This window comes from Schistocerca serialis, chromosome 9 (assembly GCF_023864345.2).
Source record: "Schistocerca serialis cubense isolate TAMUIC-IGC-003099 chromosome 9, iqSchSeri2.2, whole genome shotgun sequence".
NCBI classification, from domain to species: Eukaryota; Metazoa; Arthropoda; class Insecta; order Orthoptera; family Acrididae; genus Schistocerca; species Schistocerca serialis.
The window spans coordinates 94,050,930-94,123,018 of NC_064646.1; the positions used below are offsets into that span (position 1 = coordinate 94,050,930).

Here is a 72,089-nt window from a genome sequence, read left to right on the forward strand (position 1 = left end):
GAGAAAGGGGGCACAAACCTCCTGGAGAAAGACCACATCAAATGCACCAAGGCGCAGAAAGTCCTTCAGAGAGCGTAGTTTTACTGGGTTTGAGAAATAATTAATCACATAGAATACACATTTTTATATAACCTTTTCATAAGTAATATTCTCGTCATGAGAGTCCACTAAACGCTAAACAAGAAAATAGTACACATCAGATCGAAAAAAACATAAATATTGACAGCAGAATTCTTTCACATCAGCTGTCCGGGAAGAAAAACAATTCCGCCTTCCGTACTCGCAAGTACAAAGAATGCCGACAGCGGCACAAGAGCCGACAGCGGCACAAGAGCAGACAGCGGCTCCGCCTCGCCAGTATTGTTGCGCCCGCCTGTGCGGCACGCTTGATCTCACTCGCCCTTGTAACGGCATTTTCAGAACGTCCGTTTTACTGAATTCTTTCGGAAAAACTCACTCCCGAGTAATCTCAAGGAGTTCATTAACACTATCACAGTGGATAACTCGACACTGTCCATCATCACAAGCATGTACTAGCCTGAAACTTAAAACAGCATCTAAGTACATCGGCAGTGACTACTAAATCACATGTTTATGAAATCTTACAGCTAGTTACAAAATCATATTTACATTCCTTAATCTACTGTGACTCAGCTGAAACCTTAAACTAGCAGCTTGGATTTTTCAGTTGATTAATAATCAGTTACTCTTAAATAATTTAATCAAAATTAATTACTTATTAATTACAACTTCTTTAATGACCTCTTGGTCCAGCAAAAGCTTGGCAACATGGCAAATCCTTAAATCTTACACGCTATATTTACATACTGTACAAATTACCCATTCTGTGGTATTAATCAATCCTTGGTTGGTACAATTTCAAGTCTACAATGTTTCGTATACCTAATACTTTTCCAGAGCTTGGATACTCTAAGCAATAAGCATTTGTGTGAGGTATACCAATGACTTTATATGGTCCATTATAAACAAACTTAAATTTAGAGATTTCATTGTCTATCTCGCTCGATTTCTCATGAGCTTTTACAAGTAATAAGTCTACGATTGCAAACTTTGCAAAACGCGCTTTAGCATCATGACGACGTATGCAACCATCGATTTTTAGCTTCATTATTTCTGGCAAACGATCTTTTTTCACACCAATACTCGGTTTGTCTGGAAACACACTTTTATTCCTCATTATTACTTCATACAGGGCTCATCTTTGCTCGTGTGTTACGTTTGACACACCGTCTACAATACTTTCCAATTCACTTTCTACACTATTGTCAATGCCGAGATTCCTCACATTACAGTAGTTCAAATTCATACCTACGCCAATAGCATCCGGCCAGTTACCAATGTGTATAGGCTGGTATTGCCTATGCACACGGTCTCCTGCCTCGTCAAAACTAACTACTATTGTGTTATCTTGCGACGTACATGTCAAAGTTTTGCTTTCGCAATTAATCACTGCACGGTACTTTAATAGCCAATCTAGCCCGATAATTACTTCCGTAGTTAAGTCTGGCACGACGACAAACTCTTGTTCAAATCGTGCCCCACACATCTCGAAGTGGACAAAAATCTGTTTTGTGACCGGTTTACTGGCCTTCCCAGTAGCCCGATAATTTTCTCTCCTGTTACTGGCATAACTACGATGCCAGGTCTGTCTTTCAGTAACTGAAATATTTTTCCAGATACAGCACTCAATTCTGCACCGGTGTCAATCAACACGATTAGTTGTAGGCCGTGCGTATTAACAGACACTACTATCTGTCTACACTTATCCTCGACTGTTTCTTTATTTTCCCACAGTAAATCCTCGCCTATATCCAGGTCATTCCAGAAAAAACCATCCGGCTTTGATCGTAAATCCGGCTTATCTGGCGGCTTTTTCAGCCTCTGTTCACATACAGTGTTAATTTCAACACGTTTGTCCTGAGGCTTAGTCTGTAGCTTCGCCTCCAATACCGAAACCTTTTCCTGTAACTCGTCAACTAGTGAGTGTTGCTTTGCTATCAATTCACTAATTGTCACCTTCGTTGATTCCTCTTTGGCCAGACTGATGTCATCTGCCAATCTACCTGGAGGAATGTGCCCAGTACCATCTGAAATTACTTCCTCTGGATCTGCGCAACCCATACTGCTACCGTCTGACAGTATAACGTCAGCTCTAACCTCATACACGCTGTAATCTGCGTGCTTTTCTACCATTCGTGTCCGGCTACCACTAAAATTTTCGTATTCTTTCTCCTTAATACTCTCGCAATGTTTGAACTGGAGGTTTGCGTCGGATGGGTCGGCTACTTCTACCACTATAACTTTCGGTAAGGTCTGCCGGTTAGCGCTAGAACTTCCCGTTACTACTTCAAAATCCAACTCCTGCGGTATGAAACACGACGAATCTTGCTCGTGCTCCCCATTAACATCAACTATTTCTGGTAAAGTCTGTTGGTTAGGGCCAGAACTTTCTATCATTTCACAAACGCTATCTTCCTGCGGGACGAGACGCGGAAAATCCTGCACGCGCTCCCCATAAACACTTCTCCCATACAGGCCCCTATAATCTCTTAGTTCGTCGTATAAGCGACCGAACTGCCTTACCCAGACCTCATCCCTCTCTGCATCCCCTCGCTCGATGACGGACGTTTTATCCGACATCTGACCTTCTCTCTACACTTGCGAATCATTCTTAAACTCAATCTCCAGTTCTGCTGTGGGTGTTACAGCTGCCACTTTATAATCGATTTCCGGAACACTGCTTAAATTGTTCTCACTGACAGTGAATGTACTCGTATTTTCTGCTGCCGTGTCTACAGCTGATCTACTACTTGTGGGCGCACTCCTTTCTCCTAACACTGGCACACTCTCCCGCTGTTGGTTATTCCATACGGAATTTTCATAACGACGACATCTCGGTTTCCTACTGTTATTGGGCCGCCAAAATTTCTCCACGTCCGGTCGGCCCCTCACCGTCGCAGCTAATGGTTTCCCTGTCTCATCCCAGCAGATACGCTCCCCGGATGCTGCTGAGGCGGCTGATCACACCCTCTGGCGTTATTACTATTCTGCGAAGCCCGTATCACGCTAGTATGATACTGGTTTCCGTCATTCCTCTTATTATTTGCATTGTACCTATTGTCATTACGGCCCGAACCACTATTGTTATTGCTACCATGGTTGCGGTATGCATTATTCCCATGGTTATCATTGTTGTGGTACCCGTTGTTGTTACCACGGCCTCTACCACTATCTCGATTATTGCGCCAATTGTCCTCGTCCTCAACTCTTTCCAGGAAATCATTGATTGTCCTGTAATTGCTTCCTACGTAGCGTTTTGTATCATCTGGAAGCTTCTTGTAGAGTTCCCAGACTATTTCGGATTCAGTGCGGCGATCACGCAAATATTCAAACTTGCGGATCCAGCCCTCACGAAACTCCTTCATCGAGCCGCGCGAATTCGCATCGAAAGGCCTCGATACGACAAATTCGCGCCAGACACTTTGCTGTTTTTGCTCTGACCAGTATTCAGCCAGAAACAAATTTTTGAACTCGTCGAAAGTCAGGTTCGTAATGTTGAGGTTTAAGCCCCAACGCTTGGAATCACCAGCCAACACATCAATAACCGCATTAATTTTCCTCTCATTAGTCTATGATCTGGGTAAAACTCTTTCACAATTCTTAACGAAATCCGTCGCGTGTATACCGCCTTTTTTCAAGGGATCGAACCGCTCCTCTTTCGTCAACAATTCCGAACTATGTGCATAGATTGGCACATAGCTCGGTTTTTCGTCAAGTTTCTTTTCTAATTCCGACACCCTCGTAATTACTTGGCAAGTGGTTGTCGCAAGCGTTTCTACTTCCCTTTTTTTCTCTTCGCAGGTATTAGCCTGCTTCGTCACTTTAGTATCTACTTCGGATACTAAAGCCTTTAAAGTTTCCACCTTCTTTTGATCCTCTTTTTTCACTAATTGAATTTGTTCCGTCACCTTATTCTCGATGATCGGAGCAACTGCGTCTGGTACACTTTTCTCGATTCTGCTAATTTCGGAATAAAAACGAGTATTTATGCTCGCAATTTCCACCTGAACGCCTATCATTTCCTGTTTAAGATTACCGATTTCGGTATTAATCACAACAATATCTTCTTTGATTTTATCAACTTTTGTGTTAACAACTCCAACATTGTTGTTAACAACATTAAATGCTTGGTTCTGATTGTGTAGCTTCCGTTCAATTTTTTCAGACTGAGCTTCTTGCTTGGCAGACTGAGCTTCTTGCTTGGCAGCCTGAGCTTTAATTTCTGCTGATTGACTCTTGATTTCATTAATCAAAACATTCAATAAATCAGTTAAATTCCCGGAAACTACCGGTTTTACTCCCATAGCTGGTTCCTCTATATATGTTCTCCCGTATTCGTCATCAAGGGGTACATTTTCTACAGTTTGGAATTCCATTTCTGCTCTTTGTTGCGTTTCGGCGGTCGCGACTTTCATGCTAGCCGCCTGCCCCAGAACAATGGATCCGCGGTGCGTGTTTCCCACTGTTCGACCGATTGTTCCGTATCCAAGTCTACCAAATTTTGGTGATTGTTGCCTTCACTCATTTTAATAATTTTCAATATGAATGCCAAATCTCAAATATAATTAGGATTACTCCCACTACTTATTCTCGCTGACGTAAAGGCCTGTTCGTAACCAGTACTTTGTTACGAGATTTGCACAATGCAAAATTCGTGTCCAGAACAACCTCAAATTTGAAGATTGCCCTGTCACCAGGTCGCCACGTGTAAACTCCCCCTCACTTATCGACCTTAATGATAGTGGAAAATTAAACCACGTGTACCTAATGGAAACTTGGGAAAAGCAATCGTCACTGAAGTTAATCTGTCGGTAAAGAGGGAGGAAAGGGTTGCATCTAAATGAAAGGAAAAATGCAAATGAAACTGGTGGAAATTAATTTTGAAAAAGGGTAAAGTTAATAAAGAAAGTAAATGTGCGGTCGTTACGTTAACAATTAACTAGCGGTAATTAGGTAGTTGAGATTTTGGGAAAATTACAGTCGCCAGTCCTATGGACAATTACTATAGTAACTGAAAAAGAAAGGTTATTGCACATACAGTTAGCACTAAAAGCGTGGCAAATGAAGGTTGACACGGGTTGTGTGAAAACTGAATGTTTGTCAGAAGTTATAATTTTCGCTACATTCTGACTTAATTTAGCAAAATAATTAATAAAACCGGAAACTTGAAAGTAAATTTAGTGACAAATTAATAGTGAGCTTTGTTTTCTGAAGCACATCGAAATTGAGTAAAATACAGTTAGTCTTGGGCTACCTCAACAATCATTTCAAAAGCTACTTGAATCTACGCAATTTAGAAATAAGAGATTTAACTTTTAACTTGAATTAAATGATTTTGAACAATTAACAATAGTAAAATTTAGTACGTACCAAGCTGAGCTGCAGTCACAGGTAAGCTAAAATACGGTAACAAAACTCGCACTCTTAATTTGTGCTTGTGTAATCTAAATATTGTAGCCAGCTATGAATACCTTAACTGAACTTTGAAATTAAAGCAGTGAAATCGAATGATATTACTTTAATGCTGGCATTTGAATTTCAACGGCACTCGGGTTCATTCCGGAAAAGGAAGGGACCCTGATTGGTAATGCAATTGGGACAATGAGCAACAAAGGTTCATGCTACGTTGCTGTAATTTAGTGAGAAAAATTTAACAGTTTGAAAAGCTGAGGTCTGCCATACAGTTCTTAAACTTTACGTGCTACCAGTCTTCCTTGATGGTTGATTGAAGGTTTGAAGTCGTCGATCGAGGAGGTGGCGACAGTCACTCATTGTCGGCCGTCGCTGTTGCAGAAGCTGGATGTTGGCGCGCCTCCTTCTCGACACAGTCACCAGGCGAAACGGGCTCTTGATGTGCGCCAGCTAATGCTTCCCGTCTGCCCGCGCTCCACGCGACAGAGTTAACACTACCAAAGATCCTAAACACTTTGTTCCCCACACGACCTATCGATGTATTCGTTCGATAGCATAGTTTTCCCTAGGCCAGACCCAGCGTATAAATACAAATAATATTCACAAAACAAACCAATTATACATGGACATAAATGCATATATATACAAATAGTAAAACAATTATAATATACAAAGACACAGAAATGTTATATCTTCAGGTAACAAAATAAGGAAAAAAATAGGTGGATATGCATTTCCGGCGTTACATCCTCTGCTGCATTCAGTATTTCATCCCTTAAAGCTACCCATTCTTCTTCTACTGTATTTCTTTCCCCCATTCCTGTCAATTCTTCCCTTATGCTCTCCCTGAAACACTGTACAACCTCTGGTTCCTTCAGCTTATCCAGGTCCCATCTCCCTAAATTCCCACCTTTTTGCAGTTTCCTCAGTTTTAATCTACAGTTCATAACCAACAGATTGTGGTCAGAGTCCACATCTGCCCCTGGAAATGTCTTACAGTTTTAAACCTGGTTCCTAAATCTCTGTCTTACCATTATATAATCTATCTGATATCTTTTAGTATCTAATGGGTTCTTCCACGTATACAACCTTCTTTTATGATTCTTGAACCAAGTATTAGCTATGATTAAGTTATGCTCTGCGCAAAATTCTACCAGGTGGCTACCTCTTTCATTTCTTAGCCCCAATCCATATTCACCTACTATGTTTCCTTCTCTCCCTTTTCCTACACTTTGATTTCCAGTCACCCATGACTATTAAATTTTCGTCTCCGTTCACTACCTGTGTAATTTCTTTTATCTCATCATACATTTCATCAATTTCTTCGTCATCTGCAGAGCTAGTTGGCATATAAACTTGTACTACTGTAGTAGGCGTGGGCTTCGTGTCTATCTTGGCCACAATAATGCGTTCACTATGCTGTTTGTAGTAGCTTACCCGTACTCTTATTTTTTTATTGATTATTAAACGTACTCCTGCATTACCCCTATTTGATTTTGTATTTATAACCCTGTATTCACCTGACCAGAAGTCTTGTTCCTCCTGCCACCGAACTTCACTAATTCCCACTATCCAGAATGAGATTTTCACTCTGCAGCGGAGTGTGCGCTGATATGAAACTTCCTGGCAGATTAAAACTGTGTGCCCGACCGAGACTGGAACTCGGGACCTTTGCCTTTCGCGGGCAAGTGCTCTACCATCTGAGCTACCGAAGCACGATTCACGCCCGGTCTCACAGCTTTACTTCTGCCAGTATCTCGTCTCCTACCTTCCAAACTTCACAGAAGTTCTCCTGCGAACCTTGCAGAACTAGCACTCCTGAAAGAAAGGATAATGCGGAGACATGGCTTAGCCACAGTCTGGGGGATGTTTCCTCTTCAGGAACCACACGTTTGTCTGGCCTCTCAACAGATACCCCTCCGTTGTGGTTGCACCTACGGCACGGCTATCTATATCGTTGAGGCACGCAAGCCTCCCCACCAACGGCAAGGTCCATGGTTCAGGAGGGGAATGTAGATGTAGAAATTTTATTACGCCAGTATGACATGGCCTTCCGTCCGAAACAACCTACTAGGAAAAGAGGGCTTGCAATCGACCTCTGATTTGCATAAGGAGCGAAAAAGTTGAGAAAATTATACCAAAAGCACAAACCAAACTATGACAGATGCTTCCTGTGTGCATTTATATAGTTCATAGCTATAATGAGTACAATAAAGTTCAGAAGTCGAATTCAAAGAAGAATGTATCAAGTCAGAGAAATCCTAGCCTTTACATTCGTATATTTGTAAATGAGGGCGACACTTGGCAAAATCTCTTTTAGCAGAACCCAGAGATAACAGTATAGTTGGACGAAGCGCACTGGACTCGGAGCGAGAGAAAATAAGCCTCATAAAGTGTGTCAGCGAGAACAAAAATAGTTAATGCTCGGCTAATTTCGAATGGAATTGTACCTTGTCGTACTTGTCATGTACGTTAGCTAACGTTAGCTCTGACTTGTATTGAGTAGCAAAGAATGCATATATTTACAGATGCATGTGAAAGTCACCGAGATATAAGACAGCTGTAAGGCTTTCAGTGCCCTATCACGTTAAAAGTTACTGTAGCAAGATTTGTATAATATGTGGTACTGGGAGAAGAGGTAATCAAAAGAAAACTACATTATTACGGTTACACCCTTATCAAAAAGGAAAAATAAAAGTTAATTTTGCTATGGGTGACATATGGTCGATATAAATTACATTTATTGAAGTGACTCCAACAAACGGAACGTTGGAGAAGGAGAAATAGGATTATCCGTAGTTTCTGAATAAGCGACCTGCAGTCTACAACGTCACGCTGCAACCGTATAACGATGAGCCTTGTGAGGGATGACTTTGGTCTACGAATCTCGGTGGATACTTTTCTGCTCATTTCCATCCATCATGGGTTAAAGATATTAAATATAATGTTATGTTACCTGTGTATTACGGCGCTTCAGAGACGTTATCACTGGCGTTAAAGCTGAAGGCCGCCATATGTAATATCGCCTGCAAAGATTCAGAACATTGCCCCTTTGTCATAACATTCGTGCGATTTAAGCTCGAGCCAACACATCTAGCACGGTAGTATGTTAGGTTGTGGAACTGTATGCTGCAACGCTCTAATGTGCTTCGAATCGCTTATGTTGATAACTGGTATCTGAGTTTAACTTGTAAAATATTTTGGAAAGTGACAGTGGAGAATAAGTTAGAAACAACGACTGAACAGGGGAGAAAGTTTTATAAATTTATAGAGTTGATATAGGCGTAAAAGTGGCGACGCTGTGTCGGATTTGCTCCGTTGTCTTTTGTCCCTTTTGAGTATGAAGCGTAGGTTGGAGGCGATTTCCAACGTTAGTGGCATTTTAAGGTTTTTCCTATGACTCAACTCCACACCAGTCGGTGTATTTACTTTGAAGAATAAATAAGCAGTGGTCCAGTATACTCGTGTTAAGTTTTGCTTGTGCTTTTGAGAGGATGTAACTTAGATTAAGGTCTAGCTTCATCAGTAATTCATACCAGTCAAGTGCGAATGAATTTAAAAATACAAATTAAAATTGTTATTATTTGTGCAAATTATTGCGATGCGTAATAGCTAAAGAAAAGATAACGCTCTACAGGCTAGAGGCACAAACAAAAATAGCCGCTCTACAGAACCGAATGAGGTGTCATTGAAGTTAAATCTGTAATTTATTCACCTTTACTAAGAGAAACCAGCGCTGGTGAAAGTTTTGATGACTGTGGTTAATATGAGAACGCACAGCGCTCTGCTTATGTCGTCAATGGAGTAATAAAACAAAAAAAATTCCAAGTGAGTTTTCCTAGAGGAATTATGTGATTATGACTCGACGGCTGGAAGTTTAATATTTGAGGAATTTAATGTTCCTGGAAAAATATATCATTTGGTCTCCATAGGTGTATCAGATACCACTTTCGAAAATATATGGGACAAAATGTGACAGAAACTAATGCACGTATATATATATATATATATATATATACAAGGAAGTTACTCCCGTAAATAATAGGATAATGACGATGCGCTTACAATGTGCCAACAAAACATACACAATGGTTAATGTTCATGCTCCCACAAACGGAGACAACAAGAAAAACCCCATAGAAACAGAAAAGTTCTGGGAAAATTTGGAGAATATAATGGCCAAGATTCCAAAAGATGATACAAAAGTTCTACTCGGCGATTTTAATGCCCAAATTGGTAGAGAGAAAATCCACCAAAAAACCGTAGGCAAATATCCTGCACATAAATTTACCAATAAAAATGGTACAAGGCTCGTCGAACTATGTAAGCAGAATAACCTGAAGATAATGTCAACATCTCTAAGAAAATGTCCAAGAAAACAAAAGACATGGAGATCTCCTATACAACAAATTGGCGAGTTTCAAATAGATCATGTGGCGATTTCATACCCAGTACAAAAAGAAATTTACGACGTCCAAGTACGCAGAGGAGCAAACATTGATTCAGACCATTACCTAACTAGAATTAAAATCAAGTTTACAGCACGAAGAAGTCATCAGAAGAAAACAGAAATACAGAAATATGACACCAAGAAGATTAAAGAATCTAAAGTAAAAGAAGAATGGGAGAAGGAAAAGGCAAACACATTGGAAGAATTTCATTCTAAAATCACGCGAATAGCTAAGGAAACTATTCCCTTGAAAAAGATATTCAAACACCCTTGGTGGGATTCAGACTGTGAAAATGCATTGGAAAGGAGAAAAAAGGCATTTCAAGAATATAACAGTAAAAAATCACAAGGAAGTCTACATTTATTTAACGAGGTTAGAAAACAGGTTTCAAAATCTATTAGGCAAGCAAAAAGGAAGTACACAAAGGCACAACTGGATGCCATAGAAGAAAATTTCCAAAACTATAATACAAGAGACTTCTACAGAACGTTCGCAGATAAAATACGAGGATATATCCCCCAAAATTTATGTTTCAGAAAACCAGATGGTAAATTAGCCCTAACAAACCAGGAAAACTGTCAAGTATTGGCTCAATATTTTTCTAACCTACTAAATTGCCCAGAACCTAGTTTAAGGTTTCCCAAAGAAATCTGTGCCAACGCTCAACCGGATTCATTACCACCAACACAGGAAGAAATCAAATGTCACATTAAAAACTTAAAAAATAATAGAACATCTGGTGAAGATGGCATTGTTGCAGAGCTATTAAAAAACCTAGGACCAAAGACGTTGCAAGAGCTCACAAAAATAATAACAAAAATATGGGAAACAGAAAAATTACCAGAGGAATGGAAATGTGCCCTTATTCACCCGTTACATAAAAAAGGAGACAGAACAAATGTCAATAACTACAGGGGAATCTCACTTTTACAAGTCACCTACAAAATTCTCTCAACATGCCTGCTGAAAAGAACACAAGAGCAGCTGGAACGCCAAATTGGTGATTATCAAGCAGGCTTCCGCCCCGGTCGCTCATGCATAGAACAGATATTTAATTTAAGGACAATATTAAAACACAAAGCAATTAGAAATGCCCCCATAATTTGTACATTTGTAGATTTTAAGAAAGCCTATGACTCAATTGACCGGCAATCTTTGTTTAACATTTTAGAGGAACTTGGACTTGACTCCAAAACACTAAGGATTATCAAAGAATCACTGACAGACACTGTATCTAAAGTTAAATTCAGGGGAGAAATCTCTGAACCTTTTCTCATAAAAACTGGAGTACGTCAAGGTGACGGGCTATCTCCACTTCTGTTTAATATAGTCCTGGATAAAGTCATTAAGGAATGGGAAAAAGAATTAAAAAATCAATCCTACTGGAAACCAATCCATCTTGGTGAGATATCTTGTTTAGCATTCGCGGACGACTTGGCCATACTTGCAGATGATGAAGAAATCGCCACCAAACAAATAGAGATCCTTAAGGAATGCGCGGATAAAGTAGGTTTACAAATTTCGTTTCAAAAGACAGAATTTTTCTGTACGAAATTCCATATACACAGTTTGAACACAAAATATGGAAAAATAAATAGAGTAAAACATTTTAAATACCTAGGTGAAATTTTGGAGCCAACCGGAGGAGAGAAAGTTGCACAGAAGATCAGACAACAGAAAATGAAGAGAGCATATGGTATGACACATGAAATATACAATAAAAAATGCATCTCCTCGAACACAAAAATCAGACACTACTGCGCAGTAATTAAGCCAGCAGCACTATATGCTAGTGAAACGCTCACACTCCACACAAAATGTGATTTAGAAAAAATACTAAAAGAAGAACGCAAAATTATGAGAAAGATTTTAGGTCCAAAATTAACAGAGGAAACTATATCAAACCTGGCAGCAGACATGAGAAGGCGAAGATTAAAATTTTATGTACATGTCACTAGACTTGCCCCCACACGACTCACCAACAGAATTCTCACTTACATAGAAAAAGTCAAATCAACAACACCATGGATTAGCCAAGTAAAATTAGATTTACAAAAAGCAAATATTGAACTTAAAGATGTCAAAGATAGAAAAACTTTTAGAAATAAGGTGGAAAAGTGGATTGTATTGTCGGAGAAGGAAGCACTAAAGAGACCAGGAACAAAATGGACAGAAGAAAGAAAAAGAAAACATGGAGAACGAATGAAAGAAGTATGGAAGAAACGACGTCAGAAAGCTTTGCGTGATCCTTCTGGGTCCATTCGCGATAAGTAAGTAAGTAAGTATATATACATGTGTGTGTGTGTGTGTGTGTGTGTGTGTGTGTGTGTGTGTGTGTGTGTGTGTGTGTCCAGGTCCGACAGGATTCGCGCTCTTAAAGTCCCATACAAATAATTGTGTACGAGTATATAGGCAGTTAATCCAGGACTTTCGAGAATGTTTTAATTTTAAGAGTGAAGTCAGACAGCAAATGGTAAAAGAAATATTTTTGTGCGTGATATAATTACAAATTAACAAATTTCTGAATTTTTTCCTGTACTTGTACTGTGAAACCTTGCTTCTGGTCAAATTTCATCATTCAGGATCAACAGAAAGTACCCGATACGTTTTAATAACTGAGTTTGCGAGTATCAAAATATGTGACATTAATGGCCGTATCTTTTGAGTACAATGTAATAGAAACTTACATTGATTACGCCCCCAAGGAAATGCAGACTTTAGTATGCGACATATATCTCAACTTGATACGTGTATCCGCTCCCGAGAAGGACAGACAGTCGGATAACAAATGATAAGGATTTATTTTCGTGTGGTGTGATTACAAATTAACAATTTTCGGATTTTTTTCCTTTACTTGCACTGTGGAACCTTGCTTCCTGCCAAATTTCGTGACTCCAGGTTGACGGGAAGTAACGCATAGAAAAATGGTTCAAATAGCTCTGAGCACTATGGGACTTAACTACTAAGGTCATCAGTCCCTAGAACTTAGAACTACTTAAACCTAACTAACCTAAGGACATCACACACATCCATGCCCGAGGCAGGATTCGTATCTGCGACCGCAGCGGTCGCGCGGCTCCAGACTGTAGCGCCTAGAACCGCTCGGCCACCCTGGCCGGCAGTAACGCTTAGATTTCATTGAGTGACTTTGCGAGTATCAAAATAAGTGACGTAAATGGCTGTATCTTTTGATTGCATTGACTCAGAAGCTTCAATTTTATCCTCAGCCTAGGAACCTTAGACCTTAATATATTAAATTAATTTCAACTTTATACATGTACCCGTTCCAGAGAAAAAAGTGTTTCTGTCAGTGTGACAGACAGACAGACGGACAAAAAACTAATCCTACAAGGGTTCCGCTTTTACGGATTGAAATACGGAACCTAAAAAGCTGTTTCTCGTAGCCTCGTCACAGTGTCTCCCAAATGTTGTCGTCGTCCCACCAGATGAGGTCGTTGTTGACAGCAAATGGCAGAAAGGGAATAAATTAATAGTCCAACAGAGTTATGATTGACTATATTTATTTATTTATTTATTGTGACTTTGGAAACGCTGTGTTCTGAGCATAAACATCAGCATGCTACAAAGAAGCACATCGCCGCACAGATCTCCTATAACTGCGACGGCAACAGGGAATGATTGCCTGAACTTCTTACAACACGGCTGCCAACTTCTTTGGACCAACAGCTTGTTCTTGAAGATTACGGTTCCTAGGTCACTGTAGACACAATCCAGATAAAATATCATCTATCAGCAAGGGAAAAATTATTACAAGATATATATACATATAGACACACATATGCATTAAATACAAGGAAATAAAACACCATAAAACATGAAGTAATACAGCCGACACTAGAGTGATTTACAGGGCCACATAAATTAAAACTGATTTAAGTCTATGAAGAGTGTGACAAAAGCAAGGAGAATGATTTTCTAATCTACTAATGAGAATGATGTGGTGTCACCGCCAGACACCACACTTGCTAGGTGGTAGCCTTTAAATCGGCCGCGGTCCGCTAGTATACGTCGGACACGCGTGTCGCCACTGTCAGTGATTGCAGACCGAGCGCCGCCATGCGGCAGGTCTAGAGAGACGTCCTAGCACTCGCCCCAGTTGTACAGCCGACTTTGCTAGAGATGGTTCACTGACAAATTACGCTCTCATTTGCCGAGACGATAGTTAGCATAGCCTTCAGCTACGTCATTTGCTACGACCTAGCAAGGCGCCATTATCATTTGCTATTTATCTTGTGATGCATGTACCGTCAGACCGATGTTCACCAATTATGGATTAAAGTTAAGTATTCCAACAGCTACGACCTTTTTGCTAAAGTCTAACTTCCTTAAATGTTCCAGACCTCCGGCCAGCCTGCGTGAGCTTAACGCTTGCCTTTCGGCTACCAATCATAGTGGCTTGGCTGTCTTGCCAAGTCACAACAAATGATTGTATTATCTACCAAAATTTTTATTTTTTTAAAAACAATATTGTCCCCTTCAAAGAAGTTGCCCTCGGCAGCTAACATCCCAGTATTGGCATTGGCGCGGGAATACCTGAAGTGGCAGAGCCTTTAGCATGTCGGTCACATTCTTTTGAACCTTCTCCAGAGTCTCAAAATGCCCTTTTGAGCCATTTCGTAATTTTGGGACTTGTTGTTGTTGTTGTGGTCTTCTCCATGCAGCTCTCCATGGTACTCTATCCTGTGCAAGCTTATTCATCTCCCAGTACCTACTGCAGCCAACATCCTTCTGAATCTGCTTAGTGTACACATCTCTTGGTCTCCCTCTACGATTTTTACCCTCCACGCTGCCCTCCAGTACTAAATTGGTGATCCCTTGATGCCTCAGAACATGTCCTACCAATCGATCCCTTCTTCTAGTCAAGTTGTGCCACAAACTCCTCACCAATTCTATTCGGTACCTCCTCATTAGTTATGTGATCTACCCATCTAATCTTCAACATTCTACTGTAGTACCACATTTCAAAAGCTTCTATTCTCTTCTTGTGTAAACTATTTATCGTCCACGTTTCACTTCCATACATGGCTACACTCCATACAAATACTTTCAGAAACGACTTCCTAACACTTAAATCAAAACTCGATGTTAAAAAATTTCTCTTCTTCTGAAACACTTTCCTTGCCATTGCCAGTCTACATTTTATATCCTCTCTACTTCGACGATCATCAGTTATTTTGCTCCCCAAATAGCAAAACTCCTTTACTACTTTAAGTGTATCATTTCCTAATCTAATTCCCTGAGCCTCACCCGACTTAATTCGGCTACATTCCATTATCCTTGTTTTGATTTTGTTAATGTTCATCTTATACCCTCCTTTCAAGACACTGTCCATTCCGTTCAACTGCTCTTCCAAGTCCTTTGCTGTTTCTGACAGAATTACAATGTCATCGGCGAACCTCAAAGTTTTTATTTCTTCTCCATGGATTTTAATACCTACTCCGAACTTTTCTTTTGTTTCCTTTACTGCTTGCTCAATATACAGATTGAATAGAATCTGGGACCGGCTACAACCCTGTCTCACTCCCTTCCCAACCGCTGCTTCCCTTTCATGCCCCTCGACTCTTATAACTGCCATCTGGTTTCTGTACAAATTGTAAATAGCCTTTCGTTCCCTGTATTTTACCCCTGCCACCTTTAGAATTTGAAAGAGAATATTCCAGTCAACATTGTCAAAAGCTTGCTCAAAGTCTACAAATGCTAGAAACGTAGATTTGCCTTTCCTTAATCTTTCTTCAAAGATAAGTCGTAGGGTCAGTATTGCGTCATGTGTTCCAATATTTCTACGGAATCCAAACTGATCTTCCCCGAGGTCGGCTTCTAATAGTTTTTCCATTCGTCTGTAAAGAATTCGCGTTAGTATTTTGCATCTGTGACTTATTAAACTGACAGTTCGGTAATTTTCACATCTGTCAACACCTGCTTTCTTTGGGATTGGAATTATTATATTTTTCTTGAAGTCTGAGGGTATTTCGCCTGTCTCATACATCTTGCTCACCAGATGGTAGAGTTTTGTCAGGACTGGCTCTCCCAAGGCTGTCAGCAGTTCTAGTGGAATGTTGTCTGCTCCCGGGGCCTTGTTCCGACTTACGGGTCTTTCAGTGCTCTGTCAAACTCATCACGCAGTATCATATCTCCCATTTCATCTTCATCTACACCCTCTTCCATTTCCATGATATTGTCCTCAAGAACGTCGCCCCTGTATAGACCCTCTATATACTCCTTCCACCTTTCTGCTTTCCCTTTTGGAACTTAGATCAGGTAAATAGAACAGAAACGCCTTTTGAGAATGATGGACGTGGTTGTGTAACGTGAGGTGTAATCACGATGCAACACCCACTTGTCTGCAACGTCCTGTATCACTCGATTCGCCCTTTCCCCAAGCCTTTCGAAGACATCTTTGTAAAACACTCGGTTGACAGTTTGTCCTGGACGAACAGTCTCACAAGAGCACGCAAACGTTTGATCTTTCCGTCGTTTCTTGAAGCTGAGGATCTCCATGGGCGAGGTTCATCTTCATCGTCTTGTCGGCCGTCCAAAAATTATTTGTCTCAGCGAATGTTCCCCGTAGGCCTGTTTCAACTTTTCAAAACACGCACTTGCGGATTCCCCAAGTTTAACACAATGCTTGATGTCATAACGCCAGCCGCTGTGGCCGAGCGCTTCTAGGCGCTCCAGTCCGGAACCGCGCTGGTGCTACGATATCATGTTCGAATCCTGCTTCGGGCATGGATGTGTATGATGTCCTTAGGTTAGACAGGTTTAGGTAGTTCTAAGTCTAGGGGACTGATGACCTCTGATGTTAAGTCCCATAGTGCTTAGAGCCATTTGAACCATTTGATGGCAAACGTTGTTCTAAATTCCCCTGTTCCATTTTCATAATACCCAACGAAACACAACCTCACTGATGGCGCTCCCAAAAATCACGTGATGGCTGTACGGAACTGAAACTCAGACTGAGCGTCTGGAAGGGATGAACACACCGATCTACACGTGTAGAACAAGAAAGTGTTGCCCGATCGCTTGCATCGTTGTCAGTCTGGTTACTTTTCGCACACACCTCATACATTCGTAGTAGCTTATGGATAAAAAAGTTATTGGTGTTTTATACTATATCAATTCACTCAATAAACAGCCCATTTCTCTAAAACATATGTCTCATAAAACGATTTGTGCACCATATAACCACAATAAGTCCAGCCTGTAACTTAGGACAGGGGCTACAACGTTGGGATCATAGATTTACTTCAAACTTTGTACGCTTCTAGTAGACCAGTAAAACAACATGATGTCCAAGTAATAAGGTGCACTACCCTGGAAATTCCGAGGAAGCCGTAAGAGAAGTTTCACGTGTCTATTATGTCACTTACAAGTATGTGCGTAGGTGCCAGCCGTTATAGTTCATGGTGGTCAACCGGTTGGTGTGTGAGCTTCGTAAGATGACCGTGCATCAAGTTAGGGTTCGACTCCCGCTCAAACATAATTTTTAATCTATATTTTTTCATCACTGATCATATTATTTTATTTGTATCACATTTGAGAGGTAATATAATTAAAAAAACGTCATGTATATCCACCAAGTTTTAGTGAATTTCGTGTTATTTGACTACTTACAACTTTTAATTAATTATTATAACAAATATATTTTTAACAGTCGACAGGTAAACGAAGAAACGCATACGTCCTGTGGCAGCACGAAAAGCATTGTTCAACATTGTGGCGTTGCTGTCAGGGTTCCTCCTAGCCATAATCCGTAGTTAGCGGTCATCCATTGCAGTAGTAGCCGTTGGGCGGCCTGATCGAGGCATGTCATCGACAATTCCTGTCTCTCTGTATCTCCTCCATGTCCGAACAACATGGATCTAGTTCACTCCGAGACGCCTGGACACTTCCCTTGTTGAGAGCCCTTCCTGGCACGAAGTAAAAATACAGACGCGATCGAACCGCGGTATTGACCGTCTAGGCATGGTGGAACTACAGATAACATGAGCCGTGTACCTCCTTCCTGGTGGAATGTCTGGAACTGATCGGCGGTCGGACCCCCTCCGTCTAATAGGCGCTGCTCACGCACGGTTGTTTACATCTCTGTGCGGGTTTAGTTACATCTCTGAACATTCAAAGGGGCTGTGTCTGTGATACAATATCGACAATTAACGTCTATCTTCAGGAGTTCTGGGAACCGGGGTGATAGAAAACTTTTTTTGATGTGTGTACTTTGCACTTCGACGCTTCTAGCTGCAGATACAGAAGCCGGCTAACGTAACCGAACGAATAGTGTAGGTGCAATTTTTTAATATCGCAGAATTTACACTTATATTACAAAAATGAAGGCAACCTCCTGTTCTTCGACTACTGCCGATTTTGAACATCCGCCGCCTTGTCCACGACCCTCTTGCAAAGCACGAACGCTTACCATTTTTTTTCCTGCATTTTGTTCGTTATTGTTAATTGTATCTGATCGTAGCGGACGTCACATGACATCCGTTGAATTTCGTTGTTGATTCTTTCACTCAGTTTTTTTATTATTATTATTATTACAGGGCCCAGCCAGCTCTCTGACCGAACACGCTGAGCTACCGTGCCGGCTCACTTGTCCACACTTATTTCGTACGGTCGGCGCCTTCGCACGGGTACATCTGTTACATAACAGACGCATAAAACTTCTCTTGTGATTTCCTCGGAATTGCCAGAGTAGTGCACTTTAGTACTTACACATTATGTTGTTTTAATGGACAACTAGAGGTTTACAAAGCTTGAAGTAAATCCGTGATCCCAACGTCGTGGTCTCCCCTTGTGAGTGGTCAGCGTAGATGGCTGCCATGCGGAGGACCCGGGTTCGATCACCGGAACTGATAGGGAATTTTCCATAGTGGGGGGACTGGTACCTGGTGCACTCAGGCTCGCGAAGCCAATTGAGGATCTGCGTGACGGAGTAGTATCGTCTAAACGGTGTGGAAAGCTGGAAAACATCTACGTCTACATAACAGATCTTCAATTCACCATTAAATGCCTAGCAGAGGTTTCATCGAACCACCTTCAAGCTATGTCTCTACCGTACCACTCTCGAACATCACTGTGAAAAAAATCTACTGTGCGAGCTCTGATTTCTCTTAATTTATTACGGTATGTAGATGAGTGCCAACAAAATATTTTTACACTCCTAGGAAAAAGCTGGTGATCGAAATTTCATGAGGAGATCCTGCCGCAACGAAAAACGCCTTTGTTGTAACGATTGCCATCCCAGTTCATGTATCATACCAGTAGCGCTCGCTCCCCTGTTTCGCTATAATCCAAAACGAGCTGCCCTTCTTTGAACTTTTTCGATGTCCTCCGTCGATCCTGATGTGAAGCCCACACCGCTCAGCAGCACTCCAGAAGAAGACGCGCAAGCGTAGTGTTGGCAGCCTCTTCAGCATACCTGTTGCATTTCCTCAGTGTTCTACGAATAAATTGTAATCTTTGATTTGCTTTACGCACAACATTACGCCTGTGATAATTTTAGTTTAAGCCATTCTTAACTGTAATCCCAAAGTATTTAACTGAACTTACTTCAACAATGGCTCTGAGCACTATAGGACGTAACATCTGAGGTCATCAGTTCCCTGGATCTTAGGACTACTTAAACCTAGCTAACCCAACGGCATCACACACATCCATGCCCGAGGCAGGATTCGAACCTGCGATCGTAGCGGTCGCGCGGCTGAATTTACTGCCTTTAGATTTGTGTGATTTATCGTGTAACGGAAATTTAGCGGATTCCTTTTCGTACTCCTGTGGCTGACTTAATACTTGTCATTATTTAGAGTCGATCGCCACTTTTCGTACCATACAGATTTCTTGTTTAAATCGATTTGCAACTTGTTTTGGCCATCTCATGACTGTATAAGGCTGTAAATGACAGTGTCATCTGCAATCAATCTAAGATTGCTACTCAGATTGTCTCCTAAATCGTTTATGTGGATCAGAAACAGTAAGAACCTGTGACACTTCTTTGGGGAACACCAGATATTACTTCTGTTTTTCTCGATGTCTTCCAGTCAGTTACTACGAACGCCCGGGAGAGCGATCTGCTGACCATAATACCACATCCACACGACGCCGCGAGGAACAAGATGACTCGGCGGCCGGTAGACTTCCGTTGGGCCTTTACGGCCTGGGCAAGGAGTTCCTTTTATGTCATTAACAATGTACAGGAAGAGTACTAACAACAACAGAGAGGAAATGTCTTGCTAGAGACGGTTTGCCCTTGTGAGTCTTTAGATCTGTATATCTTTGACATCTCACTTAGGAACCATCTGCAGATGAAGTGACGTCTCTGAAAAAAGCTGGAACTGTAAGTAAGTCACTGGAGATATACCATATTCCGTACAATGCTAAAGGGTGGTCGTTAGTCAACACTGTATCGCAACGACGTATAGAAAATAAAAGTTTACGAAGTACAAATTTACTTATGCCTACACGAAGGGAATATAATTTGCGGCCAATGACGCGTAAAATTTCCGAGGATAAAAAAAATTTCTGTAACAACATACTAAAAATTTTTATTAAAAATGAAACTCCTCCAGCTGTACTTAAGATTTTATATTTATTTGGCTACTAGTTTCGACGTTGCGTCAACGCCATCTTCAGGCCCGTACACTTTGATGAAATCAATTGTGTGTGGCTGAGTACTACAAGTCCACGGTGAGACCAATATGTGCTCCACATGGATGGCGGGCAGTAACAATGTACAGGAAGAGTACTAAAAGCAACAGAGAGGAAATGTCTTGCTAGAGACGGTTTGATCTTGTTGCTGAGTTACTGCCTTCCATCCATGTGGAGCACGTATTGGTCTCACCGCGGACTTCTAGTACTCAGCCACACACAACTGATTTCATCAAAGTGTACGGGCCTGAAGATGGCGTTGACGCAACGTCGAAACTAGTAGTGAAATAAATATAAAATCTTAAGTACAGCTGGAGGAATTTCATTTTTAATAAAAATTATACCAGCTGTGTCCCGCCTTATCCAGTTTAAATATGGATGTACGAAGACATACTAAAATGGAGTTGATCATTTATGTAGACAAACCTGGTTAACATGATTCTACAAAGCATCTTTTTTCCATACATTGTATAAACACAATCTGTAAAGGAAATTCACTAAAACGTAACTACCAACAGAAAAGAATTGCTGTGAAAAACTAATCGGCTAGCGTATAAAAAACTATAAACGAGTTCAAGGGGCACAATAACTCGATAACATAGCGTGAAAATAATTTTTTATCCTGAAACCTTTTTGATCATTCTGAGAAAGTCGCCATCTTTTTTATCTGTTAATAAGAGGACAGATCCGTGAATTCAGCAGACGTCAAATCAACAGTTTTTCGGAGATATGCTGGCAATACTGAAATAATATGACACTCTGGAGAAGATACGTTAATGAATATAGCGCCGTAGACTTCCGTGGCCAGTGTCAATTTGCATAAAATCATGCTGGGTAATAGGCCGCCTCATAACGAAACACTACAAAGAACTACAATACCGTTTCGACTGCCTTTGCAACTGTCCTCTTCCGGGCACCTAACTGCAGTCAAGAGAACCGCTACCAAAATGGTTGAAATATCGTGTTATGGTTGTTTCTGACGCTTCATAATGGCGCGGGCTAGTACACAGAATAATTTTATTGAAATACATTAACTGAGCTTTTCCAGTTTCTCGGTTCCACGGATGAAAGTATCTAATGTGGGTATTTGCCAGATTCTTGATCACGTATTTGTTTGTTTGTCGTATATTGTAGTCTATTACCTAACGTTCTATAACAGACTGTACTTTGTCTTCACAGCTCTATTTCTATATTTACGTCTGTTTATTCAATAACGATGCTACGATTATCAATAAAGCAGATCGTTAATATTATTAGTAGTAGTACTACAACTAGCACTATCAGTAACATTATTACTCCTACTATGGCTACTAGATTTACAAGTATCTATACCCCCCATAATGAGCGATGGTTACAGAAGTATCAGTCCTTATTATGACCACTGATCACTACGAACCATTTATGAAGGTTTTGCGCCAGCGGTTCCTCAGTGTCACTCAGTGGCTCATCACTTCATATTTGGGCACTGCAGACATTGGTGTGAAAGAATCTGTTTATGAGTTCCTCTTCTTCTGGGTGGGTAGCACTCTGCACATTCTCGTCTCGATGAGAGATCAAACAACGATGGCTCTCTGGGGCATTTACTCTATCGTAGTCCCACATACACAGAATTGTAACTACACACTCTGAATTTCATCATCGTTCGCAGACTATGAGTGGTTGCACAAAACAGTCACAGACGACTAATCATTTTGAATAAATAGTTCAGCCACCTAAAAGTTGTATTCTGCGAAGGTGCATATTCGATTTGACAGACTGAGATGGCACTGCCATCTAAAGCGAAAGAAAATCCGTTGAATAAAGAGAGTACTTCGCAAAAATCCTAGTTTTCGTTTTATATAATCGTAACTTTTCTACAACGCTATAATCCTCCATAAAGATCCTCCTGATTAGCTGATTGATGTGCTCGCCTCCCACGCAAGAGGGTTCGGCTTCCATTCCCGACCATGTGGGACATTTCTTTCGCTCAGGGACTGGGTGTTGTGTTGACCTCGTCACCATTTGGCTCTGAGCATTATGGGACTTAACTTCTGAGGTCATCAGTCCCCTGGAACTTAGAACTACTTAAACCTAACTAAGGACACCACACACATCCATGCCCGAGGCAGGATTCGAACCTGCTACCGTAGCGGTCGCGCGGTTCCAGACTGTAGCGCCTAGAACCGCTCGGCCACTACGGCCGGCTCAGTTTTCTAAAGTCGTGAAATATACAGTTACGATTTTAAACATTTCTGTTTCATTCTCCTGGCATTCAAATAATCCAGGTGACCATTTGCGCAAACTCCTTTGCATGTGTTCGGTGTCTCCCGTCAACACGACCTATCGTGGATCCTATACTTCTAAACAGTACTCACTGATACAAGTGCCCCTGCAGGTCGTAGGCACTCTGCAGCTTGTATATGCCTTGTGTCTTGCCTATAATCCAGGCATCTGTTTCGTATGCAAGGCGGTAGGTGCAGCAAAATTTAAGTTCTGGCTCGCTTCGAAAATTCTCACTGGTTAGACAAACTCATACTTTTCTTGTTGTAAACCTCTCTGTCATTTTACTGGGTAGACGGTAAGCAGCACACCTGGTTGGTACACCCAGATAGTTCGGTGAAACTTCACCAGGATCGGTGAACACAAAAGGGTGCCTAGTCTCAGAGAACATTTTGTCTCTAACAAAAGTTGTTCCCCATTACGTGATCTATCAGTGGTACATGTTTGATGCTAAGTCTTTGAATTATGCCGTATAACATGAGAAACTGTCCTATTAGAGTCCCCGATTGATACTAGTTGCTAGTCCAGCGCCTTTAAACGCCTTTCTATTCAGGGTAATAAGTCTACATGACACTGAATCGATATCCATCAAAAAGCCTAAAAAAAGAGGCAAAGCATTTTTTTCGCTCACAGTCTATGGCTCCGGCTCTTCTTTAATTGCTTTCTATCTATTTATTTATTTTGGTTTTTGGCAGCTTTGACTATACAGCCAACGATAGTAATAATTGTACAGATATAACATAAATATTTGATTTAAATTAAACCGACATAATGTAAACATTGTTGTAGAAGTACAAAATACTAAGGAGACTGCGTCACTCACAACTCTACTTTTAGAATGGTTTCATACTGAGTATCTTATTCAAGACAGTTTGATTCTATACAAACAAATACAAAAGCCTCTAATTTCAAAAATATACAAAGGTCCTTCGTTTTCTTTTTACAGCTACTAGGATGTCTCTGTAAGATTGGGGTACTGCTTTTAAATCTGTATATCAGCTTTTTTAAAGTATTCCTCTATCAAATAGAACCTACTTTCATCGAATCTGCAGAGTAGGGAGTTAAGGCTTGTAGGTAGCGAAACCCCTTGCAACCAGTTCTTCTTTGTTCTTTCTGTACGCCAGTATCATATGATTCAGACCGCCCATAGCATCGTGAACCTGATCTCAACTTCTAGAAACCATGTGCCAGAAACAAACATCTTGATTGCGGAACTGATTTTATTCCCTTATTTATTTATGACACGCGCCTAATACAAGGCATCTTCAAATTGACCAGTATAATGTTGGTAAGTGGGTTTTCGGTGCCACGATCAAGGTATCAGCAAAAATAGACTGCCCTCGTTATATATATAGTGAAAGAATAGTCTCAATACAGTGCTTCAGACCGAGGAACGAAGAACGTTGCATTCAGCGTGTTTACAATATGACGGACTATGTGCTATGTTAAAAAATGGTTCAAATGGCTCTGAGCACTATGGGACTTAACATCTGAGGTCATCAGTCCCCTAGAACTTAGAACTACTTAAACCTAACTAACCTAAGGACATCACACACATCCATGCCCGAGGCAGGATTCGAACCTGCGACCGTAGTGGTCGCGCGGTTCCAGACTGAAGGGCCTAGAACCGGCTATGTGCTGTGTATAGGCCTAATCTTGCCTTGCATCCACTGGTCAATGCTACACAGACCTACAAGTTTATCGGGCGTTACGCTTTCAGTATATGACGTGAGCACGTACTTGTTTCTGTCTATTTTACTACATAGGATGAGGGCAGAGTATTTTTGCCGATTCCTTAATCGTGGCACCCAAAACACACCAACACTGTACTGGTAAATCTGAAGATGCCTTGTATTTGCCGAAAGGCTGTTCATGAACAAATAAAGCAAAAAAATCAATTCTGCAACCAAGACTGTTGTTTTCACTACATTCTATATATTGGTTGCTGTACAAACACGCCATGAAATGGAAATAATTCCAGAAACTTGCATTTGTATTAGATGTGAATGCGCTCGGTGATAATCGCAGCCCAGCCTCATATGAATAACGGACGTCACGTGACTTTTTCTTAGTTTCAAACTGTCGAACCACGGTCGAGGAATGATATCCGGTTGTATGGCCTCGAGATATCTGTCCTTACGTTGCTGAGGTATACGTCATTCGTCGTTCCAATTATGGTGGGCAGCTTTCTTCACCGTAGGTTTGAAATCAATGTGAGGGATTGGTCTTAGATGCAGTTGGTCTTAGATGGAATTTGATAAGTGATCGACTATTTCACTATGGAACATTAAATGATCTTTTATCCAGAGCAAATGTGCTCGAGGTCATTTATCACTGAAATGTGATGGTCTACAATACATCCATCCAATATCTGAGATCTGCTTAGTTATAATTCCAGTCTTGGACCACAATGTTTATTTGTAATGGTTCAAACATCCATGCCCGAAGCAGGATACGAACCTGCGACCGTAGCGGTCGCGCGGTTCCAAACTGAAGCGCCTAGAACCGCTCGGCCACACCGGCCGGCAGCCCACTTCATCGTTACCTCGGAGATGCTGTGTCCCATCGCTCGTGTGCCGGCTGTACCACTACGTTCAAACTCACTTAAATCTCGATATCGTTCCATTGTAGCAGCGGTAACCGCTCTAACAATTGCGCCAGACACATGTCTTATGTAGGGGTTGCCGATCGCAACGGTGTATTCTGCCTGATTCCATGTCTCTGTATTTGAATAAGCGTTCCTATACCAGTTTCTTTAGCAATTCAGTGCATATCCATGGTCGCCTAGTGGAGTATTATGAGACAATCGTTTTGGCCACTGCAATAGCTCTTGGAAAAATGTTATTACAGAGTTGTGGACAAACTCTCTTTACTCCCCTTACAGTAATAGCGGTTATTAATTTCATTAATGAAGAAGTCGAATATTTCGCATGACTTAATGTCAATGGAAAGACAAAGATCGCCTAAAGCGTTCCCGCGCGGCAACCCACCAAACACCAGGGTGTCGCACTCCCGACTTTGAAGGCGTTCTCCGATACCTGTTGGCGGTGTTGCTACTGAGATTATATGCATACAGCGCCTAAATAGACAGTGCCACGTAGGAAACACCTCATATCCGAAGGACACTTCAAAGGTACTCATCCTCCCAACCCAGGAAATAGTCTCTGACTTCCACACATTAATGATTTATGTAGAAGGCAGAAGGCAACCACTGGCTAGAAACCGTCTGACAGATCGGACTGAAATCGGGAAAAGAGTCAGACGGGGTTTATCTTCATAAACTGTATTTACCATATATGTCTAAGAGTAGATAACGAAGACGGTAGAAGTAGAGAAGGAGGCAACAAGCGTAGGAGGGCGGAAGATCAGCTGCATCAGATTTGATGTTAGCTGGTGTCAGGAACCTGCCAATAGCTACACCATATGAAGACGATGATTACCCATTCTACCAGCTATATCGTCACCTTAAATTACGAGCCCAGTAAACCTGCTAGCCTACTAACCACAGTAATACCAGTTAGCTAAATGCATCGGGCGGAGTGCTTTTCTGTATAGCTGAGAGAGATGGACATTGAAGAAGACAGAAGTAGACCAAATTGAAGGATTCGAAATGCGGGGTTCGATGGGAATAGTTAAAATAAAATAAAATGGTACTGTTTGGGTATGAAACAATATCTGTTCAAAGAACACTACCAACGCTTGAAGAAGGAATGCAAGAGGACTATAATGAAAAGGAAGCTTTCCACGCTACAGTACGCTTATTATTCAGGAAAATGGGGTTAGAGTTACCGAAAAAATAGTTCAAATGGCTCTGAGCACTATGGGACTTAACTGCTGAGGTTATCAGTCCGCTAGAACTTAGAACTACTTAAACCTAATGAACCTAAGAACATCACACACATCCATACCCGAGGCAGGATTCGAACCTTCGACCGTAGCGGTAGCGCGGTTCCAGACTGTAGCGCCTAGAACCGCTCGGCCACTCCGGCCGGCTGAGTTACGGAAAAAGTTAGCTAAATGCATCGGGCGGAGTGCTTTTCTGTATAGCTGAGAGAGATGGACATTGAAGAAGACAGAAGTAGACCAAATTGAAGGATTCGAAATGCGGGGTTCGATGGGAATAGTTAAAATAAAATAGGTGGAAAAAGCGAAGAATATTGCAGTGGCGCAGAACGGAGAATTCCCCCATCCTTTAAAAAGGGAAAGCAACTAGGTAGAACAAACGCTGTAATGAAAAGGAATTCTAACCACAGCCGTATAAGGTACAGAAGGAAGTAGGAAATATAAGAACAAAAATTTGGAAGAAGTGAAGAGAGAAATTTACCAGACTACGAAGCAGTTGGCCAGGGACAGGAGCAGATGGAGACAGCACTGGTGTCAGGAACCTGCCAATAGCTACACCATATGAAGACGATGATTACCCATTCTACCAGCTATATCGTCACCTTAAATTACGAGCCCAGTAAACCTGCTAGCCTACTAACCACAGTAATACCACCCTCGTTTCTCGATGTCTCAGCCAATATATATGGAATAAACACTTCCTATCCCAACATCACGCCCAGTACTCCTATAATGATCCATCTATTGTCTCATTGGGCTTCATAGGTCATAACCGCAGGGGGTACTCTCCAGATAACTGGCTGTCTGAACCAGAAGTCACCGTACTGTGTGCCCAGTGGTTTGTAACTTACACGGCTTACATGTTTCCCCATTTATTTGTGCTAAGGAATCAATTCACGTCCAGGGTAGAGTATAATAATGACGCACCCTGAATTATTCAGTTAGATAATTTCATTTATATTTCTACCAGTGTTGCTTCTTTAGCAATTGAAAGTACTACATTCTTTGTTTGATAGGGTAGAAATATACATCTACATTCTTGAAAAGCTTGGCATTCGTGACGTTTAAGTCCGTAGGAAGGAAAACCTATTGTAAGGAGAAAGGAGCTATTACGCGAGAGAAAGCATTCGGTTTTCCATTCGATGATTTCTTTCTGAGCCGAATGAGGGGAAAAAATAAATAAAAAAGTAATAAACGCGACATAAACAAAGCTCTGAAGCTCAAGCAAAATTCTCAGTAATGGTGTTCGTAGAAATAATTCAAAAGCCAAGATCGCTTAAATACTGTTTACTTGATAACCGGTTTCAACACACTAAAGGTGCCCTCATCGGATTTGAACTTAGATTAACATTTATAAATCATTTGGATATAAGGATACACGAGGAGGACCAGCTGATATAAAATCATTGTCACAAAAAAATAGCTGTTCTCATGGTCATTCTTTTCCATAAGACATGTATAACTGAAGTCACAAGATTTGGTTCATGTGTGTGTGTGTGTGTGTGTGGTTTTCGGGCGCTAAACAGCATGGTCATCAGCACCCAAACGCATAGAAACAGAAACACATGCGGTGAAGGGACGAAGACGGACAGCGAACAAGGAGAACGGCTAAAAGACACAGGCTTTTCCTTTTGTTTCCTTTCCTTTTTTTAGTGCGTTTCTTCTCCTCTTGTTTTGCCTCTGTATGTGAGGATTTGGAATTTTGTTCACGACCGCTGCTCTTTTAACAACGGTCGGCATCACACTGCCTTATTCCAGCTAGTCCGCCTCATGTATCGTTATATCCAAATGGTTTATAAATGTTAATCTACGTTCAGATCCGATGGTGGCACCTTTAGTGTGTTGAAACAGGTTATCCAGTAAACAGTATTTAAGCGATCTTGGCTTTTGAATTATTTCTACAACAGAGTGATCGCCCCACTACACACTATGTGTTCACTGCAAAATGGTGTTCGTGTTTACCGGTATGCATGAACGTTTCGGCCGTCTCAGCTCTTCAGGCGCTACCAGGAGGGCAGGCCTTCCTGGAGCAGAACGCCTGCTGCCCGTCGGCGCTACAGCGGCAGCTGTTGCACTGGTTCTTGAACGTCGTGCCCGGAGTACACCTCGCCTCTGCAACAGAAAACGAGTTTATTCAGTGCTGTGAAGACTCCGCCTCTGTTAACACGCCATTGCAATAGCTTTCCACCGAATAAAATGAAAAGATGTGCCACGTAACCGAACGGTGCACCGATAGACGCTCTTTCCGCCTTCTATTATTTGACTTCTTTTAGTGGATGCCTACGGAATGTATTAAAGGTTCTCTCTAAAAATACTGTTAACCACTGTTACTTTTGTAGCGTTCAAAATTATTTGAAAGAAAATGCACTTTACACTCACTGTCTGTATTCATTCACTATCATCGTAAGTTGTTGTTTACCAGTCACTTTCTTTTTTTTTTTGTCATCAGTCTACTGACTGGTTTCATGCGGCGGCCCGCCACAAATTCCTTTCCTGTGCTAACCTCTTCATCTCAGAGTAGCACTTGCAACCTACGTCCTCAATTATTTGCTTGACGTATTCCAATCTCTGTCTTCCTCTACAGTTTTTGCCCTCTACAGCTCCCTCTAGTACCATGGAAGTCATTCCCTCATGTCTTAGCAGATGTCCTATCATCCTGTCCCTTCTCCTTATCAGTGTTTTCCACATATTCCTAAACAACACATAAACACGAAAGTTGTTAACGTTCTGTGACTGTATTACATAAGCAAAATTTGCGCAGCGCTCTTCAAGTGTCATCTTATGAGTGATGGTATGAACATGTTACTATTGCTCTGTATTACATTTAACTTCACGTAACTAATTTCACTAAACACTTCAAACTTTCTGTCAGAGATTTCACTACATTCTGGCTGTAGCCATCAGAAACTGCTGAACGCTAATAAAATGGCTCCCTTAATCGAAACTGTACAAAACACTGTATTACTGGTCGTAGTAATCGAAGTATGTAATTTCATAACTGCAATGTCTTTCCACATTTTATCAGCTGAACGGCACTGCCACACATATTTCCTCAGACCGAATCCAGTACCTGGCGCTGGAATTCGTCTCTCTAATACTTAACTTTGCCAAATACTAACTGAAAACTGATAATTTTGAAATGTATGTAGTTTTTGAGTAGAAATGACATCTACTGCATACAAGATTATCTATTTTTCTTTCCACTAAAGAATAGTCTACAGTAACGAAGCAACCAATGAACCTGAATTATTCAGTTTGAAAGCAATTTAGTTTACACTAAGTAATCAAAAACATACGTTTTTCATATTAGGTGCATTGTGCTGCCACCTGCTGGCAGGTGCTCCATATGAGAGACCTCAGTAGTCATTACATATCATGAGAGAGCAGAATGGGGCGCTCCGCGGAACTCATGTACTTCGAACGTGGTTAGGTGATTGGATCTCACTTGTGTCATACGTCTGCACGTGAGATTTCCACACTCCTAAACATCCCTAGGTCCACTTTCCGAAGCGATAGTGAAGTAGAAACGTGAATGGACACGTACAGCACAAAAGCGTACAAGTCGACTTCGTCTGTTGACTGCTAGAGACCGCCCACAGTTGAGGAAGATCGTAATGTGTAATAGGCAGACATCTATCCAGACCATCACACAGGAATTCCAAACTGCATCAGGATCCACTGCAAGTTCTACGACTATTAGGCGGGAGGTGAGAAAACATGGATTTCATGGTCGAACGGCTGCTCATAAGCCGCACATCACGCCGGTAAATGCTAAACGACACCTCGCTTTGTGTAAGGAGCGTAAACAATGAACGATTGAACAGTGGAAAAACATTGTATGCAGTACACTGTACACGATGTGGCGATCCGATGGCAGGGTGTGGGTATGGCGAATGCCTGGTGAACGTCATCTGCTAGCGTGTGTAGAGCCAACAGTAGGATTCCGAGTCTGTGGTGTTATGGTGTGGTCGTGTTTCTCAACGAGGGGGTTTGCACCCCTTGTTTTTTTGCGTGGCACTATCACAGCACTGGTCTACATTGATGTTACAAGAACCTTCTTGCTTCCCACTGTTGAAGAGCAATTCGGGGATGGCGATTGCATCTTTCAACACAATCGAGCACCTGTTCATAATGCACGTCCTTTGGCGGACTGGTTACACGACAATAACATCCCTGTAATGGACCTACCTTTACAGAGTCCTGATCTGAATCCTATAGAACACCTTTGGGATGTTTTGGAACGCCGACTTGGTACCAGGCCTCACCGACCGGTATCGATACCTCTCCTCAGCGCAGCACTCCGTGAAGAATGGGCTGCCATTCGCCAAGAAACGGTCCAGCACCTGATTGAACGTATGCCTGCGATAGTGGAAGGTGTCGTCAAGGCTAAGGGTGGGCCAACACCGCATTGAATTCCAGCATTACCGATGGAGGGCGCCACGAATTTGTGTCATTTTCAGCCAGGTGTCCGGATACTTTTGATCACATAGTGTCTATTTCTAATAGTGTGGGTTATTTATCAATTGCAAGTACCGTATTCATCGTTTGATAGTAAACATTAATAGTTTTGAGAAACAGTAGCACTACAGATGCTCGCTGACATAACTTTGTGAAGATTGAATAGGCACACGGAAATAATGTGACTCTTTAGAAGCAAACTACAAGCAGTTAATAAGCATGGTAATGGCAGATGACCTTAAAGATGGTCAAACGTTTTGCGCTAGCCAGCTCTAGCAAGAGTCTACCGGATGACCGCATGACCATCACAGATTGCCGCAAGCTGCTGCTTGAGGATTCCGCCATCCGTCAGACCTCAACGTGTCTACTGCCGTTCGGGAATCAGTGGTGTTACCGAAATCCAGGATGCCACTTCAGCTTTACTACAAAGTGATTATTTGATACTTGGGGCGTTTCCACGACAACACGTTGTGTCAGAGCGCATGTTAGTAGCGCCCAACGAGCGACATCTGTGTACGGGCACCAACCGCTGATGCAGCCTTACGTTACGATCAGTACCAGGCCTGCTTCTGGCATCACTGAGCCTGAGGGTCGAAATGGGAGTCTAATGGGCAGCGCCAGCTTACCAACTGATGTCAACAAACGCCACCAAACAGATTCACTTTTGGATGACACCATCTTCGTCGTAAAACTATGAAGTTAGTGGTGCACGGCTTGTTAACTATCAGTACTTCCTCGAAGAACAAGCAATTAAGTAGAAGCGTATTGACAAGGCGACACAGGAGAACAGATATGTTGAGGAAGGTCCTGTAGGAATAGCTACACAAGTGGAATGTGTTCTTCTACAGCAGGGATACTTATCCGTGATACTGGTGGCTGTCACAAGTTGGGTTCATACAAGTAAGGAACGAAATGATCAACAGAAGATTCCTGTAGCTACATTTCAGAAAAGGATCAACTAACCACACCTTACTCAACCTGCACAATCTTGAACAGACATTCATGTTATCAATGAGGCCATCTACATCGGTGTACCAGTACTGGATCTTAGATGAGCATTGCTACAGGTGATCCAATTCTACGATGAATTTTGGCTCTGTGAGGTCGTCGGATTTTTTCAGTCGTTTGTTGGTTCTTTTACCTCTGACAACGATCTGTTAAAGAGAAAAAAAGCCAATTCGCACCATGTTTCGTAGTATAGGCTAAACTATAGGTCCCACTGTAACGCTTGGGTAATTCGGTTCAGAGGTTACAACAGTGCCAAGCCTTCTAAGATGACACGATGTTCAGCTTTGTTTTATTTACCTATTTATATATATATATTATTTCACCCGAGAAAATTAGGGCGTTCAAGGTCTCTCTCACCTCTCACCTCTAACCAAACGTCCTAAATGAGTAAACGTTACAATATGCGTAGTATACGAGGAGAACTGACTTATAATATTAATATTAATAAGAATAAGAATAATAAGGAATATAAGGACTTTTAATTCACAATCTGTAAAGCAGGTTCCTCTTTAAGCTTACTTTATTGTAGAGGCTGAATAATGACATCCAACACAAAAATATTATATCAATACAAAAGAAATACGAGGGTTATTCGGGAAATAAGATCCGTTTGGTCGCGAAACGGAAACCACAATTAAAATCAAAAACTTTTTATTTTTAGCCGCACCTTTCAGCTACCTCTCTAAGCCGCTCCGGGTTAGACATTTTTCGTGTCGTTGTACAAACTTTCCAATGTCCTCGTCGAAGAAAGCAGCCGCGTGTCTTTTCCGTCAATTCTCTACGCTGGCCTGCCTTTTGTTGTTTGTGCCAAAATGTGGTCTTCATAGCCAACGGTTCATGTGATCAGATATGAAGGGCTTATTTCAATAGTGGTACAAGTCCATTTTTGTTTATTCTGAAACACAGAGTCCTAAAGTTAAATGAGCGCTGAAAAATCTGCACTTGAGATACCAGAAATATTCAAGTATGTAGGAATGAACAAAAGTGGACTTGTACCACTATTGAAATAAGCCCTTCATATGAACAATGGAGGGAGCCAATTAAGAATTGCATTGTGGGTGATCAAACACGCCCCATCGAAACCGCTGCAGGAGCGTCTTCATTGCCCGTACAGAATGCGGCTGAAAATTGTATTGAAGAAAGAAATGCATGACATTTATGTTATGTGGGCTGCATAGCTTCAGGATTGGCGGGAGACACTGTTGTTTTAGGCATTTCTACGTGATCACTTCGAGCTCTGAACTGAAAAAAGCGACGTGAAGAGATCGACAGGCACACTAAAGACACTGTCCAACACATCCGCGCAACGTTCCATTGGATTTTCACAGTGGTTTGCATTTCGCACCTAATAGGACCTTACTTTCCGAATATGCCTCGTAAAATGGTCAAAGCAAGAGCGAGAAACAACAGTTGGGATGTACCCAGATGGAAACTACGCCGCTGATAATACACAAAGTTTTCATATATGGAGTTGCAGATGAAGAAATATTTAGTATTATGAAAAGGTAGAGCCAAGAGATAAGTGGTATTGCGGTTATTGAATGAAAATATGTATTTGATACAGAGATATGAATTTGCTACTTGAGGATACCAGTGGCTAAGAAATCGACCAAGTAAACAGCGTGTGTGAAAATCATGGCGTTTATCCAGTCGCATCCATCGTAACTGTAAATAGGAAGGGCTGATGTGGCCAAACAACCGAACGGTACACACACGGCTTGCGCAAGTATTCATAGCTAGAAGCAGTCGGCTAGAGTTTTCATTACTTGTTGAGCTGCATCACGGTAGCAAAAACTTGTCAAGGCTAAAGACTGGAGTATAGTTTGTTTAAGCCGATGTGCAAATATTTGTCTAAATTTTTGGATTGCATTTTCGTAAGCAAGACAGAAATTTTCTTTATGCTGTTTTGATTGTTCTGCTCAGTCGATATGATCATCCAAGACTACAATGCGATCTTTTACTGTTTATTGACAGAGAAATTGGCTAACATGAAGAAGCATTGTAGGAACTGTTTCACAAAAGTATCGGCGATCAACTTTCGGTGTGACATGAGACTGACGTATGTCCTCATTCCAATCTCGTATAGCGCGCGGAAAGAACGAACACCTATATCTTTCCGTATGAGCTCCGATTTCCGTTATTTTATCGTGGTGATCGTTTCTCCCTATGTAGGTCGGTGTCAATAAAATATTTTCGCATTCGTAGGGGAAAGATGGTAATTGAATTTCGTGAGAAGATTCCGCCGCAACGAAAACGCCTTTCTTTTAATGATATCCAGCCCAAATCCTGTACCACTTCTGTGACACTTTCTCACGTATTTCGCGACAATACAAAACGTGCTGCCTTTCTTTGAAATATCTGGTAAGGATCCAACACCGTGCAGCAGTATTCTAAAAGAGGACGGACAAGCGTAGTGTAGGCAGTCTCCTTAGTAGATCTGTTACATTTACTAAGTGTCCTGCCAATAAAACGCAGTTTTTGGTTAGCCTTCCCCACAACATTTTCTATGTGTTCCAATTTAAGTTGTTAATAAACTAAATGTCGAAATGAACGGTGTCAAGTACACGTTACAACGTACGATAAATTAATTGCAAGCCGTCCAACGAACTTGCAGATGGCATGACGTATGAGGAGAAAACGGCAACAGAAAAAGCACAGAAAAAAGATGCTGTAACCTATAATAACACTTTAGTGACCAGTGTGAACTATAGTCCCCATTTATTTGTTTTCGCTGAAAGTTCAGTGGTAATCGGTGTTCCCACTTCTAACTTGTGCTACCATCTGTGTTAGAGTGTGCTAACTACGTGTAGATTGTCAACGGTTAGGCGAAAGCTGTTGTATTTCTACCTTGCGAGTCAATCAATGCAGAAGCACACTTCCCGCGTGAAAAAGAGCCACTGGTTCGACCGCTACAGCGTTTTTTTGGATAGTGTGCTTTCCTTTTGCGTGTGACGTTACTTGTGTTGTATTTATCTACTTTAATATTTATGAGGGAGATAGTATTCGTGTCTATTTGCTGGATTTGACTGAAAATTACATAAATATTAGAAGGTAAGTTAGTGGAAGCAGAAGTGAAGTATTCTGCCCATTGGCTGTGGCAGAGTATAATAAAATAATGGGAGGAATGGATAGTTTTGATCAGCTGTGTGAACGGTATGCTGTAGGCCGTCGTCCATGGAAGTGGTGGCACAAACTGTTTTTCTTTCTTGTGGATTTGGCAGTTATCAATTCCTACGTTATTTGGAAGCTACAGAAGACAGAAGCAGACCAGCTAACATTTAGATTGCACTTGGCAAGGCAGCTTATCTCTGGCTTCTCAAGTCGTAAGAGAAGAGGACGGCCTGTTCATTTTCAAACACCAAAAACAGGTGTGTCTGGAGTACCAGATGAAGTTTGTCTGGAGAAAGTTGGAACTCATTTCCCCACAAAAGGTACAACAAACAGAAGATGCCGCCAATGTAGCACCGAGAACAAAGAAAAGAGAACAAAAATAATGTGTAGCAACTGTCGTGTACCTTTGTGTGTAGCACCAAGCTTCTCTAAGTTCCATAAAACATCACCTTAGTGAACTCAAAGGACAGTATGAACTAATACAAATATAAATGTAATGTTTAACATGTTTTTGTACTAAAAAAGTAAAGGAAATATTTTTTTTTTAAAGTAGCAAGTGAAGTTACTCCAGAGTTCGGTGGGAACAATAGTTCCCACTAATTTTTTTTTATACTCATAGGCTAAACTCTCAGTTTCAAGATTTAAACTATGATTTTATGAACGGTTTCGTAGCCCAATAAAGTGTTCATAAAAAGTCTACAATTTCCGGAAATAATTTGGTCACTAAAGGGATAAATTAAGATAGAAAGAACCCACCGATGATGGTGATATTTTTCGCTGACAGTAGTTTTGGGAATAAGTAAATAAATATCAAAAAGTGTTTTGCATCAAGGCGGACTCACAATTCCTGTATTGTTGCTTTTCTATACTAACACGGACCAAATGGAAGAGTTCCAAGATAAAGTTATTGTGAAAAACCTTGCTCGAATCAAATAGCGCGGAAATTCTCGCTTCATGTTGTCCACGACATGCTTGGTGTTACAAGCATCATTAAAAAATAAAATTATAAACAGCCGACCAGTTGCAATGGATAAAGAATTCTTTACCTAGGTTTCAACAAATTTAAATTTGTCTTCTTCAGAAGGTGGCAATTTTACATTAGTATGGACTAATGTACCATCGCCGTTTTTACAAATGTCGGCATAGATCCATTTGTCAAAATTAAAATATAGCCCTAGAAATAGGGTTTGTCACGTAAATATAAATTAGTACATGGATGTTACAGAGCTCACAACCGAAATATCATTAAAAAAATTAAAACGTAAACAACTGCAACGCATACAGACTAAAAATTCGAGTGCCGTGATAGTAATGAAGTGTGCATGAGCGCAAAGTGAGGTGGACATTGTCAGACACTGACCTCTCTTCCCGATGCAGCCCCTGCGCGTGCACGCCCACACTCCAGTCGGGGTGCAGAAGCACGTGTTGCACGACTGCATCCTCTGCTGCCCGGGAAAGCACCCTGCAACACAACACAGCGGCTACGGTCACTACATGTGTAAGTGAGGTGGCCGTAACTCCGGACTACAGTCACCATCCCCACTCTGCCAGTACATCCTTAACTGTTGTACCGTAGCCGCGCGGTTTTGAGGCGTCATGTTACGGACAGTGCAGCCGCTCCCATCGGAGGTTCGAGTCCTCCCTCGGTCATAGGCATCTGTGTGTGTGTGTGTGTGTGTGTGTGTGTTGTTCTTAGCATAAGTTAGTTAACACTTATTTATGTACTGTGTAAGTCTAGGGCCCCTTAGGAATTCACACACACATTTGAACATTGGTTGTACCATAATGACGCATTTCATTTCTTCAGTGTCTCATTAACTGTTGTAAGTTACATGATCATTTAGCAGCCAACTTGATTATGAGCATCTTCTTACTACGTAGCAGTAAACACCCCACTCCTGATCTTTAAAGAATCGAGCTCGTATACATAAAAATGACCAGTGCTACAGCTTCCGTTGGTGCTGTTTCTCGGTTTCCGCCCTCTGTTGCAGGTCAGACGGTATCGTTTAGTTGGCATGGTTGCAGTTGTTTGTCTTCTTCTCGTGTTGACTGGCGCCACTCGGTTTCGCAAGCATTGCCTGTCCGCTAGTGGCAGCAGCTGCGGCTATCGATAAGTAGTAACTGTTGCCCTATCTTTGGGGCCACGTCGTAGTTTTTCCGTGTCGTGTGAGTGTGCCAGTTCAGTTGGGGACTCAGGAGGAGCCAGGTCCAAGCAGTGCGCGAACTCACCAGGACCACTGGCGGCACACATGGACTGCCGGAAGTAAGGGCTGTGGGCACGAGGGTGCATGACCTTGTCGTAAACCGGATCCAGTAAGCTTTAAGATGAGCGCATTTCAATCCAAGTAGAGAGCAGTCAGTCACCCATATGGGCCCATAGTCTGTATGTGGTGTTATGAAAGATTATCATTGCGCCGTCATGTGCAAATTGGTGGATCTGCATATCGCTTAGGACTTGAAGACCCTACTGTGTTAAAAGCACTTGGCTCGATGATTAGATGGAGTGGTCACTCAACTGTGAATTAATGAAGCAGTGAAGAGATTTGTTTCATTGTGCCAACCGCCGTCTGAGTTGTCACAGTGAGTTCAATGTGCGTTTGTGTGCCTAATGAATTTGATGTCACCCATTTGGTACTTGGTTTTGGCCTTCAGAGTGGTATTTTTTATTTATTGTTGGGTCTGGAATTAATGTTTTAAAAATATATGTGTAACTGTAAAGGGCAACCAATAGTAGCTGATTACAGCCCCGTCCACAATCGTAACCGAATCCTGCCTTCCCTTGACTACCACCAGGTTTCAAAACAGCTTCATTCTCTGATTACTTTACAAATGATCTGATGTGTTAAATATTTTGCGATATGCATGCAGGCGAGAAAAAGTTTATACAAAGTATGAAATTATGTGTACAGTTTCTTCGAAGTCGCTAAGTGTTCTCATACCCAGATACTGAATGAGCACAGTTTATGTAATTTACTCGCCGTCAGTTACTCAGTCACAGTGCCTCAAAATACAGCACACAGTTTCTAACTGTAATGCTTGTCTTGCGGTATTAAACCTTTGACATAAGACTATACGCCATAATTGGTGGATCATAAAAACGTTTATAATTTTTAAATTTGGCCAATAGTTATATTTGGCAATGGAAATCGCATTATTGTCGCCACTGTAAGCCGCCAGTTAGGCCGCCTGCACCTGTGACCGAGCACCAAGAACCACATTAGCCGTTTAGTAATGTAAATAGTGAGTATTTACGACGACAGCTATGGAAACGTGTGCTGAAAAATATCATAATGTATGTGATCGGTTCTGGAAGAATGTTCGTTGTGCAAATGTCTTGATCATTTGACTATTTACAGGTTTGTAATATCTATGTAATCATTCAATGAGTTCCATTAAGGATTTATAGGAAGAAGCTTTTGTTCACGAGGGGATTTAAGGAACTTCTGGCACAATTTGACCTAATAAGAATGTTTATAAATTATAATATGAACATGTGTGCGTTGATGCGAAGTTTTCGTTATGTATAACTAAAGTGTGTTATCTTTTGTTACTGGTTATCATTCTTTCCGCGGTGGTGAATTTAAGCTACTTCAAATTTGTTAATGTTCAGGTCCTTTCATACATTTCAAACAAAAATATGTTTCGTTCGTGCCAATGAGAGGACCTTCTTTTAATGCTACCTACTACTTCTCTTCAGAAAAGATATTGAGAAAAGACACTTGTTACAGAACGTGTTACTTCTACACCATTCTTGTCCCTAGTGAGATTTTCTTCACCCTCCCCCTGCACCCCCATGTAAAATGAACCAAGTGAAAATATCTGCACTACTTTTACTGTTTGTAAATCACATTTGCTGGATTCCTTATCTTTGAAAAGACAAAAATTGTAAGACTCCAAGCTTTCAATGCTTTGTGTCTGACACTGCTACTCACAATAAGAATAACACTGTGTCGGCCTTATAGCACTGTAGTGTAATTACATAGTTTCTGTTGTGCTGTGCATCGAAATCGTTTATTGTTGCGAAGCGAATAATGAAGAAAATTTCTGATCTATTTTCGGAACTACTAACAACTCGGACAAGGTATTTTATGAGATACAGAAGCATGTGTGATCCACATTGCTTGATAGCTGCTAAGGAAGAGAGACGTTGTTGGAAAGGAATAATCACAGGCAATGATGCATGACATGAAACACAATACATGCGCAACGGAGGTCGGATGTTACAACGAAAATCTGTACAGATTTCACCGCATGGGAAAACAAGATAACGGACATAAATAAAGTTTATGTTTACCACAGGTCATACTCCCAACATGAAGGACAATATCGGACCCTCAGTAAGGAATACGCCCTCCTCGGCTACTAACGCACATTTCGTTCCTCGTATTCATGGTGGCTACAAAATCGTACAAGAGTCCTTGCAAGATGTTTTCCCACTCCTCTCACAGTTCTTGCACGGTCACGGGGGTAGGGAGAGGGAAGTTCCACGTCTGCCAATACCATCCTAGGTATGATCTATAGGGTTTCGGCCCGGGGAGTATGCAGATCTTTGCACACATTCAGTATCTTCTGTTCGCTATGTGTCCGACACCTGAGCGCTCCTGTGTGTGTGTGGGCGGGGGGGGGGGGGGGGGGGGGGGGAGCGGGGGCGTTGTAGTTCATAAACAGAAAGGCGGGACCCTTTTCTTTTGTTGGGCCATCAGTCTTCTGCCTGGTTTGATGTGGCCCGCCACGAATTTTCTCATGTGTCAACCTCTTCATCTCAGAGTAGCGCTTGCAACCTACGTCTTCAATTATCTGCAGGATGCATTCCAATCTCTGCCTTCGTCTACTGCTTTTACCATCTACAGCTCCCTTCAATACCATGGAAGTCATTCGGTGATGTCTTAAGAGATATCCTATCGTCCTATCCCTTCTTCTTGTCAGTGTTTTCCACGTAATCCTTTCCTCTCCGATTCTGCGCAGAACCTCCTCACTCCTTACCTCATAGTCCACCTAATTTTCAACATTCGCCTGTAGCACTACAACTCAAATGCTTCGATTCTCCTCTGTTATGATTTTCCCATAGTTTCACTATCAGACAACACTGTACCCCAGACGTACATTCTCAGAAAAGGTTTCCTCAAATTAAGGCCAATGTTTGATACTAGTATAGTTCTCTTAGCCAGGAATGTCCTTCTTGCCAGTGCTAGTCTGCTTTTGATGTCCTCCTTGCTCCGTCCGTGATTGATTATTTTACTGTGTAAGTAGCAGAATTCCTTAACTTCATCTACCTCGTGACCATCAATTCTGTTCCCAGAATGAGATTTTCACTCTGCAGCGGAGTGTGCGCTGATATGAAACTTCCTGGAAGATTAAAACTGTGTGCCGGACCGAGACTCGAACTCGGGACCTTTGCCTTTCGCGGGCAAGTGCTCTACCAACTGAGCTACCCAAGCACGACTCACGCCCCGTCCTCACAGCTTTAATTCCGCCAGTACCTCGTCTCCTACCTTCCAAACTTCACAGAAGCTCTCCTGCGAACCTTACTTCACAGAAGCTCTCCTGCGAACCTTGCAGAACTAGCACTCCTGGAAGAAAGCATATTGCAGAGACATGGCTTAGCCACAGCCTGGGGGATGTTTCCAGAATGAGATTTTTACTCTGCAGCGGAGTGTGCGCTGATATGAAACTTCCTGGCAGATTAAAACTGTGTGCCCGCGAAAGGCAAAGGTCCCGAGTTCGAGTCTCGGTCCGGCACGCAGTTTTAATCTGCCAGGAAGTTTCATCAATTCTGTTGTTAAGTTTCTCACTGTTCTCATTTCTACTACTTCTCATTACCTTCGTCTTTCTTCGATTTACTCCCAATCCATTTCTGTACTCATTAGACTCTTCATTCCATTCAGCATATCATGTAATTCTTCTTCACTTTTACTGAGGTTAGCAATGTCATCAGCTAATCTTATCATTGATATCCTTTCACCTTGAGTTTTAATTCCATTCCTGAACCTTTCTTTTATTTCTATCATTGTTTCATCGATGTATGGATTGAACAGTAGGTGGAAAGACTACGTCCCTGTCTTACCCCATTTTTAATCTTAGCACTTCGTTCTTGGTTGTCCATTCTTACTATTTCCTCTTGGCTCTTGCACATATTGTATATTATTCGTCTGTCCCTATAGCTTATCCATATTTTTCTCAGACTTTCGAACATCTTGCACCACTTTTCGTTGTCGAACGCTTTTTCCAAGTCGACAAATCCTATGAACGTGTCTTGATTTTACTTTAGTCTTGTTTCCATTATCAACCACAACGTCAGAATTGCCTCTCGGATGCCTTTATCTTTTCTAAAGCCAAACTGATCGCCATCAAGCACATCCTAAATTTTCTTTCCCATTCTTCTGTACATTATTCTTGTCAGGAATGCATGAGATATTAAGCTGATTGTGCGATAATTCTCGCACTTGCCAGCTCTTGCATTCTTCGGAATTGTGTGGATGGATATTTTTCCAAAAGTCAGATGGTATGTTGCCAGACTCATACATTCTACACATCGACGTGAATAGTCGCTTTGTTGCCATTTTCCCTAATGATTTTAGAAATTCTGATAGACTGTTTGAAATCCCTGGGCTAGCAGGACGGAGTGTATGTAGTTATATTTGTGGAAAGGGGCCAAAACACACACAATCACACAAGCAAGGATCAAAACCTTCAAGGTTTTAATGAAAGACCTCCTTTGATTTAACTAAGGTCGGCTGAAGGCTACATCGAAAATCCAAGGGACAAGGCCTAAGCAAGGAAATGAGGTACAGGACTTCTTCTGGAGGTTTCACTTCTTTAGAAAATATTTTTATCTTCAATATAAATAGGCTGAAAGCCTTAGCTTAAATTTTTCCCATAGAACTCGGCTGAAGGCCTCACATTAATCAAGAACAGTGTTACGGCTTAAGGCCGAGACAAAGGTTTTCAAAGTTTTATCTAAATAGGCTGAAAAGTGAGCTGAAGGCCGTATATCAACAAAACAATTTAACGGCATAAGGCCTAGGAAGAAGAGCTTTCAATTTGAAAAGGCTGAAGGCCTCATCTTAAAATATTTCGTATAAAACTCGGCTGAAGGCCTCATAATAAAGAATAACAATCATATGACTTAAGGGCAAGACAAGGATTTTGAATTTTTAATGTAAGAGAGATTAAAATCTCGGCTAAAGGCCACACATCAGGCAGAAAACAATTTGACGGCTTAATGCCTAAAGGGAAGAGCTTGTAAATTTCAACTAAGATAGACTAATGGCTTGTCCTAAAATGCTTCACATAATTCTCGGCTGAAGGCCACATACGAAACCCAAACAGTCTCACGGCTTAACCCAGACAAAGAAATTTACTATTTTTAATTTAAGTTGGAAAACTCGACTGAAGGCCACATAAAAACTAGAAAATATTTCTTACGGCTTAAGGCCTAGGCACAAGGAATTTTCAATTTTAATTCTGAAAGACTGAAACTCGGCTGAAGGCCACATACCAAACAATTTTTTTTATGGCTTAAGGCCTAAGAAGTAAAGCCTTGCAAAGGCCACACAGAGTACTTGAGAGTAAAAAGGAAATCACTATGTAAAACAGAAGGAGCGGCGCTGGGAAGTTTCCAAGGATCGGCCTGGGAAGGTATCACTAACGCACGTTTAGGTGAGAAAGGTAGGCAGAGCGACAACCTCTTAATCGGAAGGCAACCCAACCGCAAGCCAGCCGACGAACCAACCAACGAGATCAGTTCTGCTCCACCCGACCAGCAAAACGACGACAAGATGTCAATAGCACAACGTTCTGGATACTGTTGCTCAATCCAGCCAAATGAGGATAAACGCCCAAAACTACCAACAACACCTCAGCTGTCGAACTACACGCCGTGCTGGACAGCGTCAACTCGGCCAGGAAAATACACTGCCTAAAAGTACGTCAACGACCAGGGCAGGTCACTGGAACGGCAACGGCCACAAGGCAGAAGATACCGCTGGTACACTTCATTGATGAAGGAATGAATTAAATTAAGTTAAACACCACACAGGGAGTCAACTGCAATTCTTGCCGGCTTCAATTCATACACGGTGTTGCTCTCGGGAATCTCCCAGAAAGCTACAACCAGGATCAAACGAAGAGATGTGATAGCAGCTGAGGCTATCATACAGGTACAGTGAGCCCCTGGATCGGTGGGCGACGAACTTCGTAACCCCCGCAAGAAACGCCTTACAACTCCAACCACGCGTGCACACTGCCAGCGGCTCCGGCCTGACTACGCGCCACGGAGACTTCCTCGGTGCTCTGCCCCAATCGACCGACTGCCTCACACACGGAAACGGCCAAAAGACCAAATACACGTCGGCCGATGAGACGACCGGCCGTACGACCAACCAGCGGTCGTTCCCGCTCCAGTCTCCTTCCGTCGGACAGTTCAAGTGTTTCCCCAGCGGTCGGCAAGTACTGTCTATCAGCACTTCACTGGCGCTCCGTCCCCGACGCTGACTTCCAGACAGACGACGACCCAGAAATACTATCGGTCGCTCCAGTGATGGTACGACAGTGCACTTATCGATAAGCGCTGCTGCTGCCACTCACGGGCAAGTAAGGCATAAGTTTGTGACACCAGTAAATGGAATAAGTAAACGAGGCGGCAGTGCCGTAAAAGAAGATGACAAACAATAAATGGCATGAACACGAGCCGCGCACGGCTCACTGTTATCTATCCCTTCTCACGCATTTGACGTTAAGTCCTCCAAAAAAATGGTTTTGAGCACTATGGGACTTAACATCTGAGGTCATCAGTCCCCTAGAGCCTAGAACTACTTAAACCTAACTAACTTAAGGACATCGCACATAGCCATACCCGAGGCAGGATTCGAACCTGCGACCGTAGCAGTCGCGCGGTTCCGGACTGAAGCGCCTAGAGCCACTCGGCCACCACGGCCGGCTGTTAAGTCCTCCAAATCTCTCTTAAAATCTGATTGAAATACTGGATCCCCTATCTCTACTAAATCGATTCCTGTTTCTCTGAGGGACCTGCTTCACCTCTGAACAGACGGTCATGATCTAGAAGAATCTCCCTGCGATACCGCTGTGCTGTAACGTTACCTCGCTCAGAGATATGCAACGGCGTCTGGCCATGGTGCATAATGCCTACTAGCACCACAGCGCCTAGGCCATATCGATGACGTTCATGAAAATTATGTGATGTTTAGCGTATTCCCCTCTCTCTGCACACAGACTGATGGCCAGAACCACTTGCCACAGTGCAGCGACATTCGTCACAAAAAAAAAAAAAAAAAAAAAAAGGAAAGGTTCAAATGACTCTGAGCCCGACTTAACTGCTGTGGTCATCAGTCCCCTAGAACTTAGAACTACTTAAACCTAACTAAGGACATCACACACATCCATGCCCGAGGGAGGATTCGAACCTGCGACCGCAGCGGTCGCGCGGTTCCAGACTGTAGCGCCTACAACCACTCGTCCACTCCGGCCGGCACATTCGTCACAGAACGTCACTCTAGACCACTGTCGTAGACCGCAACCAACACACTCCCTACACCAACAAACTTCTTCTCGACGATGATCTTGTTGAAGTGGATCACTTAACATACTTCCGAGCATCCATACCAGCATGAATTAACCGCTGCGAAATGGTTCTAGTCGAGACATGTCTAGCAGTAGCGGTTAGTAGGTGCGATCTGACTAAGAATGACAAGTATGTTCCTTTTCTACATTAGGGTTTCGTATCGCTTCTCTTGCTGTGTGGTGGGCCGTCTACGATAACGGCATGCTTTTGCATAGCATTTCCACCTTCAGCGCCCTTTTTTAATCATGAGATGGCACTGTTGAACACACTCATTACTGTGGTCACAATAGTGACACTTTGCACGGTTTCGATCTGTCCAACTGCTCGTCCACGATCGTAAGCATTCAAATGACGTCTCGGAGAAGCACTGCCGTGGCAAACGGCATGTTGCACTAATTGGTTCCACAACAATCTTCCTGAAACACCACAGTGCATGAACGGTCGAATGCACATAGAGCGTTTGTCCACTGGCTTCGTGGCATTAAACACGTCCCAGCAATACACTTCCTATTGTCATCATTGATTGTGTACTCCGCATCAATTGTTGATTGTTCTGTAGAAACTGGCAGTTGTTCCTTAGCAGTGTCAGTCGTTCGTTAGCGATTGTCAATCAGTGTCTATATCTCGGTTTTTCTACCATGGATAAGAGTATATATGTAGTGATTGGACTTTGTGAGGAAGATATTGCTCATACATTCGTTATGCAAGCTGTAATCTCCATCACCTTGTGACACGCGTTAATGTTAGTTATTAAATAAAAAATCTAGTTAATAGCACCATCTTACAAAATAGTGATAATCGTGATGATCTTCCAAAAAGTGTTTGATATCGTGACCGGAACGTAACTGAATCTTTTTTTTTTTTTTTATCCCAACGAAAATTTCATTTTACCGCTCAATAGATAATTACTTCATGTTAGAAACCACTGCTCTAACATATATTTTGCTTTTTACTACATGTACATACTAGATACACGATCCAATAAATACAAGCCTTTTCCTGTTTTGCAGCTTTCTTTCCGTCTGTCTCCTATTATCGGCCTAGAAAAAGTATTTTGGCAGTTTTTTACTTAAGATTCCAAATTCTTTTGTTCCATTTGCGATTTTGTGTGGCTGTTTCTTCGCATATGTAACACTATGGTTATCCACCCTGTTACAGTCTAGGAGGTCCCATTATGAAAATTTGTGTGCACGTGTTTTTAGATCTAATGGTGTTTCTCACTAATGTTCTTTCTTTTTATATTTGTTGACAGTGTGCTTTTACAGTTTCCAGTATTATCAATTTTTGCGATGTGTGCTGGCATAGTCATTTGTCTGTGTTATGGTGGCTACATGCAGTTCAGTTTCTGTACTTTTGTAGCGTGTGTGTACGATTGTGCGTGGTGAGGGAGGCACTTTAGGATTTGGGAGAGATGTGTGGAAATTGGTAATATTGATTGTCATCGTAACCTATGTGTATTTATCTATGCCTCTATGTATGTGTGTGTGTGTGTGTGTTTGTGCTTGTCTATATGTGTATTTTCTGTTGATAAGAATGTAAATTGTTGTGATAGACATAATGGATGAGTTATCGCTTAGTATGCTTCTGTTCTGTACCTCTGTTCGCTATTGTTTCAGTAGCTGCCACAATCTGAGCCTTGATGTTTGTATTAATTTTGTCATTCATGACTTCCTTAAATCATTTCAGATACGACATTGTCAGAATGTCTATGAACACTCATGAGCGATAAAATGTGAGACACTTGCTAAGTTGCGGAAAGAGCTCTTCGCTGGGAACAGCGAATACAGAAAGTTCAGCTTTTCAAGTGACAGTGATGACATCACCCCAAATACAGTCGAGCTTGTATGGGGGAGCCGAACGATTTCAGCGCGTTTGGTCGCTATCACGCTCTGGTACGCCAGAGGTTGCTGTTGGGTACTCTACGCATGGTGCAGTGAATGTCAGCGGTTTCACCTGTCCACCTGTCGCCGTGAGTACTTGATTCTGCTCCCCCCCCTCCTCCCCCCCGCAGTCAGCTGCCGGCTGCCGTTGTGAGAAACGTGCTGAACATAGGGATCATCTTCAACTTCAGCTGCAAAAAACCACTTTCCCGCTGAAAGCTGGACAACAACCAATGGGCAGCCATACCACCCAGAACCAGCAACCGTGCTGCAACTACCTCTCACCAGAGTTTAAAAACGACAGATCTTTTTTTTTTTTTTTTTTGAGTCATCAGTCTTCTCAGTGGTTTGATGCGGCCCGCCACGAGTTTCTCTCCTGTGCCAGTCTATTCATCTCTAAGATATCAGCACGACGCTCGAGTGTGAGAAATGGGCGCCTTGAGTGTGCAATCGCAACGTGCATTGGTGGACGCTAATTATAAAGTACTGTTACCGCGAAAAGCGCCCGTCTCTAACGACCTCGTTGTCGACGGGATGTTAAAGACCGATCTTCTCCTCCTTCTGAAATGTTACTTACTGTCCCGGATGCAGCTGAAGCATTTAGGCTGTGGTTCTTTTCAGGTTTGCAGAGTGGCTCGCTCAACATTTCATAGTCCAGTGATCCCTCCACTGAAATTCTTTTTCTTGCTGAAACTTTCGGAAATGACAATAAAAGTGCTTTTAACAATAAAAGTGATTTTAGAATGTATAGACATAGCGTTGAGTGAGATGTTATGTTTTATTTCTCACAGATTTTTTTTATTGTTTTACTGTTTTCTATCGCACTCGTTCATTAAAAGATTGCGGGCCGCGGTGGCCGAGCGGTTCTAGGCGCTACAGTCCGGAACCGCGTGACTGCTACGGTCGCAGGATCGAATCCTGCCTCGGGCATGGATGTGTGTGATGTTCTAAGGTTAGTTAGGTTTAAGTGGTTCTAAGTCTAGGGGCTGGTGACCTCAGATGTTAGGTCCCATAGTGCTTAGAGCCCTTTGAACCATTAAAAGATTATAGTACAGACGTTCAAGACCTATGTGTCATAAGCTCAAACGAACATATAACAATCATATATCCCATCATGCAAGAGTATTAGTTGGGTACGTCAACATTACCATTCGCGAATTTCATGCTGACTTTCAGGACTTTAGAAACAATCGTATGGGAGGCAACCACAGCTAAGGAACTTGCGCATAATGTGAAGGACAATCAAACAGTTTAAAATCCAAGATGGCAAAATAGGCTACGATAAACTGAGTGAAAGTCCGCCAATAGCGGTTTAATGTGATTTTACCTATGTGACTGAGCCGGTACGGCTTGCTGATTTTTTTTGTTTTTATTTATTTTTTTATTTTTTTTTATTTTTTTTACCACCTGCTTTCTCAGTACTCGCCGCGATGTCAATATCGAGATCGGATTGGAGGCTCTGGTCGCCCCATATCTTTGGCGAATCTGTTTCCCTCGCGCAGCGAGGCGGACAAAAGGAGGAAGAAGGGGCTTGCAGGGAGATAGTTCCGGACGGTGCGTGAGGTTCAAATGCTTCAAATGGCTATGAGCACTAAGGGATTGAACATCTGAGGTCATCGGTGCCATACAACTCAGAACTACTTAAACCTAACTAACCTACGGACATCACACGCATCCATGCCCGAGGCAGGATTCGAACCTGCGACCGTAGTGGTCGCGCGGTTCCAGACTGAAGCGCCTAGAACCGCTCGGCCACAACGGCCGGCCGGTGCGTGAGGAGCGACTTCGATGTCGGAAGGTGAGGCCGCTTTGTCGGGGGGCCCCGCAGAAGCAGTCGGTTGCGGACGATGCCGTGGGCTGGAAGATCCTGGTGCGGAGCACCGATGTTGTCCAGACGGCGATCATCGTGTGGTTATTCAAGGGCTGAAAAGTGATTTCTTGGTTCTGCCCTTGGATTCCAACGAAGAATTACGGCAAGTTTGGTGTATGAGGTGAACATAAGAATTCTAAAAGTGGTTAATGTTGGTGGCGCGTATATCAGACTTGTGAGTGGTGTAAGCTTTGCTTCGGTACTGCAGTGTCCAGCTAGAGCACTGCTTGGGAGGAGAGCGTTGATACCAGCATTGTCATCTATTTAGCTGCTCTAAAGTAAATGACTGTTTGGGGTCGAAGGTGGAACCAAGTGAAGGACTGAATCACTTCTTGTCTTATTAAGAAACCTAAGTTGGCCCCAGCGTGTTAAACTCTGTTACCTACAGTTAAAACGAGTAACTGACACTCTGGTAGTGTCCATGAGTGAATTTTAGAAGCGCCGTTAAGTGTTTGTAGTAAGGTAAAGATTGACTTGGGAGCTTTTCAGTCGGACGCTTATGAATCATATTAATTGCAGTTCACTTCTTATGGTATTTTACAGTTCTACTTGTCATGGCGAAATCGCCGATAGTATTTCCATTATTTAGCTTGGGGCGTCATTTTGTGGTTTGGTGTGACACCCCCCCCCCTCCCACCAAGAGTTTAAAGTCCCATATATTTTCTTACTGTCTTGCTGAGGTTGCCTTGCAACAGTTGTTGGTTTCTCTTGTCTACTCCACCGTACTGCTGCGTGGTGCGGTGCGGTATAGTCTAAGTGTTCACTAGTACCACATCTACTCCCTCGCCCGTTTTAAGTTTTGCGAGCCGCCCCCACATCGACGTAAAATCCCAGTATTCAATTCGTGTAAGTTGGTTGCTCCCTGTTAATGTTTTATAGATCGCAGAAAATCTTTCCCGTGCCGCATGTGATCCTGAAGGAGAGCACGGTGCACAACAGCGCATGACCACGACGAAATCAAGAGATATGTACTGTATATTCTTTTAACGGATGTAATTACTGAGATTAAGAGTTGATTTTTGTGCTTTTTATTTATTTCGAAAGGAAAAGATTCCATACCTAGTTAATTGTAACATCTATGCTTAATTATTTGTCATAATTCGTTGGGAGTAGAATGCAGCACATGTAGGAGGTTTATGGCGTAAAGTGTTTAAAAGGAAGGAAAGCATTTTGTGATACGGTGCGCATCGTAGAAGCTACAGGGTTTGAGCGTACGTTGATAGTGATCAGATTTTATTGCATGTAAGTCGTTTTAATTAAAAATTTTGTGATCAATATTTTATTGCCTTTAGAGATCGCAGATGATATCTACGAAAATTTGGATATTGATGTGGTGTAAGAATCTTTTATTTAACCTTGCATTATTAAATTTGTATTTTTTTTTCCTTCGCTTAAAAAGGTATTTTGAGTTTCAAGCGTTGTAAATTGATGCTGAGAGCTGTTCTTTGATCTGTTAAAATAACACTTAAGGAACTTTCATTAACAAACTATATTCAGGACCTTGTTGTTCAAGATAACGAATCTTCACTTACTATTTTAAAATCAAGTTAATAAAGTTTTAAAATCAACTTCCACGCATTCAAAGCATTGGCCTTCGGGCGTTGTCTGATGTTTTCCCGGTATTTATCCCAGCTAACGCCAGCGGGGGCCATGTCACTGACAACAGGTTTCATACCCTGGAGGTGTACCTTCAAGTCATATAAAAGTAATACTTCATGGGCCACGGCTTCCAAGGTGCACTCCTCGGTAAAACCATGAATGAACCGGCAGGTGGGCGTCTGATATTTTTTTTTTTTTTTTTTTTTTTACTGGTCATGCACGGTTCGATAGGACGCCCACCTGCGGGCCGCAGTGGCCGTGCGGTTCTAGGCGCTACAGGCTGGAACAGCGCCACCGCTACGGTCGCAGGTTCGAATCCTGCTCGGGAATGGATGTGTGTGATGTCCTTAAGGTAGTTAGGTTTAAGTAGTTCTAAGTCTAGGGGATTGGTGACCTTAGATGTAAAGTCCAATAGTGCTCAGAGCCATTTGAACCATTTTTTTACGCCCACCTGCCGGTTCATCCGTGGCTTTACTGAGGAGTGACAATCTTTCCTGCGCGCTTGCAAAAAATGGTTCAAATGGCTCTGAGCTCTACGGGACTTAACATCTGAGGTCATCAGTCCCCTAGAACTTAGAACTACTTAAACCTAACTAACCTAAGGACATCACACACATTCATGCCCGAGGCAGGATTCGAACCTGCGACCGTAGCGGTCGCGCGGTTCCAGACTGAAGCGCCTAGAACCGCTCAGCCACACCGGCCGGCTGCGTGCTTGCACGTTGGAAGTCGTGGCCCATGAAGTATTAGTTTTATATGACCCGGAGATATATCTCCAGGGTATGAAACAGGTTGTCATAGAGGGAAAAACACAATAAACGTTTTTGGGTGATGACTGCCAAACGCAGTTAAGTAATGTATAAAATGCATATTTTAACCATCAGCTGTTTTTATTTTAAACTCAAATTCTACCGGTTTCGGTACTGAACCGTCTTCACGGATGAAGGGCTAAAATGGTTAGGCCGCCATATTGCATTAGGCATTACTTAAAAGGTGTAATGCATGCCATGAATGCAAATATATGAGACAGGACTTTAAAAGCAAACATTCGAGTTGTACGGTATACATTTAGAATTCGGATGTTTGCTTTTAACGTCCTGTCTCATATATCTACATTAATACCATGCACTATACATTTTAAGTAATGACTTATGCAGCATGGTGGCTTAAATCATTTTAACACTTCATCCTTGAAGATGGTCCAAGACCGAAACCGGTAGAATTGGGTTTAAAATAAAAACAGCTGATGGTCCAAAAATGCATTGTATACATAAAAACACAATAAACCGCTGTTGCGGACTTGGACTTTCACTCAGTTTATTCTCGACTATTTTAACATCTTTGATTTTAAATTCTTTGATTGTCCTTCACATTATGCTTAGGACATTACCCTCGGAAGAAGACAAGATATTACTTCCCGGAGAGTTCTTAATTCGCTTGCTTCTAGCCGTTTCAATCTGACAGAGGTCAGGCACGGTTCGTGAGACAGCCTCACCTCTCTGGGCTTCCACGAGCGACGAGAGCGCCAGGACGGCGAAAACGGCGACGGCCACACCTGCAGAGATCTTCATGGCGTTGCGGTCGGTAGCGGCTACGGAACACTAACAACACCTTAACGAACCGCACTCTGCCTTTTATATCTGGCGTCGTCAACGCCTCTGGAGGGGGCTTACCCGTGTCTGCAGCTGCTTACTGAGCTCACAGGGATTCCCCCCCAGCCGTGGAGGCCTGCCGTTCTCAGAACTGCTGAAGTGGTGTGATGACTGGCGAAACGTCATTGTAGAGGGCTGTGCAGCAGATCACTGGGCGGCAAGCGAGTCGGCCCCTCGCTGTTTGACCAGGATACAGTACTCCACACGTCACGCTACTTCAAAGTTACTCCAAACGCAACTGGGAATTCCGACCGTAAGTTGCTGTCTGAAAACATCTTCGCTGCAAGAAGGACTGCTGTATTCGGAGGTGCTTAACCTGCTGCTACTCCGCGTGTATATGGTTAGTACGGGGCGCATTTGCGAAATACCGTCTGGAAAGAGATTTCGGATTATATTTTCTGGAAATACAGCAGTGGGAGACAAGGATTTATTTTTAAAATTACGCATGTTCCAGAATGAATGCGGTACAATAAATAGATGCCTAAAAATTAGTAACAATGGTGTGCCACCTTTTCTCTGTGGATCTGAAAAATGGACACTCACACACTGGTAAAAACAAGATACAAGCAACCGAATTGAGATTCTTAAGGGCAAAAACACAAAAAACCAAAAAAAGCATGATCCCCTTCATATAAAATTTCAGATGAAAAAACAAGGGAAGGATTAAGAATGAGCTCTTTGGGAGAAGACATTGTAAGCTATAGAAATTAGTACATAAAATATGTTGACAGAATGCCTAAGGAGAGGGTCCCAAGAAGAGTGTTGTACTGCAGGCCTAAGAGAACAGGATGTCTGGGAACACCAAGAAACCGATATTCGGACATCTTCTGAAGACGGAATAGGCAACATTGCCTAATCCAAGGAGTGGAGACGAAGATAGAATAGCTTAGGATCTGCTTGTCAATATCTGTTTGCACATTCTGGCACTTCTAGCAGTACTGTCATTACTTTCCCTCCTCATTGTCAACATATTTAGTGACGTTAATCGTAAGTCATCGTGGTGTGCGGAAGGTTATCCGGCCACCAATTATGTCCCACTGACATAAACTCAACCCGTATAATAGTGCCGACCCCGTGGAAGAAACGAGAACCGCCAAAAGAAGAAGAAGAAGAAGACGAACAACAACAACAGTAAGTTGTCGTGGCTGATCATAAAGGCATTTCCCACTGTCATTCTATGTGCTCGCCCTGCGGTAACAGTGCACTGTAGTTTGAACTGGATTGTGGATGCACCGAGTCACGTGAACGATTTCGTTCTCACGGGACTAGGATTCAGTTTGACGAATAATACGTCCTCGGCGAAGCATTCAACAACTATACTTTATAGCCAGTTCCAATAGACATCCCTAGTGAGGTATTTTCTAGACCATCTTTGTTCACATGGAAAAGAAATACACTGCCTGACATAAAAAGTGAATCGCCAGAAGGCGGGGAGAAAACGAAACGAATTACAGTCGAGAAAGCATGTCACGTTATTATAGCGATTACGAAATAGAGTCAAATTCACAAAGAACTTGGCAATATGAGCCCACTTAACTGTCTGATATTGCACCCCCTCTGGTCTGGATGCACGCTCTGATTCTGTTGGAATGGGAGTCATAAAGCAGTTGTACCTTCCACTGACGTAGGTTGCCCCAAAAGTGTTGTAACGGGTCCTTGATATACGGGATACTGGGCGCTGGGATGGACTTGGTCACTCACCTTACATCGCAGACACATCTCTCTAGGTCTCGGCCAGCAGGCGCTGTACCAAGGTAGGGATAGTAGTTTTCTTGGAAGGTGCTGCACATTTGTAGGAAATTAAACTTATACAAAGCATACAAGACAAAGCGTAAAGACACTAATGTGACCAATGCCTTAGCATTGGAGGAAGCATGAGGCAGTCGCTGAACGAATACACAGGCACGGTGCTGTGATCGTGACTGTTCGCCAAGGACCGTCCGGTAGAGTACCAGAGAAGTTCGGGGATCCTAAATGTTAATCTCTGGAATAAGGGTGACATTGTCTTTGCGAAAATCTTTTATGGTGAATTATAATTAAAAACGAAAGGAATAAATGTACTTTTAGACATCTAACGAAGATACGTAAGGAAGATTAAAAAAAAAAAAACACTTCCTTAGTTAACTTGGATCTTAATTTTTCTGTCTTGTTTTGTTAAACTCCCCTTTCCTCCTTCGACATATAAAACGACTGCCACCGCCATTTCTTGATGTTTGTCGGGTAGACATAACCTTTGACGAGTAACTCAACCCTTGTTCCTTGAAGCGTCCCGGCCTCTGAAGTTTGTCTCTGTCTGAGCTTTATTTCCTATGCCGGTATACATGTATTGTATCCGTTGTTTCCCCATACAATACGACTATTGACAGGAAATTTTGATGTATTTCGTTGTACATATTGAAGTCAACAATCAGCCTAGCCGTAGTGCGTAAAATTCTTTACTTTACACTTGCCAGCAGGAAATACGTACGATCTTCGGCGACAGTAAATAAGTGAAAATCTGGCTGGAAGTCTCCCTAAGATCGTTATATAACAATCTGCCGCTCCGTTTATAGAAGCCACCTATTTCCTTGTACATTTCTAGATCGACGTCCGATCCATACATACGACAATATCGTTAAGGTATCAAACGTGCTATAGTCTGTTCAGAAAGATGTCATTTTGCGGAGCCACTCTGTTGTTGGGACCGTCCCGTTTACTACGCCATAGCAGACTGCTCTGACATTGAATGTAACTCCATCTTCTGGTGGAGTATGGGACTATGCCTGTTCAATGTTGAATAAAAACTTACTGTTCTGACATTAGTGTTTAGGAGGTAGTTTTGTGTATTTTATTCAACTTGACACAAATTTTCGAACGGAACATTGAAGGGGAACGAACTTTTCGGCGCCAAGGAGGAGATTTGATTTTTAGATTTAGGGAGAGGTACGGATGAAATTTCAACCCGGTCTTAAAAAAATCACATGGGGCTGAAAATTATTTTGATAACATATCTTGGCCTGCTGAATTCAGTGGATAAATCTAATTTGCTAAAAAAATGTATTTAATTACTTTTGAATTTTTTTGTTTTTAAAAAATCATTATTTTTTTCAAACGTGTACTCGGAGTTATTGACTGTCACAGAATGGATTCAGAAAAACAGTTTGACCTAAAAATGTTTAAAATTGAGGGATGTGTAGCATTTTTTATTGTGGCCATTTTGATTTTTTTCAAATAAGTTGAAGTGTAGTTAGTTGTCTATCACTAGATAGATATGTACAGTGCATAAATTTAATTGAAACACTAATTTTCTATGAAAACGTCTGTATATCTCCATAAAGTGTATGTACATCCGTAATCACGTTTCTGTATGTACCTAATCTATATGATCATCCGAAATGAACGAAATAAATAAGTGTAGCTATAGTTTATATTTTTACGCAATTTCTAGACATGCGTATTTACATTGGCAGCGGACTCATTTGTTAACCGGAAAATAAATATTTATTAAGGTTTCTGGTGCAGAATGGGTAGCGGCGGGGTGTGAGGTTCTTAGGGCGAGCAGGTGATCAACATTCGAATACAGTGCGGTTACTTCACAGTAATTAACTCATACGACGATACATACAGACACTCTATCGACAATACCCCTGCAGTCTACCAACTCTAGCGTGACGTGGAAGCGTGGCAATTGATGACAACGCGACGCCTGGCAGCCAGAAAAGACCCTATCTCATTGCGCGTGGCCAACAATACCCGCGGTGGGCGACACACCCATGTGGACGCTGCAGAGACGGTAATGTCTGATTTAATATGTAAATCTAAAACAAAGAAAACAATTTCCAAACGTATAAAGCCGTCTTTTATTTATTTTTCCTTTAAAGTGGGCCAGACATTGTATAATGTCGTAGTAAATCTGTTTTACACTAAATCCTTGGCCGGCTGGAGTGACCGAGCGGTTCTAGGCGCTACAGTCTGGAACCGCACGACCGCCACGGTCGCAGGTTCAAATCCTGTCTCGCCATGGATGTGTGTGTTGTCCTTAGGTTAGTTAGGTTTAAGTAGTTCTAAGTTCTAGGTCACTGATAACCTCAGAAGTTAAGTCCCATAGTGCTCAGAGCCATTTTTGAACTAAATTCTTGTCTCGTATTATAAATACAAATTTCTTTAAAGTTAACTATACCATAATTTCTTTGAAAAATTCAAAGTGAACCAACCAAGAAAATGTTACTTCTCTGTCAATTTTAAAAATTTTTGGTCCAAAACATTTTTGTGAATTCATACCGTGATAAGTAACAACTCCACGTGTGGGTCTGAAAATTTTTTTTTTTTTTTCAAAATTCAAAAATTCCGAAGTAATGACAAACATTGTTTAGGAAATTTTATTTGCCCACTGGATTCAGCACGTCAACATATGTAACGAAATAAATTTTCAGCCTCCTGCGATTTTTTTGCGACCAGGATAAAATTTCACCGGTATCTCCACTTAAAGCTTTATGCGTTTCACAAATTTTAAAAGATTCTATTAACAATTACAGCCTCGTTATGAAGGTATGGGTTCTAGAAATGGCCTCCTGGAGCCAAAGCGGTGAATGTAAAGTTTGGATGTAGACTGTTTGACTGAAAAAGTAAACCACCGAGGTGACATGGTCGGAAGATAATGTAACTTCGTACACGTCCACACCATCAGCGGATATCTTAAGTGATTAGAATTGCAACTCTCTGTTACATACAGAAGAGCCGCCAGCGTGCATTAGTTTTGTTCGTGTTGTGTGTTGGTAGAAGGCCTGGTAGGATAAATAAGATGTGTGTTCAGCTTCAGATGTTGACTGATCAGTATGAAGGATACGCATATGCCGCGTACCGATGTGAGGCAACGTTATTAGCACATTTGGCCGGCTGGTCAAACCGGGCTGTAACCAGATTTGTGATGCATTCAGATGTGACAGTGGCCCCATGTTGACCTGTATGGAAACTTGAGGAGCATCCGATCGACCACGTCTGACCAGCAAAATGGAGTATCTTCGTGTTGTGCTCCAAACACTTCGTAACCACTACGCATCTGCGTCTGACACCCGAGTAAACGTATTGGATACCCTGCAACGTTCTGTGTTGTCCCACACCATTGATCTAAGACTAGCGGTAGCTGTACAAGGGAAATACCGCCCAATGTGTAGGCTGCCGTGACGGGGAATCAAGGACTGCTGCTAAATGCCGTTGCAGTGTGTTCAGTCATCAACCTCGATTCTGCACTAGCCCGGATGACATTGTCGGCGAATATGGCCGAGACCTAGAGATAAGTCTCATTCTTCCACTATACTGGAAGACACAGCGGTGTTACTCCTGGATTTATGGTACAAGGAGACATAGCCTATGACTTCAGGTCAAGCTTGGCAGTGACTAAGGAAAATCTGCCCGCACAACCGTACTTCAAGGATAATCTACCTCGTCATATATTAACACTCATCTAACAGTATCGTGATGCCATTTCTCAGTAGGACAATGTTCGTCTACACATGGCACGTGTCTTTATGAACTTTTCGCTTGATGTTGACGTACTACCGTGGCCAGTAATATCCCCAGATGTGTCTGCGATGTAAGGTGAGTGACCAAGTCCGTCCCAGCATTCAGTATCCCGTATATCAACGACCCGTTACAACACTTTTGGGGCAGCCTACGGCAGGGGAAGATACAACAGCTTTATGACACCTATTCCAACAGAATCAGAGTGTGCATCCAGACCAGTGGGGGTGCAATATCAAACTGTTAAGTGTGTTCACACTGCCAAGTTCTTCGTGAATTTGACTCTATTTCGTAATCACTGCAATAACTTGACATGCTTTCTCAACTGGAATTCACTTCGTTTCCTCCCCGCCTTCTGGCTCTTCACTTTTTATGTCACATAGTGTATTTCTTTTCCATGTGAACAAAGATGGTCTACAAAGTACCTCACTAGGGATGTCTATTGGGACTGTTGTTGAATGCATCACTGAGGACATGTTATTCGACAAACTGAATCCTAGTCCCGTGGGAACGATATCGTTCACGTGGCTCGGTGCACCCATGATCCAGTTCAAACTAAAGCGTGCTGTTACCGCAGTGCGAGCACAGATAGTGATAGCGGGAAACGCCTTTATGGTCAGACACGACGACTCACTGTTCTTCTTCTTCTTCTTTTGACTGTTCTCGTTTCTTCCACGGGGTCCGCATTGTTATAGTGGCTGAGTTTATGTTAGTGGTAAATAGTTGGTGGTCGGATGACCTCCCGCACACCACGATGAATTACGGTTAACGTCACTAAATATGTTGACAATGAGGAGGGAAAGTAATGACAGTACTGCTAGAAGTGCCGGAATGTGCAAACAGACATTGACAAGCAGATCCTAAGCAAGTCTATCTTCTTCTCCACTCCGTGGATTAGGCAATGTTGCCTATTACGTCTTCAAAGGATGTCCGATCATCGGTTTCTTAGTGTCCCCTGACATCTTGTTCTCTTAGGCCTACAGTACAGCACTCTTATTGGGATCCTCTCCTTAGGCTTTCTGTCAACATATTTTATGTAATAATTTCTATAGCTTACAATGTTTTCTCCCAAAGAGCTTATTCCTAACCCTTCCCTTGTTTTTTCATTTCAAATTATATATGAAGAGGCACATGTTATTTTGCGCTTAAGAATCTGATTAAGGCTGATTGTATCTTGTTTTTACCTGTCTTTGTCAATGCCCATTTTTCAGATCCAGAGAGAAAAGGAGGCACAGCATTAATACTAGTTTTTAGGCATCTATTTATTGTACCGCATTCATGCTGCAACATACTTAATTTTTTTAAAATGCTTTTCATATTTATAACTGATTTACACCGAAGAGCCAGAGAAGCTGGTACACCTGCCTAATGTTGTGTAGGGCCCCCGATAGCACGCAGAGGTGTCGCAACAGGACGTGGAATGGACTCGACTAATGTCTGAAGTACTGCTGGAGGAAACCTGCAGGGCTGTTCATAAATCCATAAGAGTACACGGGGGTTGAGATCTCTTCTGAACAGCACGTTGTAAGACATCCCTGATATGCTCAATAATGTTTATGCGTGGGGGTTTGCTGGCCAGCAGAAGTGTTTAAACTCAGAAGAGTGTTCCTCGAGCCACTCTGTAGTAATTCTGGAGGTGTCGCCTTGTCCTGCTGGAATTGCACAAGTCCGTCAGAGTGCACAATGGACATCAATGGATGCAGGTGATCAGACAGGATTCTTACGTTCGTGTCACCTGTCTGAATTGTATCTAGACGTATTATGGGTCCGATATCACTCCTTCGGCACGCGCGACGCACCATTACAGAGCTTCCACCAGCTTGAACAGCCCCCCCCCCCCCCCCCTGACATGCAGGGTTGTCTCCACACCCGTACACGTCCATCTGCCCGATACAATTTGAAACAAAGCTCTTCCGACGAGGCAACATGTTTCCAGTCAGCGAGAGTCCAATGTCGGTCGCTCAAGGCGAGGAATGGCTCGACTGATTGTGACAGTTTGAGGCACACCCCTGACACACAATGTACCAGGTACTGTGAAATGTCCATACCTATTATCCACCATAAGAAGTGCAGTGTTCCGCCTCTTCACCATACTTTCCGCTAACGCGACTCCTAGTGAACTTGATTGCGACCAAGTGATAGCGTCACTAATAACTATTATGACCAACAAGTAAAAGTGGTAGCTTCTAGGTATCAGTTCTTTAACTGCAAAAAGCGATGAGAACAAACTCATCGCGAGTAGTTAAAAGATTTGCAGGGTATGACAAGGAAATGAAAATTCATATGTGCTTGCGGTGCTTTAGATTCAGATATTATGTTGCGTGATTCGATCGTGTACAATGTACCCGATGTCAAACTCAGGGAACAGATTTTGAAACAGTCTGATCCATCATTTCAGCAGGTAGTGCAAATACTAAATCAGTACGATTCCGGTGCCCTGTCCGCTCATACATTTGAGCAGCCAGAAATTTGTTGGATTGTGTCCCTTAGTTGAGATCTGCCCATTCGTCGGCAGAGGCAGCAGCTCGCCACGACGAGTAAACAACTTTCCACGCCGCATAAGCAGTTTGGTTCAAATGGCTCTGAGCACTATGGGACTCAACTTCTGAGGTCATTAGTCCCCTAGAACTTAGAACTACTTAAACCTAACTAACCTAAGGACATCACACACATCCATGCCCGAGGCAGGATTCGAACCTGCGACCGTAGCAGTCGCGCGGTTCCGGACTGAGCGAGCAGTTTGGTAAACAGGCGGCTACACAGACGAACATTATTAAGTCTTGCCCTTGGTATTATTCACAGTATAAACGCCAAGACTGCCCCTCCCGACAAGCTCGATGTTGCACTTGTGGTAGGGAAGGACATGTGCAATCCGTATGTTCGCAATGTAACAAACATAAGAATTCGACCCACTCACAAAAATGTAGTCTCGAGGCTCATGATGTACACACATAAAAAAAAGTTTTGCTTCACCCCGGTTCCCAAAACTCCTGAAGACAGACGTTGACAGTGGATATTGTATCACAGACACAGTCCCTTTGACTGTTCAGAGATGTCACTAAACCCGCCCAAAGATGTAAACAACAATGCATGAGCAGCGCCTATTAGACGGAGGGGGTCCGACTGCCGATCAGTTACAGTCATTCAGCCAGGAAGGATGTACACAGCTCATGTTGTCTGTAGTTCAACCATGCCTAGACGGTCAATACAGCGGTTCGATCGTGTCCGCATTGTTACTTTGTGCCAGGAAGGGCTCTCAACAAGGGAAGTGTCCAGGCGTCTCGGAGAGAACCACAGTGACATGGAGGAGATACAGATAGACAGAAATTGCCGATGCCATGCTTCGCTCAGGCCACCCAAGGGCCACTACTGCAGTGGATGACCGCTGCCAACAGATTATGGCTCGGAGGAACCCCGACAGCATCACCACCAGGTTGAATAACGCTTTTTCTACAGCCACAGGACGTGTTGTCAAACTGTGCTCAGTAGGCTGCATGATGGGCAGCTTCACTCCCTACGTCTATGGCGAGGTCCACGACACCATGCAGGGCGGTACAGATGGACCCAACCACACGCCGAATGGACCGCTGAGGATTGGCTTCACGTTCTCTTCACCGATGAGTGTCGTATATGCCTTCAAACAACCATCAGAGACGTGTTTGGAGGCAACCTGGTCAGGCTGAACGCCTTAGACAAACTGTCCGTCGAGTGTGGCAAGGTGGAGGTTCCCTGCTGTTTTGGGGTGGTATTATGTGGGGTGGACATACGCTTCTGGTGGTCATGGAAGGCCGCATAATGGCTGTACGATACGTGAATGCTATCGTCGGACCAATAGTGCAACCATATCGGAAGCGTAATGGAGAGGTATTCATGGACGAATCGCGCCCCCATCGTGAACATTTTGTGAATGACTTCCTTCAAGATAACAGCATCCCTCGACTAGAGTGGCCAGCATGTTCTCCAGACATGAACCCTATTGAACATGCCTGGGAGAGATTGAGAAGGGCTGTTTATGGACGACTTGACCCACCAACCACTCTGACGGATCTACGCCGAATCGCTGTTAAGGAGTGGGACAATCTGGACCAACAGTGTCTTGATGAACTTGTGGATAGTATGCCACAACGAATATAGGCATGCATCAATGCAAGAGGTCGTGCTACTGGGTATTAGAGGTACCGGTGTCTACAGCAATCTGGACCACCACCTCTGAAGGTCTAGCTGTAGGGTGGTACAACATGCAATATGTCATTTCGTAATCAATAAAATGACGTTTATCTATATGTCTGTTCCAGTTTTCTGTACAGGTTCCGGAACTCACGAAACCGAGGTGATGTAAAACTTTTTTTGATGTGTGTAAATGTTGTAAATTCAATGTCTGCGACGGGCATTAGTAAAACTGACAAACGTGCAGTTTCTTCAGTGATACGCAGTCAAACAAACGTTTTGTTCACTTACTACTTTGTGGGAAACTTGTGAAATTTCAGTTGGACACGGATGCCTCTGTGACATCGCTCAATCGTCACACATATGAACTATTAGCCTCTCCACACCTGTCTAAAACTAGCTCGCAACTGACGGCTCATAACGTACAAGCATTACCATTCTCGAAACATATACTTCGCCTGCCATGTATCGGTCGCATCCGCGAACAATGACTTTTACAGTGCTCAAAACATGCGATTGTGAGAACATATTTGTCTTGACTCTTCTGATATGTTTCGCTTTAACATTCAGACCAATGTGTTGTCAGTGTCTGCATTCAATGCTAAAAGAATTCCCGGAACTCTTTTCTGAAGGTTTAGACAAAGCTAACAGTTTTGTTGCACATATTACGCTGAAAGACAATGCTCAGCCGGAATTTTGCTGAGCTAGAACTGTTCCCATTGCATTATGCGACAAAGACGCAGCTGAACTTAAGAATTGCAAGATAACGGTGTTATTGCGCCCATACCAGCTAGTCAATGGGTAAGTCCACTGGTTTTGCTGCCCAAACCTTCAGGTCACATTCCCCTTTTTTTTACTTTAAGTCTACAGTCAGCCCACAAACTGTCATTGATACTTATTCACTGGCACAACCGGGGGATCTCAACATTAGATTAGGCGCTGGACACTATTTTTCAAAAACTGATTTTCGCAACGCATATTTTCAAATACTGCTAGATGGAGAATCTCAAAAAGTCTGTGTAGTAAATATTCATTTGGGCTTGTTAAAATATTTCCGTTTGCCTTTTGGCAGTTCTTCCGCACCCGCCATTTTCCAACGGTATATAGAACAGCTGACTGCACAAGTGCCAAACTGTTCAAACTATTAGGATGATATTGTAGTAGCAGGTTGTAGACCTGAAGAACATATAGCAAATTTAAGTGTTTTGTTTTCTCTGTTATCTGAGGCAAGATTAAAGTGTAGACCGAACATGTGTGATTTTTTTAAACCTGAGTTGCAGTATCTTGGTCATGTCATAAACAGTCGGGGTGCACTTCGGTCACATTTGTTAGCCATACGAGATTTGTCAGTTACTCTAAGTGTCACAGAATTGCAGTCAGTTTTAGGGAGGATGAACTATTATATTCGGTTCATACCGAATGCTGTGCAAATAGCGGCTCTGTTGCGTCGCAAGAATGTCCCCTTTGTTTGGACAGATGAGTGCCAAGTAGCTCCTCAAAAACTGAAAGATGCATTGCTCAGTGATCGATGCTTAGTTCACTTTGATCCTGCCAAGCCAGTTGTATTGCAGCCTGACTCTTCTTCTTACGGAATCAGCGCAGTCTTTTCGCACAGAATTGGTGATAAAAGACAGTCGTATTGCTTTGACATCAAAAGTGTTGTCCAAAGCTCAGTGTAACTATTCACAAATTGAGGAAGAGGCTTTGACTATTGTGTACGGTGTCACCAAATTCCACCACTATTTGTATGCCAGAAAATTCTACTTAGTAACGCATCACAAGCTTTTGCAGTGCCTGCTTCATCCGACGAAACCTGTTCCTGTACGAGCTGTCGAAAAACTGCGAAGATGGGCGTCGTTGTTGTCTCAATACTAGTACGAGATTGTGAACAGTCCGACGGCTCAACATGGTATGCGGACGCACTTTAACGTCTTCTGATTGGCCCTGATACAGACTCTGACGCTTCTACTCCATCTTGTGTCGCATCGATGTCCAATATTCTGAATTGCTTCAGTCCTTTCCGCTGAACTGTAAGAAAATTGCACAGGCCACGGAAGCTGATTCAGTTTTGAACATTTTGCTAACGTACATTCGCACATCTTGGCCTCGTTCCCTGCATAGCATGAAGAACTCTGATACTATGAAGATGTGATTCTTGTTCAAAATGACAGTGGACAGTCACGTGTGTTGATCCCTAAAGCTTAGCAAAAAGAAGCGTTGCAGTTACTTCTCCAAGGACACTGGGGGATTGTTCGTACGAAACAGTTAGCACGTCAACACTATACGAGGTGCATTCAAGTTCTAAGGCCGCTGATTTCTTTTCTAATTAATTACTCACCAGAAATCGATGAAACTAGCGTTACTTCTCGACGTAATCGCCCTGCAGACGTACACATTTTTCACAACGCTGATGCCATGATTCCATGGCAGCGGCGAAGGCTTCTTTAGGAGTCTGTTTTGACCAGTGGAAAATCGCTGAGGCAATAGCAGCATGGCTGGTGAATGTGCGGCCACGGAGAGTGTCTTTCATTGTTGGAAAAAGCCAAAAGTCACTAGGAGCCAGGTCAGGTGAGTAGGGAGCATGAGGAATCACTTCAAAGTTGTTATCACGAAGGAACTGTTGCGTAACGTTAGGTCGATGTGCAGGTGCATTGTCTTGGTGAAACAGCACACGCGCAGCCCTTCCCGGATGTTTTTGTTGCAGTGCAGGAAGGAATTTGTTCTTCAAAACATTTTCGTAGGATGCACCTGTTACCGTAGTGCCCTTTGGAACGCAATGGGTAACGATTACGCCCTCGCTCTCCCAGAACATGGACACCATCAATTTTTCACCATTGGCGGTTACCCGAAATTTTTTTGGTGGCGGTGAATCTGTGTGCTTCCATTGAGCTGACTAGGGGCTTTGTTTCTGGATTGAAAAATGGCATCCATGTCTCATTCATTGTCACAACCGACGAAAAGAAAGTCCCATTCATGCTGTCGTTGCGTGTCAACATTGCTTGGCAACATGCCACACGGGCAGCCATGTGGTCATCCGTCAGCATTCGTGCCACCCACCTGGATGACACTTTTCGCATTTTCAGGTCGTCATGCAGGATTGTGTGCACAGAACCCACAGAAATGCCAACTCTGGAGGCGATCTGTTCAACAGTCATTCGGCGATCCCCCAAAACAATTCTCTCCACTTTCTCGATCATGTCATCAGATCGGCTTGTGCGAGCCTGAGGTTGTTTCGGTTTGTTGTCACACGATGTTCTGCCTTCATTAAACTGTCGCAGCCATGAACGCCCTTTCGACACATCCATAACTCCACCACCACATGGCTCCTTCAACTGTCGATGAATTTCAATTGGTTTCCCACCACGCAAATTCAGAAAACGAATGATTGCACGCTGTTCAAGTAAGGAAAATGTCGCCATTTTAAGTATTTAAAACAGTTCTCATTCTCGCCGCTGGCGGTAAAATTCCATCTGCCGTGCGGTGCTGCCATCTCTGGGAAGTATTGACAATGAACGCGGCCTCATTTTAAAACAATGCGCATGTTTCTATCTCTTTCCAGTCCGAAGAAAAAAAATCGGAGGCCTTAGAACTTGAATGCACCTCGTACTTGGCAGGGTATGGACGGCCAAATAGAACAGATGACGTCATAGTGTCACACATGTGCGGAAAATCATCCCGCTCCGCCACACAAATTCTCTGCTTCGCCTAAGTCGCAATCGCCATGGCAACGTGTGCACATAGACTATGCAGGACCTTGTTGGTACGTCATTCGGTGGTTGATTGCGGTTAATTCGTATAGGAAGTTTCCTTTTGGTGTGCCAATGAACTCGACAGCGTCAGGTAGCACAATTCAGGTCTTGTCATCGATTTCTTTGCCTAGAAGGTTTACCTCAAGTAATAGTGTCAGACGACGGCCCTGAGTTCACGTCAAATGGATTTGAAACATTCTGTGAATGCAGTGGTATACAGCATCCAACTAGTACACCGTTCCATCCACAGTCAAACAACGAAGCGGAACGCTTTGTCAGAACCTTCAAGCAGCAGCTGGCCAAACTTCGTTCCGTACACACCAGGGATCATGCATTGCAACTGTTTCTCGCCTCATATCGTTCTCGCTCACGAGATGGATCATTGCTTCAGGACCGCCGCCATCGGACACTGCTCCACATGCTCCACCCTCCTCAGTATCCGGCGCTGAAGCACAGCTGCAAATATCACTTGGCGTCGCATGATACTCTTTTTTACAGGGTTTTCAGCGGCAGCAGATAGTGGGCGCGAGGCGAGTTCGTCCGTCGACTTGGCGCTTGCATGTACACTTTGATCAAAAGTATCCGGACACCTGGCTGAAAATGACTTACAAGTTCGTGGCGCCCTCCATTGGTAATGCTGGAATTCAGTATGGTGTTGGCCCACCGTTAGCCTTGATGACAGCTTCCGCTCTCGCAGGCATACGTTCAATCAGGTGCAGGCAGCGCATTCTTCACGGAGTGCTGCACTGACGAGAGGTATCGATATCTGTCGGTGAGGCCTGTCACGAAATCGGCTTTCCAAAACATCCCAAAAGTATTCTAAAGGATTCAGGTCAGGACTGTGTGCAGGTGGGTCCATTACGGGGATGTTACTGTCGTGTAACCATTCCGCCATAGGCCGTGCATTATTAACAGGTGCTCTATAGTGTTGAAAGATGGTATCGCCATCCCTGAATTGCTCTTCAACGGTGGGAAGCAAAAAGATGCTTAAAACATCAGTGTAGGCCTGTGATGTGATAGTTCCACGCAAAACAACAAGACGTGCAAGCCCCCTCAATAAAAAAAAAAACACGACCACACCGTAACACCACCGCCTCTGAATTTTACTTTTGGCACTACACACTCTGCAGAAGACGTTCACTGGGTATTCGCTATCCCCACACCCTGCCACCGGATCGCCACATTGTGTATCGTGATTCGTCAATCCACACAACGTTTTTCCACTGTTCAGTGGTCCAATGTTTACGGTCCTTACACCAAGTGAGGCGTCGTTTGGCATTTACCGGCGTGATGTGTGGCCTATGAGGAGCCGCTGGACCATGAAATCCAAGTTTTCTCGTCTCCCGCCTGTCATAGAACTTGCTGTGGATCCTCATTCAGTGTGATGGTCTGGATAGATGTCTGTCTATTACACATTATGACGCTCTTCAACTGTCGGCAGTATCATTCAGTCAACAGACGAGATCGGCCTGTACTCATTTGTGCTGTACGTCTTCCTTCACGTTTCCACTTCACTATTACATCAGAAATAGTGGAGCTAGGGATGTTTAGGAGTGTGGAAATCTCGCGTACAGACGTATGACACAAGTAACACCCAATCATCTGACCACGTTCCAAGTCCGTGAGTTCTGCAGAGCGCTCCGTTCTGCTCTCTCTCGATTTCTAACGACTACTGAGGTCGCTGATATGGAGTACCTAGCAGCAGGTGGTAGCACAATGTATCTAATATGAAAAACGTATGTTTTTGGGGTGTCCGTATACTTTCGATCACATAGTGTATCTTCTTTCAGGTCCAAATGGCTTGCAGCGCTGCCGTTAAAATCAACTTGAGCTCTGTCATGTACACGACGATCTCTCAGTGTCTCTTTTCCCAGATTCACGGATCCAGAGGACAGAACGGCCACAGCTGCCGCCAGAGAGTGTCATCAAGACACCGCGGGATGACTCCATGAAGGCGGAGTCTTCGTCTCCTCCGCCTCCTCTCGCCCTTCCAATGGAGCTGCACCAACCCGCGCCACAGCAGTCGCCGCCTTCTTCATGTGATTCCTGGCATCACATGAAGAAGGCGGCGACTTCCTGGCATCAGGAGGAAGTGGACTTGTACCCTTTTGGTCGTTTTCCGGGGAACGTTTCCATCAGAGTGCAGGTGAAATGGCGGGGTATGATTGGAAGCTTGACGTTCCCTGCATCCACAGCTTCAGGTCCCAAAAGGCGCCTGCCTTCTATCTCCCCCGCCGCGCTGTGTCCGAACTCCGTACACGGCGACGGTCCGTCGCTTTGACGGGGTCGGGAGAGGGGGGGAGGAAGAATCAGTATATTGACAAGGGCCGGCACGAAGACGAATAAAGCAAGAGCAGAGAAGACAGTGAGACGATGTCAGCCAATAGCCTGCTGACAAAGACCGCACCACGACAGGAGTGGCTTCTAGTAGTAGTAGTAGTAGTAGTAGTAGTAGCTTTATTCCGCCGTAGATCTCTTTTTGCAAGGATATAGAACATGTCAAAGTATTTACAAGTTCAGGCCAATTTAAAATAAGCTAATTCGTATGCACATATATTTACAAAATTCTAGCTAGAGACAATCATTATATTTACCGCATCTTCCCGTTTGCTATCCGGAAAAACTGAGTCAGCATCCCTGCATAATGAGCGAGATGTTGAGCTCAGAAAGAGGAAGAGGTGTTAGTATTGTGCTATGCATAGCTTCGAGGTAAGTATTTCTAGAAAGGAAAGAAGAAAGGAAAAAAACATGATGTGAAGGTGTTGGTCTGCTGGATGTTTTATAATAATAATAATTATTATTTATTTGTATTACATTTTTTTATCAAACCCCTACTCTGTTTTATCTAAGTAATCCCTCAATGTATAAAATCTATTGCATAACAGGTAATTTTTAGCAGCATTTTTAAATAAGTGCATTTTTGCAATTTCTATAATCTCTTTTGGTAATTTATTGTACAGATTTATTCCTTGGTAGAAAATGCTGTTTCGAGTTTTATGTTTATTTTTTCTTGGCAAATGTAAGTTGAGTCTATCTGTTGTTGCATGGTCATGGACAGAGCTGTTTGTGCAGTAATTACCATTGTTATTTTTGATGTGTACAACTGACTGGTAAATGTATTCACTTGGAGCAGCTAAAATCCGTAGTGTTTTGAACAGATCTTTACAAAGAGCTCGACGAGTATTTTTGGTTATTATTCTTAGGCTCTTTTCTGGAGTTTGAAAATTGTGTTCATATTTTGTGTGTTTGTTCCCCAAAAAAGAAAGCCATAACTAAGAACTGAGTGAACATATGAATAATATGTAACTAAAAGACACTGCATGTTACACACTGATGATAGGATTCTAAGGGCATAACATGCTGATGACATTCTGATTGCAAGTACCTTCGTGTGTTCACACCACTTCATCTGAGAATCAATATTCATTCTTAGAAATTTTGCATTTGTTACACATTCTATAGAGGTGCCATCTACATTTAATTTAACATTGTCATTTTTCCTCTTCAAGCTGAAATTCATGGCATTAGTTTTCTTTATGTTCAATATCACTTTATTGCTTATTGACCAATCATAAACTTCCTTCAGAGTTTCATTTGCTTTCTCGGCAAGGAGTTCTCTTGTCTTCTCAGTGACTATAATATTGCCGTCATCAGCGAAGAGAATTTTTTCACCATGAGTAACTCTACTGGGAACGTCCTTGATGTATATCAGGAACGGTATTGGTCCTAATATGCTACCTTGCGGAATCCCTTTAATAATGTATTTTGATTCTGATAAGTGTTTTACTAAATGTTTAGATCTATTTGAAGTATGTGTGATATCTACTCTTTGTACCGTATCTGTTTGGTATGATCGAAACCAGTCATTAGCTACCGCTCTTATTCCTAATGCCTCTAATTTATTTAATAGACCGAGCGGGGTGGCGCAGTGGTTAGACACTGGACTCGCATTCGGGAGGACGACGGTTCAATCCCGCGTCCAGCCATCCTGATTTATGTTTTCCGTGATTTCCCTAAATCACTCCAGGCAAATGCCGGGATGGTTCCTCTGAAAGGGCACGGCCGACTTCCTTCCCAATCCTTCCCTAATCCGATGCGACCGATGACCACGCTGTCTGGTCTCCTTCCCCAAACCAACCAACCAACCTATTTAATAGAATCTTGTGGTCGACTGTATCAAACGCTTAGAAAGATACAAAAATATGACTGTGACACACTCATCTTTATCAAGAGCATCAAGTAAACTCTTTAAAATTCTACTATGGCTGACTGTATTTTTGCCACTTCGGAACTGTGGTTCGCTCAAAATATTGTATTTATTCAGGTAATTCATTAATCTGTCTTTCATAATTGCTTCTATTATTTTTGAGGATGGTGACAGCAGGGAATTGGGCCGGTAATTTTCTGTGTCTTCAGCATTACCTTTCTTAAGCAAAGGTACAACTCTTGCCTATTTAACTGCTCTGGAAATATCCCTGATGTGAAGGGTTCATTTATTGTATTTGTTAAGAAGCCTTGTATAAACCCAATGCATTTTTTTTCAGTACACACATTGGTACTTCATCTAAGCCGACTTACTTTTTATTTTTTATTTTTTGAACAGTTTTATTGACTTCATTCTCTGTGGCTGGAAGTAACATCATTGTATTTAGTGCAACATTATTTATAGGTGCTATATTTGTTTTGGGGAATTTTTGCTGTAACTTCTCTGCAATACTTGAAAAATGCTCGTTTACATAGTTTACGAAGTGTTGCAGTTCATTTATTACCTTATCCCCATCCCTTAGCAGTATGTTATTCTGCATTTGTTTGCCTCTCCCTGTTTCCTTTTTATAACATCCCACACTGCTTTGCTTTTATTCTCTGCATTATGTATTATTTTGTCATTAAATAAGTTTTTTGCAGCAATCAGCATCTTCCTTTGGATCTTTATGTATCTATGATAGAAATTTAAGAATTCTGGATCATTGTGAATCTTTTTCGTGGAACTGAGGTATTTAAGTGTTTCGGAGGACTTCTTAATACTGCTGTTATCCATCTGTTTTTGTAAGATGTTGATACAGACATGCATACTTTAGAAAATGCCTTTTCCAAGTTTAATTTAAACAATGTGGAGAATTTAGAGAATTTCATATTCACATTGGTTTCCTTATACACTCCATCCCATCTTTGGTTTTCTAGCTCTTTTGAAAAATCTTTTATTTTGATTTCTGATAGATGTCGTTTTTAGGCTTGTAGTTTATGGAATGATTCGATGCCTGATTTTTCTGTTGTTTTTTGACAGAGGTGGTCTGATAGTCCGAGATCTTTTGCACCTACATCACATTTTTCCCTGCCCATATTTGTGGCCACATGGTCAATTATTGATGCAGTTGTTGTAGTAACTCTTGTTGCACTATTCATCATTAGGGACATGCCAAAACTTTGAAGGGTGTTTATGAAGGTGCTGCTGCATTCATTTATGATATTAGTGTTGATGTTAATGTCTCCACACAGAATTATGTTGACCTTTGAACTTAAGTCTTTGTCTAGAACTTGTTTTAATTTTTTGGAAAAGGTCTCCACACTACCACTGAGAGATCGATACACACACAAAATGATTAATTTCTTGGTGATATCAAGCCCTGTTAATTCAACAGCTGATATTTCAAAGTGTTTGTCTTCATTTACTGTACTGAGGTCATGTCTTGATTTGAACTATGTTTCTTTTCTGATATAAATGCCTGACCCACCACCTGTTGAGGTAGTTCTGCAGTATGAGTTTGCTTTTTCATACAATAATAGTACTACATGTTGGATTTCTGTGTCTCTACACCAGTCTCAGTAATACAAACTAACGTGCAGTTCAAAGAGTGGAGCTCAACTTCTAATAGTTGTATTTTTTTATTGACTGAAAGTTTTGATGGAGAATTATTAAGTCTGTGAAATGCCTCATGTTACTGTTTCCTATGGTTTGTTTTTCTTTGTGATATCTGGTATATGTGATATCTGAAGTGTTAAAATCTGTCTTGTGAGTGATTGTTTGATTATTTTTTAAAATGCTGTTGTATAGATTTATCCTAAAAAAGACGTACTTTTCCTACCTATGACAACAGATATTTGACCATGTGTGGCCTGAGATCCACCCCCTACACTTTCATGAATCAGCTGTACCAATCTTCCCTTCCCAGTCCCGTTTAGGTGTAGGCCACTTCTAGTGAAACCCTTTCTGTTGGTAGTCCTGACTGGCACCAGAAAAACATGACCAAAGTTGACTGTCCTCAGAGGCATCTCTAAGTCCACATTGATTTGCCTCACAGTTCCATCAAGGTGTGGTCGATCATGACGCCAGAACAGCGTGTACGTTGGTGCCATGAGTCAGGGAAGCTATCTTGTCCAGGTCACCACCTATGTTATTTGCCCCATCCCTGTCCAAACTGTTTCCTGCCCCACCCACTATCATTACATGGTTCTCTTTTGTAAAGTCCTTACATAAAGACCCTAGGTTCTCTATCACATGACATAGCCATGCATTTGGATTGAAGATACTGGTGGCCTGGTACGCTGCCCATAAACTTCCCTTCTACAACGGAGAAACTTCAGTGCAAAGTTTTAGATGTCAGTACCATCACTTCCATAACCCTCGTGACGCAGCAAGGGAACACGTTAACTGCTGACGAGTCAGTCGAGGAAAAACTTGATGGACCAACACACGACGAGCAGGCACGTAAAAGGACATTTAAACTGAATGTCATCCTTCAATTAATGCCAGGGAACGCAAGAGGGGGACTAGGTTTAAGGAGTCGAAGGTCACCCAGACACTGTTGAA

At 42.4% G+C, this 72,089-nt stretch overlaps 1 protein-coding gene across 1 annotated transcript; it reads right to left on the reverse strand.

The window, feature by feature from the left end:
- Positions 1-13,448: 13,448 nt before the first annotated feature.
- On the reverse strand, positions 13,449-51,846 carry LOC126418928 (serine protease inhibitor I/II-like). Its single transcript, XM_050085954.1, has 4 exons — positions 51,710-51,846; positions 36,646-36,747; positions 28,671-28,820; positions 13,449-13,662 (listed from the first exon to the last, which is right to left on the reverse strand). Exons 1-3 carry the CDS (start codon positions 51,783-51,785, stop codon positions 28,705-28,707), a joined length of 294 nt encoding a protein of 97 aa, XP_049941911.1. The 5' UTR covers positions 51,786-51,846; the 3' UTR covers positions 13,449-13,662; positions 28,671-28,704.
- Positions 51,847-72,089: the final 20,243 nt, after the last annotated feature.

What these genes read in the sequence shown, in the direction of transcription:
- LOC126418928 (XM_050085954.1), bottom strand. Translation starts at nt 51,785, where the DNA reads ATGAAGATCTCTGCAGGTGTGGCCGTCGCCGTTTTCGCCGTCCTGGCG. An exon ending in GCTCGTGGAAGCCCAGAGAG is followed by an intron (nt 36,748 to 51,709) that starts GTGAGGCTGTCT and finishes GTTGTGTTGCAG; the next exon opens with GGTGCTTTCCCGGGCAGCAG. An exon ending in GGGCTGCATCGGGAAGAGAG is followed by an intron (nt 28,821 to 36,645) that starts GTCAGTGTCTGA and finishes TTTCTGTTGCAG; the next exon opens with AGGCGAGGTGTACTCCGGGC.